Consider the following 70,210-nt stretch of genomic DNA (forward strand, 5'->3'; position numbering starts at 1 on the left):
TGCTGAAAACTTGCCGGTGCAGTGTGTGCAACTAGGTATCAATCGTTAACCTCCCACAGCGAGCAAAGAACACCATTATAAAGTCAGGATTTCTGAAACCAGAGCCTCAGCTGTGGGGCTTTGTGATTGACTGTGCATCTAACCTGGTCTGTGTTGTTTCTATACTTTCTAATTAAAAGAGAGAGAGAGGGAGGTGTGTGCTTGTGTGTGCAGTGAGATGAAACAGAACAGGATGGGACAAGCTGTTCAAACAGACTATAGAGGTGGGGAGCTCATCATGCCCAACTAATACTTTCCCCATAACACCTTGAACTTCCACTGAAAGTTGAGCCAGGGGTTTCGTTTTTAGTTCCACCTACTTGTTAGATCAGTCACTATACTAGAGCCACTGCAATAAAGGGAGAAGTCAGTCTGAGTGTCAGACATGTTCAGATGAAGCCTTTGGCCTCAGTTCAAGCTGCCTGAGTTGCTAATTGTTGCACAAGAATAACAGTGGTTTCCTGTCTCTTCCTGTTCTGAAAAATGTCTGAGATAAGATTCTCTTGTTTTGTTTTTTTTACAAGAGATTTACTGATGGACCTCTGAATTCAAGCCAGCTGGAAACTGAAGACATCAGTGAACACTGACTGTTCACCCACCATCGCCGTTTCCCTCAAACAACCAGCCGGCCTTTATGCTCATCAACCTGACTGTGACCGGCAAGGAAACATGTGCCTTTCGTGGAACACAGCCTGCCCAGGCCACCGCCATCTTTGAATCTGTGGATGCGACAGCCATGGATTCACGTCCGTTGCTAGTTGCCCCTCCACCGCCTCCCTTAGCACCTCCTCCACCTCCACCTCCTCCTCCTCCCCCACCTGCATCCTCCTCCTCGCTTTTTAGCCGGTCGGACAACACCCGTCAGAGCCGACTGAGGAAAGTGAACTGGGAACGTATCCCCAAAGAGAAGGTGGAGGGGAGGAAGAGTGTGTGGAGCGGGGCAGCCCCAGACGAGGATGAGTTCCCCCTTGATCTTCATTCTCTGGATGAGCTGTTTGGTCAGAAGGACAGTAAGCCTCGGGACAAAACTAGCACCCTGAGACACCGGTCTGCTCGACTGCGCTGCAGATCCCCCCAGGACAACTCTGAAGAGGTCAGACCACAGGGATGGCAGTGATATTTTCCAGTATTCTATAAAAAGAGTAAGATTTCTTGTCCTTTCTATCCCCTTATTAATGTCCTTTGCCTCTTAACAGATCTCCCTACTGGACTCCAAACGCAGTATGAACATTGGAATATTTCTACGCCAGTTCAAGATGTAAGCCTCTTCATTCCTTATTAGAGCTGAAAGATTAGTCAATCAATAAATTGGACTGTTGGTTAGACATTTGAAGATGTCACAGTGGGCTCAATTAATGGATAAAGTAATCAGTAGACTAATCACCAATGAAAATAATCATAAGTTGGGGCCCTATTCCTAACAGTCTGTTTCATTTGAGCAGTTTCAGCATTTCAGCCTTTCTGTCAGCTCTTTATTGAGGTCAACATCAGTCACGTGTGAAAGTAGTCTTAAGAGCAGTAAACAGAACCACATACAACGGTGCCCAGGGGAACAACACTTCACTTGTCTTGTAGAGTGTAGCCATATATCAGAGATGGTTGGGTGTCTGGGTCTGTACAATTTGTGTCAGAAGTGTGAAGATCATCAGGGCAGAGGATGTCTGGTGTCAGTGAGGGGGCACTAGTATATTGCCAGAAACAGGTGCAGGGGAGGTTTCACCCTGAGCAGCTGGACTAGGGGGTGTAAGAGGTAGCCATAAGAGTCAGAGTTGACACCTGCTGATGTCCTTAAAGAGTGTCTAATGTTAAAGCCACCTCCTACAGAGACAGACTCCACTGGTGGCCTGTCATATTCATCTATTCCTTAAAGCCTCTTTTTTTGCCTTTTGCCTGGATCAAAGCTGCAGTTCTTGTAATGTTGAAGACTGTTTTATATTCGTTAACGCATATTTCCATTCTGTCTGAAACACTGTAGCTGATGTTAGAAATCATGCTGGTAGAAGGTATGACATAAATACAGGGAAAGAAAAGGCCTCCAGGTGTGAATGAAATGATCTGAGACTCAATTGTATGCCTCTCAACTGAAGAGTGGTTCTTTTTCTAAACTGGATTTGTCAAGGCTTGCAGCGAAAGACATAATGTGAAAAGAGCCTCTTCTCTACACAGACTTTTGTGTTGTGAGCTTATTTGCCTTCTGTACTGAACTGAGACAGAGCTGGGCTGCTTTTCTAATGTGGGTATAGTTTAAACAAAATATGGACCCTGAAATACTTTTGTCAAAGAGTTGGATATGGATGTGAATGCCAAGCTATGAATGTGTATGTGTGATGGACTGTAAGATTGGGCCGGGGTGGAGAGAAGGTAATGGAAAACTGTTGGAATAGAGGACAGAAGTGCGACTCGGAGGAAATAAGTCAGTCGGTCATCTCAGTTTCTGGTCTTTCACCTTGAGGTCTCAAGGCCCTTCAGACATCTCCTCTGCATGTCTGCCTTTTATTTGCCCAGCAGATACGCCACATGGCGTCGCCAGTGTGGTGTCAATCAACCCTCCCTCCCTGACATTTTGATAAGGATAAGCGTCAATACTGTGTGACACAAAACAAAGGGCTGATAGCGCTCATAACATGAGTTTCCTTAGAAGGTTTCATGCATTTTTGAAGGATGAAAACCCCTTTGCACATTAGCAATGATGTGACATGAAAGTGTGTTTTCTGCAGGCCTGCAAAAGAAATAGTTGAGGATATCAGGCAGGGTGCCGGGGACCGTTACGGAGCAGAGAAGCTCACAGAGCTCTGCAAGCTTCTGCCTGACAGTGAAGAGGTAAAGTTCCTTCTTTGGTATACAAATGCTGCAGTGACACCCCCTTCCCTTCCCCTCCCTTCCCCCCTCCCTATTCTCTTACTCATTATCTGGCTCTGGTTAGCATGATCAAAAGTTACACCATGTTGTATGATGTGGTCTGTTTCCCAAGAAGAATTGTCTGTTAACAGCATGTTGGTAGTAGTGTTCCAGATTTTTTTTTCTATCAAAACTGCTCCCAGATTTGACTTTGCAACTGTTTTCTTTCAGGAGTCCCGCCTGAGTAGGTTCAGTGGTGATCGGAGCTGGCTTGGAGAGCCTGATCTTTTCATGCTGCTGTTGGTGGAAGTCCCCAGGTACAACCCATCTTAACCCTAGATTGGATTGACTCACCAAAACAATTCTCACCATTTTCCATCTGACTCTAGACTTTTTCCCTGTTTATTTTCACGGGCCTCTCGTCTGACTCATGTGCTTCACTTTGTGATGACTTGTGTTTCTTTAACCGATGACTGATCAGGAGTGCCTTTTTGTTTCAGTCATCACTCACCCCTGTCCTTTCATCCATCCATCCATCTCTTTCCCCTTCCATTTAGTTTTCGACTCCGTCTGGATGCCATGATCATGCAACAAGAGTTTGACCCTGCTGTGACCTCTTTGTGTGTGGCAGCCAGATGTCTGAGGGAGGCGGCCAGAGGTAAAGTAACAGCAGGAAGTTGTGTACTCCACCAATATAAAGAACTAGGTCTGTTTGGCCCTTTTAAACACTCCTATGTGGAATTTGTCTACTGTGCTGATGTTTGGATGCAGAATGCAGACAACATGATTAGAATTCAGAATAACTTACTCTCTTAAATGAAACCTGCTATCATGTTTTCGTATAAGAATGTATTTGAACAGTCAGCCTGAGTGTCCGTTCTTCACAACAAAATTGCTGACTCGTTTGAAGGCCTTGATGCAGCTGCATGCACATTCATATTCATTATGCATCAACCTTGAGGCACAACATTAAATCTGTCTTTTACTCTCCCAGAACTGCTGAGCTGTCCTGAATTACACTCCATTCTTCGTTTGGTGCTAAAAGCTGGGAATTATATGAATGCTGTGAGTGCTTCTTTATTTAATTTCATTTTATTCAGCCTGACAAAGCAGAACCAGTCCTATTTATCTTTGTACAATACACCAGCCACTAGGGGTCTGGGTGTGTATTCAGGGGCGTCACTCTGACTGCACCTGGGTTTTGTATCATTGTTTGTTTAAAGCTGTCACGTGTGTGTCTGTGTGTGTTATTCTGACCTTGTACATGGCTTCTCAGGGTGGATATGCAGGGAATGCTGCTGGTTTTCGAATTTCATCGTTGCTGAAGCTGGCTGACACCAAAGCCAACAAGCCAGGCATGAATCTGCTGCATTTTGTAGCTATGGTAAGAACTGAAATTAGGATGCACTCAGAGAAGATCCTGCAATATCCAACTGCTGCTGACATAAATACATATTTTAAACAAAACAGAAATAAACTTGGTTTTTAACCATGCTGGAGATGAACTGTACCCTCCTTGTTTAGAAGTAAGGAAATCTGTACTATTTACATGCTACCTATATGCTATCTAGAGCTTTTGCATTGTGTGTAAAAGTGTTTGTAAAGAGCTGGACTTCTAAAATATAATGTGTTAGTACTGCTGACTGGAAATATTTTGTGGAATGTGGGGTTTTTTGTTTTGTTTTTTGCAAGAACCAACCATTTCTGACCACAAAGTGTTCAGAGAAACCATAGCCACTCAAGACAGCTTTGCTGCACATAGCATATAATTTTGTCAACATTAGCAAATGATGTGTTGCTGCTTTTGAAACAACAGTTGGATAACCATTTTGTTTGTTTCCACAGGAAGCTGTGAAAAAGGACCAGAGTTTACTGTCATTTCCCAGCCAACTAGGCCATGTTGGCTCCGCCTCCAGGTCAGTCTCTTCCTAAATCTCAGATCCCACCCGATCCTACAGTGACTGAGTCAGAGGGGATAGGCTAAACAAATCCTACTTAAAAACTTCAATACACCCTAACAGACTACTAAAGTGTAATGTAAATGCATTGCGTTCTTGTATCAGAAAAAGGCGTCCGGCTGTTATCAACTGCTAGATGCCCGAATGAAAGTGGGTCATGACAGCATCAGTAACCCAGCTAGTGTTTAAGCTCTGGTGGAGACTTTGGCACTGCTTCTGTTACTTTCTTCTATCCTGTAGTTATTTACAAGGTGTTAAGGAATGCCCATCCTTATTCTTCTTTAAAAAGTCAAGAATATTTCGCATGCTACTACATGCTGTTTTGCCCAGTTTATATAATTGAACATTACTCAAGCCAAAGTAAAAAAAAGTTCTTGTACACTTGTTGGTTGTGAGGGCTTTCCTAAGACATATCACACAACTATTTCTATACAGTTCTTAATATTATTTCTAAATATAATTTGTATTAATTATGTAATTTGTATTCTATCTTCTTCTCTGAAGGTTGTGTGAAGAGTCTGTGCTGGAGGACTTATCCAAGTTAAAAAGCAGATTGGTTGCCCTCAGGGCAAACATCCAGACTGAGGCAGAGCTTCAGAAGCGCACACAACCTTTTCTAGAGGTATAAAAGACAGGCTGCTATTTTTAATGCAAAAGATTGACACACCAGCCAAGGTCTCATTCAGAGTTTAACATATTTTTGTGGAGGGTAATAAATAGATCCATGAATACAACTGTAAAAAAGATAACATGGAAGAATATGTTTGTCCATCTGTGTGCAGGCGGCTAAGGAGCATCTGAAAAAGGCAGAGGATGAGGTAGAGGGCATGAGGATGTCGAGTCAGGCTCTGGTGGAGTTTTTCTGTGAGGATGACAGCACTTTCAAACTTGAGGAGGCTTGCAGCGTTATCCATTTGTTTTGTGACCGCTTTCAAAGAGCTGTCCAGGTTAGACCTTTGTGTCTTTTGATTAACTTTTATAAAAAAAAACATTATATGTACATAAATTGAACTCTGTACTAAAAGTCTCTAACCAATGACAAATAGTTCACTTTTTTTTTTCTTCAGGAGAATGCAGAGCGTGAACTGAAGGAACAGAGACGTCTGGAACGTCAGCGTGAGATGGCAGAAAAGCGTCGCTCTCTGGCCATTTGTACAGGACTGGACCTGGGGCTGAGCCTTGCCAGAGAGCCTCACAGTCAGGAGAACCAAGATGAGTTGGAGAAACTCCTGGAGAGGAACTTGAGCTACACTTGGAGTCGTCGTAGCCTGAGAAGCTCAGTCTCCCGCAGACACTCCCAGCACCTCCACGGTGAGACTCATTTCCGTAACTCTTCAATGCTCAAGAGCTTTCCCAAGCTGGGCAGCAGCCCAACATCAACCTGTTATCACTCCAGCAGCTCTTCTGACCATGAGAACAACACTGTACTTTGTAGCTCCCCAGAGACTGATGGCACATGCTCTCCTATTGACCAAAAACCTGTTCTGGGTAGTGGGGGCAAGCCTCAGCTCAGCCACACATCAAATCGGAGCATGGAAGCAGTTCAGGACTCAGACATTGCTACATTTAATCATTCTCAGCATGGACGTGGCTTTATAGTCAAGCAACAAGGACCTAAGAACATTTCCTATGCACTGCAAGGACAACAGAAGGAAACAGGACTTGAAAAAGAGGCAGGCATTTCACATAAACATATGGCTTCAATGAACACTGAATCTTCACCTAGTTTCTCTATCAAATCACCTTTTTTAAATACTAATATACCTGCCCTATGTGATAAAAGCCAGACCTCCATTCACAGCCATAGTTTTGGTCTACCGGTAACAGACAAAAATTGCCCAGTTCAGAGTAAATTTGATGACTCTTCTGTCAACAAGCCCATACCTCAGTCTCTTCAAACAAGTGGAATACTTTCTCATAGTGATGCTAAGGCTGGGCTATTGAGGTACCACAGATCTGAGAGCCAGTCTCAAGCATGTGTAAATGCTCCAAATCGAGCCCAGTTGCAATCACAGATGAGAGAGATGTGTGCACCGACAAGGGCTGTGATGCCTTCTCCTGATGTAGGTTTAACTCAGCAGACAGACACAGGAGTGGCGTCCACACCTGTGGAGGACAACTGGATGCCCTCCAGTCTGCCACAGTTCAGTCAGTCACAGCCGGAGGAGTGCTCTGGCTTGTCAGGTTCTGAGAGGGACATTGCAAGGTCATACTCCCGTGTCGGTGAAACACTGGAGTGTCACACTCTGGTGAAAGGCCTTCGATCCTATGACACCTTGTCACCGCCAACCTCCCCACTCCCACGACCCACACCAAGCCTGTGCTCCAAGTGGAGAAAAGAGAGAGAGGTTGACCCTCAAGAGAGAATATCTCCAGTGTCTCCGACATCAAAGAAGGAGACTCGAACCATGAAGATCCCTGTGTGTAGCGGCATAGGGGCCAAGAGGGGACTTGTGCCACGTACAGGACCTTCCAACAACACAGGCATTCCCAGGGTCCACTCCAACACTGAGCCTTCACATCGCCCCCCAAGCCCTAAAAACTCACCCATACGTAGCCAGCTGTCTCCTTCTCGCAGCATATCCATGCGCTCGTCTCCTGTCACTCGGCCAGCTGCTGTTCAGGCAGAGGTGAAATTAAGTAATGGCACACGGCAGAGGACTGTAAGTGAGACACAGACTTCAGGGAAGCCCACACTGCCCCGCAGGACCTCAGAGAGATGTGTATCATCAGATAGGATCTCAGGCAGCACCCAGCCCAACTTTATTAGAGGATCTCCTCTCCGTGTGTCAAAACGACTCGCCCCAAACTCAGAGACTCCCCAGCCTCGCACTGCCCACAGCCCATCCTCCGCCACAGCCAAGACTATACGCACAGCTGTCATAACTGCTGCCCGGAATAAAACGGCGAGGACCACAAGCACAAGCCCCTCTCCTGCTAGTTCTAAAATCCCTATAGTGTCACGGATACCTGGTCCCAAAATGCTTCGAGCTGCTGCGGCTCAACCACTGTGGAAGTAATGGAAGTGAATGAGAACCTCCACTGTGTAGTTTCTTCAAGCTTGTCTTTCCTTTATGGATTTCAGTCTAATATATTCAGTGTGGGTGTTCAAAGCGAATTATCATTCAGTTTCTGATCTGAATTAACTCTTGCTCCACAACATCTAAGTTTAATGACATTTGTATGTAGATCTGAGGGCTTAGGTTCTACTTAGGTGTGAGACAGAGCGTCTGGGACACTATTATGTGTTTTACCCACTGCCAGAACAGTAGAATAGATTCCTTAAATCCTACCTCTTTTTACATTCATTTGTGTCTTTTGCAGGCAATAGGACATCACAAAAACACACATGTTCAAATGTAGAACTGTTTAGAATATTTTTCATGTCAGTAATATGAACAAGCGAACAGTGTGCACCTACAGTGTGCTTTGTTAGGACTGTCATTTGGGAAACTGTTTCAGTCACTCTGGGATAATAAAAAGAAAAAAAAATAAAGATATTATTTTTGGAAACTGTCCAAAAGTTTTGAATACTGTGATCACTGGGCTCTCACATCTGGTTGTCCTGAACTTAACTCGATACACTATGGAATGGTTCATCCTTTAGCTGAAAGGCCTCATCATTGTGATGCACTTTACAAACTGAAGAAGAGGAGATGATACTGTAATTTCTGTTTATCAATATTCTATAATTTTACTGAATAGCTTTGGTTGTTATTCAGTCTATTGTGTCCATTTGTAAATAAGAGAAAATGAATAAAAATGGTGATCTTAATAGAAGTGTTTTCTGTTAATAAGAATGTGTACACCAATTTCACTGTCTGTTTTTAGTTTTTGAACTGGCTTTCAGAGCTTTCAATTTAAGGTCCCTGCTCTTAATCTTCATCAAGTACTACTCTTGCATCTTGCTGTCCTCTTGTCATCCATTTTTTTTCTTCTCACCCTCTTCATCTGAGCTCCCTCTCGCTGTATCTCTTGACATGGTCACCCCCAATCCTGTCAGTGGCTGTTGTCATGGAGATGCTACAGACATCCCGGGGAATCTCCTGGCAGAATAGTGGAGTACAAGGGTTGGGGTGGAGGGTGACCGTGGGTGCAGGGTCTCAGTGGGAGTTTTCTCTTTATAGGCTGCAGTGACGCCAGAGCCTCTTGGGAAAGGCAATAAACGGGTGCCCCTTTGTGTTCTTGAGTGTCCAGTTGTCGGTCAGCAATGGCCTCTTAACCCGCCTCAGTGTATAGAGGTGACATCATCAACGGGTCTCCAGGGGTGCAGGACCGCGAAGTCTAAAGTGATTTCTTTTTTGGGTGCCTTTGTGTATTCTGCATGGAGATGAATTGCTGGTTTACTGAGAATAATGACATGTCTGAAGGTAAACGAGATATATGTGCTAGCCAAAGGGAATGAAGTGCAAAAGACGGGTTTGAACGCATACACAGTGACAGTGACATTTAATGGTGAGAATATAAGTTCAAGAGAAACAGTTAAGCCAACTGTGGCAAAGGGGTCACATTCATGGAAAAAGTTGTCATTACAAACTCCATTCATAAATCGGACAATTTAAAATGACCTTGTTTAGAGGTAGGTTTGTGGGTTACTGGGTGGTGGTAGAATGCATCCAAATACCTTTCCTCAAGCACTCTAAACTACAGTTTTGCTATATATATATATATATATACTTAAGTTGTTTTCAATTTCCTGCTAATTTATAAAATTTCTACAGTATTAATTTTTTAATATAATCTGTTGTTTCTAGCTCACATTTATTTGACAACATTTGTACATTTACATACAAAATTTTAATCACCAAATATGAGACAGTGTTGCGGCTTCTCAGAAGTTTATAAAGTAGTTAACCAAAGTTCCTTTTTGACCAGCTACAACATTAATAAGCTGTGTTCATGTTAATTTAATGCACCAGTATGCTCAAAATAACACTTTGACAGGGGTTATTCTGCACAGCCTACTTTTCTAATTACATTTTACTTCTAACACTTAAGCCTACATGTAATTTAGTAATTTTACATTTAAGTAGTCTATTCACCACCTGTGGTAAAACCTGTCATGTTATTCTGACACTGTTTTCTTGCAGTTCCAACCAGATATAAACGCTGAGAGTCTTGCTACAGTGCTGCTTCTCCTTCTGTAGGTTCAAACGGTTGGTGACACAGTTTACGTGAAAGTCAAGGATATCACAGGAGAGCAGAACAGCTCGCCATCTAGTGTCACACGAACGACCTCACAAAATTAGACTACAACTACCAGTTTGTATTATTTCCGTACGTGTATTTTTACGTAATGGACAGCTCCCCGGATGCGGCTGTGATTGACTATACCAGGCAAAACGAGATCGAAAGACAAGTGGCGGTAAGTCAGAACATACTTTAAAGTTGGTGGTTGCAGCATGTTACTAACTTTGAGACGTACATTAGACCAGAATAGAAATTGTAGAGTATCTCCTAGCGTGTTATTGAGTCTGGAACAGGCTTTTTTAAGAAGCTGTTTGCAAATAAACTTTCAGCTTGTTTGCTAACTAGCTAGCTTGTTAGCCACCAAATGCGCTAGTTCCTTAGCTTGATGCTAGTCAAGGGAACGCCTAGTGTCATAAGTGAACAGTGCGAAATAATAAATGACAAAAGCGAACGTCTCGCTTCAGTTTCACTTTCTATGCTATGTTAAGGGATTACTTTTTAAAAACTTTCCAGACGTTGTTAATCAGGGGATGACTGAAATCGTAGCTACCGTTAACCAGTGTGCCTTTGATTACGTCGATGAGCTAACGGTTGCTGTGGTTAGCTCGTCTGCTAACTGGGGGAAGCGTTGTATTTTGGCACAAACTGTTGTCATAGAGTTATCAACCGGCACGTATGCTTGTGTCTTTTAAAGTGTAATGTTTAATTATCATGCCCCTTGTTACAGACAATGAAGAGCTTGGATAAAGCTTTTTTTTTCAGTTCTCCGGAGCTTAGAGTACTGTAACGTTAATTAGAAGTTACCCAGACGCCCTTTTTCTGTTGTCAGGTGCTGCAGCCCCAGTGGTCGTAGGCAGGATGCAGACCATAAAGTGTGTGGTGGTGGGTGACGGGGCAGTGGGTAAAACATGTCTACTCATCTCTTATACCACCAATGCTTTCCCTGAAGAGTATATTCCGACGGTCTTTGACAACTATAGTGCTCAGATGAGTGTGGACACTCGCACTGTCAGCCTCAACTTGTGGGACACAGCAGGCCAGGAGGAGTATGACCGCCTGCGCACTCTCTCCTATCCCCAGACCAACGTTTTCATCATCTGCTTTTCCATTGGCAGCCCTTCCTCTCATGCCAATGTCAGGCACAAATGGCACCCCGAGGTGTCTCACCACTGCCCCAATGTGCCCATCCTGCTCGTGGGCACCAAGAAGGACCTGAGGGGCGATGCAGAAACGGTGAAGAAGCTGAAGGAACAAGGCCTGGCTCCTACTACCTATCAGCAGGGCAATGCCCTGGCCAAGCAGATTGGGGCTGTTAAATACATGGAGTGTTCTGCTCTTCTGCAGGATGGAGTCAGGGAGGTGTTTGCTGACGCTGTAAGGGCAGTGTTGTATCCAGTCACGAAAAAGAGCCCCAAGAAGTGTGTGCTGTTGTAATAAAGGCTCCCAGATTTGGACTGTGGAGAGAGATGATGGAGATCCACAGATGCACAGGAAGGCTGAGGACTGAAGATCATCATCTGGCTGTCTCCATACCACCTCCAGCAGTTCAGACTTAGTTTCCAGCTCCTCTGTTACTCCTCTCTTCCTTATTCATTGCCTGGAGGACTTCTCTCCATTGCCATCATCACCAAAGTGACTATACCAAAATGGGGACAACAGACTGTTATTACTCAATTTTTCTTACATTTTAACTTTTGATATTTACACTTTATTCAATTTTACATCTGTTCTAGATTTATAGCTTCTCAGTTTCTCAGCTTCACCTTATAAAATACTGTTGTCACAAGCCATAGTAATTTCTAAACCAAACACCCAAGTTACCCTGTTTGACTGGAGAGAAGAGATCTGCCTTTGTTCAGGTAGAGAAATAATGACTACCTCATACTCTCACCTAGGTTGCTTCTCATGAGTCTCAAGCAGCGTCACCTCACCATTCTTGCGACTTGCCTATTAAGATGTAATAAACAGCCAAGTAGAGGGTGAACAAGTTTTAATTTCAAGCAGCTTGAGTTCAGTCAAGGTGTGATGAGTCCCAGACAAATGCCAGTACCACTTAACCAGTATGCACTGATTAAACTCTTGAACTGCAGTCACCCTTGCTCTCCATCTGGCAAGTTAGCGCTGCCAGGCAGGCTACCTTTCCAGCGTCTCGCTCTGCTGTTTCACTGCAACGCATGGAAGAGCCAGTAGGCCTTTAAAGATAAGCTGGGCCCATTAAAAGCAGCCGACCATTTGCCCTCTGCAGTAATAGTGGAGCAGGTGTCATAAGGCCTCTGCCAAATTAACCCATACTGGTCCTGGATTTCATCAGCTGATATTGTCAGGTTGTAGTACATCTTTCTTCTGGCTGTGTCTTAACTCTTGAGGCTCACACTGAGTGCCATTAAAAATATGCCTAAGAATTAGTTTTTGACAGGGTGGGGGTCAAAAATACTATTTTGTCTAATTATGTTGAATTTACTCTGTAAATGTTTTTTTCCTCAAATGTTTTTAACCTTTGAGTGTGGTAATGGCCAAAGTAGAATATATTTTTTGTAATAGCTTATGTGTATTTGATCAAGCAGATGTTTCTGTGACATAGGTCACACTCACATTTGATATACTCATACCTCCATAATGGTTCCCATTTCAATTGCATTGTTGCCTTACATTTAAAGCCAGCAGGCTGACACTCCATGTTTGATTCAGTACAGCATATAACGCCAGAATATGTTTTCAGTGGCTTGTGCTAGGTTAGATACATCTTTTCTGATAGTATATTGGATAGATGAAGACTCTTCCGTCTTTGAAGATACAGTGTCATATCTGCCTCGGTCTTCATGTAACAGCCGTTTATCTACAGTATAGATGGAGCTTTTTATTTTGGTTAGGTGCCTTATCTAAACCAAAGACCATAGTATTACTCCTTTATCAAACCTAAAGATAGTCATTATGATGCTACAAGCTCCAGGAGACCCTTTAAATACAGGTTCAACCAAGTCTGGTTTTCACATCACTGTTGTAACTTTTCTGCCTTAGTTGCTGCCAGTAAACACACACTTCTTGCAGCCCTTTTTGGACGTCACAGGTGCTAAACTGACATCTTGCACACCAAGTCTTTGTGCATTTGTAAAACAGTTCAGTCGTGACCACAGTTCTTAACAGTTTGTGGTTTACATCTCTGCAGTGCATGGTGTAGCGAGGGCAAGGAATAAGCACAACCTGCACATACGGTTAGCAAGAGCTGCGTTGGTGGAGCGTGCCTTGTCACATCTGAGGATTTTTGTACGGTTCATAAAGTAATTTTTTTTAGCAGTGAGTGGTTACTCATTTGTGCCTATAGCTGACAGTAATAACTAACTACAGTTATTTACATATACTCACTCGAAAGGTGTTTTTCCTAAGTCAGCACAGACTGTGGCCTGTGTAAAGTCTAGAACAACCAAAGGGCAACACGGCAGGAGGTTGTGTGCAACAGTAGTGGTGCAGTTTGAGATCTGATAAATGGTGTGTGAAAAAAGTTCAAGATCTGTGTTTGAAGGGTTGAATGTAAGTGCACAATTTGTCAAACAGTTGACTGTGGTGAGTGTTTTTTGTTTTGTTTTGTTTTTTTGTTTTTGCCATGTCCTGATTTCAGTCGGATAATGCTGTGGAAGTGGAGCATACACCTGTGGGCTCTCTGTCTGTGTCCTGGAGCTGTATGCTGCCGTGTGCGTGGTACTACGCTTTTACACTGGGAACTTGATTTGTAGAAATCTGTTTAATTGTTTTATATATAACAAAAACATATTTGTATAAATGAACTAACGGATGATTTTAAATTATGCCAAATAAAAAGGTGGTTAAAATCTGTGATTTTTTTTCTCCCCCCCCCCTTGCTGTTTTGTTCCTGAATCATCATGTTGCTGCAGAGCTGTGTGATAACAATGGAAGATACAGTAATACTGAGTACAGCAGAACAGAGTGACAAATACATGCAGCAACTTGTATTTTCAGCTCAGTAAACCACACTGTTCTTGTCATATATACTGTAACCTGGTTCATTTTCTTTCATATTAATGCTATTTCAGTTACCATGTTCAGACACTAGATGGACACAGCCCTCCAGCTCAGCTCTGTGTTACCCAGAATGAGTGTAGTTCTTCAAAGTCTTTTTTTTTTTTTTTTTAAACTGTACATTTAGAGTTAATGGGCTATACCCATATAGTTTCCAGGGCCATCATTCAACTTAGCAGACACCCACAAGTTCAATCACTTGCGGGGGCTTAAAAAAAAAAAATCTGTGCGCCGCTTACTCTGAAAAATTCCCTTGACCTTTATGGGTGGTGGCTTTGACAAATGACAGATGTGTTGAACTCCTGCAAAGCCTCGTTACAACATCACTGCAGCAACATTTAGAGCCCACTTCCTCTGCAGTCTGTCTCTAAATGTTTTACAACTAAGACAATGGCGGATTTCTGTTTACAGCCTGTAAAATGTTTGTTACTGCCCATGGTAGTACTTGATTTATTATTTCAGTGAACTCTGCCAAGTATAAATTGTAAAGCCATTCAGGAAAACACTGCTTAAAAGCACAGTTTCGTAATGTGATGGTTAAATAAGACAAGGAAGGATGAGCGGGGGTTGCTGTCTGCAACACGCTTGCAATGCCTATAAAAAGTATTCACCCCCTTGGATGTTTTATGCTTTTATTGATTTTTTTTTTCATATATATATAAATCAGTCATGGTCAATATAAATTGGCTTTTGACAAAAAAAAATACAAAAAACTTCTTTAATGTCAAAGTGAAAACAGGTTTCTACAAAATAATGTCAATTAAATAAAAATATTTAATGAGAAATAAGTGATTGCATAAATATTCACCCCCTTCAAGTCAGTATTTAGTAGATGGACCTTTGGCTGCAATCACAGCACTGAGTCTATGTGGACAGGTCTCAGTCAGGCTTGCACATCTGAACACTGCAATTTTACTCCATTTTTTGTAAAACTGTTCAAGCTCTGCCAGGTTGCACAGGGATCAGACGTGAACAGCCCTTTTTGTAACTACGGTAGCTGGATTAATGAAGGTGCTTTTCTTTTACAGCACTTGATTTGATTGTTGATAATTGAACATAAACCATTTAATTCTTTATGGAGAATGAGATTCTTTAGGGTGAACTGCCAAATTTGGAGACATTTAGATTAATATTAACATTAAGTGTAATATTTCATAATAAAGAGTGAGGGATAGACATGTGAAATTCATACCATCTGTCTAACATATCTGTGATGTGTGTGCCAAATTTTAGGTTGACAAAGGTTTCTGAGTTATGACTCTAGAACGCAGTACTGAGCATCACCAGCAGGTGGACATGGTGCATTATTATAAAACCTCAGCCCCAGAATGTCTCCTTATATGGCCAGAAGCACATCACTGAAAATGTACCTAAATGTTATGTTGAACATGCATATGTTACTATTGCTTATTGTTTTATACAGTTTTATTGTAGTATCTATGTCACTGTCAGTATTCTCACCAAAATGAGCCCTCAACAGTTTATTATGTGTTGTGGGTGTTTACTATGCAGGCCTATATAAATATGCACATGGTTAAAAAGGCAATTTGATTGGCTTCCATCTCTGAATGGTTTAATGCTACAGACACATTACTGGATGACTGTAGTTGTCAATAAAGCCATTGTGGGGCCTGTGTAACCGTACAGGTTTGCTACAGGCTAATTTCACTGACCCGTCCATAGGTCTGTCATTTTACATCATAGAACATTGCTGATAGTCTTACTTCACTTCACTTCTGGGCATGTACTGATATTTGCAATACTAAATTTCATCAGTCAATTCATTTGTCAATCTTCTGCTGTATCATTTGTAAAGGTTGCCTACTAGTTCCTGTTATTGTTACTTTGGTTTTGACATTCATGAGCTGTGAACTTTTGTGCTTCAAAATGAGTCTGCTAATTGTACCAAAATATGGAGTCCTCGAGCTTTCAAAATGAGGTATCACATCAGTATATAATAAATATACCTTTATTAATATGGAAAAATCTACAATGCATGAATTATGATGCGTGGCTCTTTAAACTTCAACAGGCGAGTTTACAGCTTGACTGGTGTCCACAGGTGGCATATTGAGTTGACTGGATAGTTTAGAAAGGTACACACCTGAGTATATAAGGTCCTACAATTCACACTACATGTCAACAGGACATAAACCAAGTCATAAAAAGTCCAAGGAACTCACTGTAAATCTCTGTGATAAAACTGTGGTGAGTGACAGATCAGAGCAAGGGTATAATACCATTTTATAAATCTTTGAGAATTTATTTCAAAGTAAGGCAGCAGGATTCAAGATAATGTCATACTCTGCATTTGTATTTTAGCTGTAACATTACGCAGAATGAGTGTTTATGGTGTGGTATAAATGAAAAACGAACTATTTTTCAAGCTGCAAAGTCACATAAATGTAGCAGTAGGTAAAACTTTGGTGTGCTACTGTACATCGGTGCCCGTTGGATAGAAATGTGCAGCCGAGGGTAAGCCGGCCAGCAGATATCCTTTTTGTGACTCATCAGGGTCGAGCGAGTGGGAGTGCTGGCCTCCGCTGGGAACCTGATCTCAGCTCTGTATATCGCTCCTCAGTTTCCCTTGTTCCTCTCCTCCCTCTCACTGTCTGTTTGATGATATGCTGGGTAAAGCCAAAAGGCCGGGCAGCTCCCAGCACTATTCTGTCAAAAAACCATGGGGAGATTCCTCTTCTTCTCCTCGTCTAAAGATGAAAAAGCAAAAAGCCTTGATCTAATAGACGGCCTACAGCTAGAGCAAGTTGGAGAAAGCTGCAGTTCTGCATTCAAATCAAACTGTTCCAGCAGAAGGAGAGGGAAAATGAGATCGCAAAGAAACACAGCGGTGAGTGAAGGCTGTTGGCTGTGTTCACAACAAAACAGGACTCAGAGCAGAGGTGTTGTTGAGCTTGTAATGGAAAGGCAGCAAGTGGGCATAAATAATGATGGAGCAGAGTGGAATGCAGTCAAGTTATTTTCAAATGTAAATTGGAAGAAAGGAGGTGAGGAACAACTGATGGAGAAATAATGGAGGAGCAAGGTTACTCTAAACTTTTCTATGTGGTTACACATGCAGTGATTTGTTTTAGTTGTTTTCTCACACAGAAAAGATCAATATCAATTCCCCAACATCTGTTATATACATAAGGCTACAGGCAGCAGCCTATTTTACCGATTCCTGACCTTTTACTTATACCACACATTAACATAATATTTATACCATATCAAGTACCATGATAGATTATTTGTACTATGGACAATACCATGGCAAATTACTTGTATCATGGTAAAACTGAAAGTATTATTCATTACCCTCAGAATATCAGGGTACTTTCTTGTCAGCTCTCTTTGAAGCTAACAAAAAGCCTCCTAAGATAACTAGTTAACATGTTATAGGGCTTCTTCTTGACTCCTTGGTGACCTCACAATGACGAAAAGGTTCCAGCAACTTGATCCGTCTGGCCAAAAAATAATCCACAACATAATCATCCATTAAAATACAACTCATTGTTTTCACACTGGTTTAGTCAGTGAGCTGACAGAGCCGGGCTGTTTGCCCTGCTTACAGTGTTTATGCTAAGCTAACAGGCTTCTGGCTGAGGTGTCATATTTAGCATAGAGAGGAGAATGATATCAATATTCTCATCTAACCCTTGGCAAGAAAATAAATAAAAATATACCCAAAAATGGTAAACTATTTCTTTAAATGAGCTGCTTACTTTAATATTTACACCAACATCCCCCACAGCTTTGGGGGCAGAGTGCAACCAGCCCAAATGAAGATCTGTAGGCGCTGCACTATCACGAGAATGTAAAGAGAGAAGCAAAAGGGCAGAGGAGAAAAGAGCAGACACTCAGGTCTACTCAAGTATTAATTAAGTGGGTTTGCAGAGGTGGGAAACTTCTGTATGTGAATCACCAAAGTAACAGCATTGGGAGCAGAAAGCCCTCTAATGCCCTCCTCATATTCTTCTGAGTGCTTCTGAGAAAACAAACCCAGAATGAACCTGGAATGATTACAGTACATGTCCTGTGTTACGTTGTTTCCCACTGCTGATGTGCAGTCCTTCTAAATCCATGAGAGGCTGTTCACATGCACTGATCTGTATCACCACAGCAGGGAGAGGCCAGATGGCACACGGTGCCAGAGCAAGTCAGCTCTGACACTTCTCAGAAGCACCCTCGCGCCACCACAGGGTTGAAGTGATGAAGTGAGAAAAAGGGAAGGGAGGGGAAAGAAGGAAATATCTCTGTGGGACAAGCTGTGGTTAGATGTAATCAGTGGGCTGAGTTTGAGCTTTGCCATTAAGATAGGATTAGACATATGACAGACTGCACACAGAGAACCTTTTGCCCTACTCGGCTCAAACTTTGGTTTTATGCTCTGTCTGATCTGTCATAACTCTAAAATGACAAGACAGCGTGAAACCACACATTGTTAAGTTTAAACAAGTCACATTTCCATATTTTTCTCCTTTCCCCACTTTGCTGTCTCTGCCTCTGTTGTGCTTTCTGCTTTGCATCCACGTCAGCTATCCCTGCAGTCCATCAGGGAGAGCACAGAACCCTTCTCACAGACTTGTCAATTCAGGCAGCGAGCAAAAGGTCACTCAGCAATTTAGGCTGCACCAGCAACCTAAAGGCTGCCAACTCAGAATACATCTGCAGACCTCAGCCCAATGAGCATGCAACCCGAGGGACAGACAGAACACGAGGACACCATTCTTCTCTGGAGCTGGTGTTTCTGGGGCCTCCGTGTGCACTAAGACAGAACATCCTGTGCTGCCGCGGTTACTGCTCTCCTGCAACGCTGTGCCTGCTTTGATCTCACTTGCCTCGTATTTGAGGAGCAGATTTTACCGTTCAGCTCACATCGCAGTAGGTCATATGATTTAACCAGGTGGAAAATGCTTTCTAGGTTAGAAGGGAGCTATGTTCCTATCTATCTAGATTTTCTGTGCTCAGAGGAAATCTCTTTTCATTACAGATGTCTGCTTTTTGAAATGTACATTTCTATCTCTCATTGTCTGAGCTTCATTTGTCTGTGTTTTGCTGTCACAGAGGATGACACTGGTACAGCACTTTCAGGTGTTATAAGATGTGAAGGAATACGTACTGATAGCCCAAGGGTTAATCTGATAGCCTTCAGTCCCATGTGAGGAAAAGGGGACTGAAAAGGTCAGCCTCTGCATTTAAGCTTCATCTGGACAGGGAGCACGTCACGGGCGTGGAGACTCTTGTAATTGGCGCTGAATACATAAACCCCGTAGCCCACTCTCAGTGTAGTGTAGAAGCTGCATTTCAACAAAAAGACAAAATGAAATATGATCTGCTGAATTTCCTTTTTAAGCTATTTCCTATCAAGGAGTAATATCTGACATTGGTCTCACTGTGATGAGGAGTTAGTGCTTCAGCTGTGACTATGATTAGTGTCTGCTTAAGCTACAGTAGGTAGCCAGTAAACACTACTTAAGATATAAGAATAAGAAATGACTTTCCTAGGGGCAACTGCTTCTTTCCAAGTAAGCCATGAAAAGTTTTCCCCCCTGCTTCTCTCGCCTTTATTCTATTTCCCTCTATCCTTATCTCTTTGCTTGTGCCTCTGATAGATCCGCAGAGAAATTTATGAATTTACTGCTGGCTCTGTTCCTTGTTTTTGTCTCTTGTCCTGATTTTTAACTTGGAAACCCAAAGGATACATAAATGTGTGGATGGATATTTTTATCCTCAGTGTTCACATCAGGATTCATGGTTTGAAAAGTTTCAGGGATATGAAGTCGGTGTCGGTGTGTGTCTTTCAAAAAAAGAAGACAAGCAGGCATCTGAAAATCATATCACCAGTTAATGAACCATTTTCTCAACTGCTCTTGTCTGAAATGCACATCATAGGCACATCATAAAAACAGCCCCAGACCAAAAACACAAACAGGAATGCAGAGTGTAACTGCTGTACATTGACACTTAATACCACAGTACTGGGGCAACAAAATATTCCATTAATATCGATACCAAAGTGGATGTGCATTTTAGTGGTTTCAGTGTCAAATCCCCATGAATTCTGGGAAAAAAATGGACTTACATCTTCTGTATCTGTTTGGATGTTTTATTGGTACACAAATATTAAAATAGCCTATTATGCTTAATACCATGTTTTTAAAGATAATGTACACACACATCAGGAGCATCAATATGAAATAAGATCAGAATCTCAAAAAAAGAGAATTGTATACACATACATTATAATTTGTTAAAATGCAAATGTGTTGGAATATTGATCCAAAATGAAAGAGCAAGAAATGTCTTTTGAACCAGCTTTTCCATTGTTGACTTCTTTGCACAGAAGTAAATGAGCTCAATTTGTGTGTCTGCGTTTTTTCTCTGTGTTGATTTTTGTACGTGAAACTGTGTGTAGACAGTGTGTGTTTGAGTGCTCTAATAGATGGTTTGCTTTTATAACATCTGCACACCGAGACTGACAGCTTTTTCTGTGACCATGGAAACAGGAAATTAGCACTTGCATCCTGTAATCGAGGAGCGGGCGGGAGGGGAGAGGAGTAAGAGAGAGAGACAAACACAAAGATGCGAGATAACACTTCACATGTTGACATTTGGATGTACATGGTGTCCCATTTTCCTCCAGAAACAAATCTCAGCTCTTTTCCTGACTGAGCTTTTTGTCCTCTCCAGTGAAGTCTATCTGAGCTCTGATTGGGTCTATGAGAGAAATGTTTCCTCCAGATGTGGTATCTGGTGCTTAGTAGTGTGCAATGAAGCTCCCTTGATGGCTTGGGAACCAAACTGTGTGCAGTAATTGGAGTCGGCTGTCCCTGGGGCTCTGCACTAATCACTAATAAAGTATCTCCTCCCCATCACTGCTACAACTGCTCAGCAGAGTGTGTTTGACCCCTGCATCTTCTCTGTGTGGTCCCATAATGAAGGTCAGGATGACTATATACAGTCAGCCACACACAGCATTTACTAAGTCAGCTCAAACATGCGCAGTCATCCGGTACTGACAACAGGATGCCCCACTAAAACATATGCAAATACACAGTGCTGCAGTTCATATTGAACACTGTAATTACAGTAAAAACATGCATGAAAAATTTGAGCATGTTTATACCAAGATGTGTTATTTGTGCATGCATCACTGCACACACAAAAGGTCAGCCACAGTTCCCCTCACAGACATTTCTGTGTTGCTCTCCAGGGTTTTTACCCCGCAGCTTTAATTTCACAGCTGAAGAGAAGAGACAACTCTGTGTATTTGGCACGAAGCACATTGGTAAATCAACAAGATTTGTACTGAATAAAACATAGAGAGAATCCGTAACACCCACAGTGCTGAGCTGAATGTGAGGAATCTATTAAAACATTTAATTCGGTTTCATACCCTTTAAGATATGGGCACTGTGACCTCTGCTCTCATGTACCTTAAAAGTATTAGATATTATGCTGATTGTTACTATTTTTTGGACAGTGTTGCAACAACAGGGAGAGGACAGAAAATAAAAGTGAGAAGCGAGGAGGGAGCACATGCTACACAAGTCATCAGCCAACTTGAATCAGGGGTGTTGCCATGACATTATCAATCTCTGACACCCCATCGCCACAAGAACATCTTGGTTCTAATGACCTTCAACAGTGTAACACTACACAAACCAGGACATAAAAGCAAGAGAGAACAATGCCAGCGTTAGGTGAACTTACAAATATTCAGCACTGTAGTTCTGACCTTAAAACATGGAGGTGGGAATGTGCTGTATGAGTGTAAAAGGTATAGGGGAGATGACATTTATAAATGGCAAGATTGTACAATTCCAAGTTATAAATCTAAGCTATTGCTCAGTGTTCTTACATTTTTTTTAACCGAGTGTGTTTCGATCAACCTGCAGGGCCCATTACTGTATGTCCTGGTCTCCATCAGACTTCCCATCACTGGCTGTAATTATATGCCCAGCGTTGCTTCTCTCCAATACCAAAATAGACTTGTTATTCACCAGCCCACGCAGTGTTCACACTTGCACAAACATGCACTCACGAGCACAAACACACTCAGCCACGCTAACACACATGTGCACGCTCTCTAGTAATCAACTCTGATGGAACCAAATTAATATCCAATTCCACCGGCCTTTGTTTTCAGCCATAGATTTAAAAAGAAATGAGGAGCTCCTGGGGGAACTGACTTAGGAAAACCAATATTTAGTGTAGTGACATTGCCTGCTTGAGGTCAGGGATAAAGGACTAGAGAGCTCAAGTTAGAACTGTCTTCTTCAGAGGAACAGCGGAGTAAAATGAAGAGTACAGGAAAGCACAAAATTACCATTTGTGTTTCTTTTTATTAGGATGTGGTGAGAGGTCTTTAGTATATCAGAGGTCTCAGGTGTCTGGAGATTCCAATCTTAAGCTTCCCACCCGGCTCTTGATGACACACCGTGGACAGTCAGCCGATTCATTCCTTCCTGCTAGCCTTCAATCAATAGAAGAAGCAGCAGGGGGAGGGAGTGGTATCTTGGTTTCTCTCTGTTTCCCCTTTAAATCAGATTTACTATGTAGCGAAGGAAGACAGCCCCTTCATCCTTTATCTTGCTGGAAAACAAACCCGAGGAGTACCTCAAGGCAAATTGTGTGCTCTGCACTTTCCCGCCTGACTTCCTCAGCGATTAACTGTCTTTGTGGCCTGCGGTGAAGTGTGTGTCTGTATATTTGGACACTGCGGTTAGACATCAAGATAGATTGGTTTAGGGTAAAAGACAACAAGATAAGAGAGGTTTAGAAAGCCCTCGTGCTTCTTGTAGTTGTCCTGATAAATCAGGAGCTTTGCCCTCGTGGGTCTTCTAACATTTATTTAAGTGTAACTTAATTTTTCTCTGATGAGAGCACTGCCATGCCTCCTGAAGAAAATGAGTCTAAATTTTGCATCAGAGTTGCAATACTCATTCATTCTTAATTGGTAATTTGGTATTCTATACACAGGACATCCATTGATTGTCTGTCTGTCCTGGAAGAGGGCTCCCTCCTCTGCTGCTCTTCCTAAGGGTTTTTGTTTTCCTGTTAAAGGATTTTTTTTGGGGGGTGGGGTTGGGGTTATTTCCTTATCTGATTTGAGGGTCTAAGGACAGTGGGTGTTGTATGCTGTAAAGCCGCTTGAGTCAAAATTGTGATTTGCGATATTGGACAAGACAAATAAAAGTGGACTTGCTACTTACCAGTTACCTGCAAGACTAATTAAATAGCTGTACTTTGTGGTAAGTAGCAAATGTTGGCATGCTAAACTAAAATGGTGAACATTACACCTTTTAAACATCAGCATATTATCATTGCCATCATGGACATGGTGGCGTGGTGATACAAACATCCACCTTACAGTAAAACAACACAGGGTGCTGCTCTGGTGAGGGTGCTTTGTTTCACCCAGTGACACAATGAAATATGAATCCAAGTCCAGCTGGAGCAACAAATGTATCCGTTTAATATTATTAGACACTCACACACAGCACAGTGGTTTGTTATAGTCAGAGATGGGATTTTACATCTCTGGAAACTTATTAATTAATGACGCTTTTATCTTCAGTCTGATGATCTTGAGCTAAACAGCAGCGCCTTTGCTGGATGTCGTCACGCTGCATTGCATAAATAAATAAATAAATAGATAAATATGATCCTTTTTTTCCCTCACTGTATAACGTTGTTTTAGCTGAGCCCCCCATGGTGTCATGGTCTCACTGCACAACACACTTTTCCTATTCAAATGAATGAAAAGACTGCATTGTTTATTTATTTATTTATTTATTGTTCTATGAGTGAAAGCCTCTCTGGATGCAGACATTTAGCCCAAAGCACCACTATGACTCATAGAGCCATGTTGTTCAGTCACAGTGTATACATTTTAAAGGTCCATATAGTAAAGTAAAGAGCTAATGTAGCAGAACATTTCAATAGAAATGCTGCAACATAGTCTTTTAATTTCTGTAGCTTACAGGCATTACAATTTCAGTGTTTTTATACTCGAAAAAAAAAATTCAGTGTATAATTCAGTATATCTGTAGTCCTCAACACCCAGTTTTTACCTTACTGTTCTACTCCTTCTTCTTTTTTGCCAGAAAGATGGATGGCCACAGATCTGAGTAGAGGTGTCTGCCTCGAACAGCCTGATGGGGAGAATGAGGGTGTCATAACTCTTGTAATGAGGTGCTGGGACAGAAATTAGGGTGAACGGGAATGAGAAGGGGGAGGAAGAGGCGGGATCAGCCTACCCGAGGTCAGCCTGGAGGTCAGAACAGAGAGGTGTGAGGAGACGAGGAAGAGCATGTACACTGTAGTATTATTGGGAGACAGGAATAGCTGCTACCGGGAGCTTGGAAACAAATCAAGGTCAGGTTATGTGAGTGTGCATCTGTGTGTGTTCAACAGGAGGGAGGGCAACAGTTGAGGTGGGGACCCCTCCCAGGTGAGGAGTTAAGGGCAAAAGCGGCTGGTGTTATTGTATGAATATGTCAGAGTCTTTAGAACGTGCTGCGAGGGGAAGGGTAATGAGAGCAGTTCCAGTGTGGAGGTGTTTGTTTAGGGGGCACCAGGAAGTATCTAATTAATGCCATCCCAGAGGCCCTGGTGGGGCCTGACCTTCTGTTCAAAGCTGCAGGCTGCCTCCACAGCCTCACCCTGCCTGGGCTGCCATCAGTGAGGCTTGAATTATTGATAACACTGGGAGGAGAAACAGGAGAAAACTGGGGTACTGATCAGAATGTTTCCATTGCATGTATGTGTGGGCTTGTATGTGTGCAAGCAAAAGAGCTCATGGGAAGTCGAATGATCTACAGTATATAGGGAGGGTAAGATGAGAGTAACCACAAGAGCAGGTGTCCCTCAGGCCTACTGGGAGAGAAGCATCCTAAATAGCATGCATTCTTGAGACTGGGGTTAAATATGATGAGCGTAAGAAGAATAGAGATGCAGGAAGGCAACAGGAGCACGATGGGTGAGGATTAAACATGCATCCGAGATGGAAGATAGAAAATGATAAGAAATGACAAACACAGAGGAAAGAAAGAAAAAGTTGCAAGAGTTGTCCAAACACTTAGGAATGTGGCTGCGTGAAATGCAGCACAACTCGTCTCATGGAGAGTGGGAAGGGGGGAAGGTGGAGGGAGTGCTGTGACTCCTAAATCAGGCTGATGCTTTTCCCAAATGTTCCGCTGTTATTTTGCCGCAGCTGGGGCTCGCTCACAGGAAACAGATGGAGGTAATAAAGCTGGGAGCCGGGTGGATGCTGTGATCCCACTGGGCTGCTTGTGCAGGCACACTCCATCCCAGCACTGACACATATAAAGCCTGGAGAGGATTGAGTAGGGCACGAATGGCTGGCGGACAAGGTGACCAGCGGGGCAGAGATTCAATCAGGTGGAAACAGGCCATGTTTAAGGCTTAAGGATGATTCATGAATGGACTCCAGAAGTAGGCCTGGAACTTAAATATCAACTATGAAGTTACAGAGAACAGGGTCTGGAAACATGGCCCATGGTTTTAAGCTGTAAACAAACACACTGATGGGCCTAAATCAATACATGTAGCACATGATAAATCTTGATATGTAAAGGAACAGTCATCTAACTCGTGACAAAGAAGCAAATGAGTATATTTCCTAACATTCCTTTAATTAATTTAACCATAGTCTCAAGCACATTTTGCAGACTAAATGCACCACTAAGTAAGATGCAGTGATAATTTGACAGTAATAAACAACACTGTCATTACCTGAGTTACCTTTAAATCATACAGATTGCATGAAATCTCTCCAGGCTAGAAACCTGGACACTTTTGCATACATTTGAAAGACTAATTAGCCTTTGTTGATTAGTTCCTGCTTTTGCTTTTATTCCCTTCTCTTTTAATCCCAACCCACCCCTACACTTATGCTCTTGCTCTGCTAAGTCATTAACGGCAAACCTCCCATGGGAAATGAAGCTACCTGCGTCAAGCAAAACAAATACTAGCTTGTTTCATGCATCAGCCATCGGAGCCCCTGGGACCGACAGAGTATGAAGTTGGGAGATGACCGCTCTCGCTAATGTATTTTTAATCACTTGTGTACACTTTCTCCTGCCCAGACAGAAGATAGATGCAATCGGTGTCATGTGTCACCTTCCTATTATCTAATATTATTAAAAAAATATTTTGGACAGGCAGGAAATAAGCCAGTTTTTATTCTGACTTTGGTACAATGTGTATAAACATGTCATGCAGAAGCAGAGAAGCGGAGGGATACATGCTGCTGCCAAAGTGCTATTGTATGTTTCTATGGCCCTGATAAGATGCATCCTTTGAGTCAGAAAAAAAGTGGTGGACAGTTGTCAGATGTTCATCCACACACATCATGTGCACAAGCCATTGAATAAAGAAACATTACTTTAAATGGGCCTGAAGGAATAAACTCTGCCGCCTCAGCAAGATCAGGAAGAATTAGATCCCAGTAGTGGGCTATTATGTGTCATTAACTCACTGCAAAAACACAAACACAAATCATAATGTCACAAAGATGCTGGTGCTCTTTTAACTCCAAGAACACTTGTGTTTACATCTAAAAGCTTCTACTCTGTCTGAAGCAATTCTTCTCTATGTCAGGCAACCTCTGGCCTTATTTTGTTTGGCAAGGCAAAGTTCAGAATATTTTCACATCCTTGAACATGTAAACACATACAAACATATGACTCTGACATGCTGTTTTCGACTCACCTTCTGGGGCTTACAAGCACTAATGCTGTCTGTTCTCTGATTCAAGGTTCAAGCTGCAGTTTGTAAAAGAAAGAAAGAGGCAGAGAGGTGAGAGGAGCGTCGCGTAGAGAAATACATAAAGGAAATACTGTGATGACACAGATAGCGAAGACATTGGGGAGGCTTTTGAGCTTTTGCAGAAGCAGCAGACAAACAAGCCAGATGTGATATCCTGCATTTTGTCCTCCTTGACAGAGTGAGAGTGATGCTGCTTTGATGTAGCACAGGATCTGACATATACAAGTGCTCAGCACATCTCCACTGACACACAAAAGCCCCCAAACATGCTGGTGTTCGTAAGCAAAGCTGGAACCGCAGAGGGCTACCCATCATGTGTTTAATGTGATGTGAGGTGATTACAAATTCTTCCATTAACTCTTGATTTCTCTGGGGTGGAAGCAGAGAGATTGGCTTTACGCAAGGCAAAACTACACAAGGAAAAATAGTTTCCATCCATCTGTGTGGGAAATCTACGTCAGCGTGTTCACATCACACAGTGTTTTCCTAACATGGCACCTGCAATAAAGTAAATGTTATTATAGCAGAAAATAGGCAGGCATGCATGTTTAAATGGAGGCGCACTCTGATGTGGAAATCCACAGATAAACAGTGAAGAGGCCTTCTGAGTCTCTGTAAACAGTGAGTAGGTGCTTCACCCTCTGGTTAGATTTGGGGGCTACTTTCATGTTCTGTTTGTCTGCTGGTCGACAGGCAGTGTAAACTCTTCCAGACTTTAAGTAAAACAAGATTTACAGCTAGGTCTGGTCACAGAGTGATGCCGTGACTTCATGACAAACTCTGAGGCACATAATAACGTGCATGTCTGTGAATGCACGTAAGCATTCCTGTAAGTGTCCTCTGGTAGTTGGCGGACAATAGACTCCCGTTCTTTATCAGTGGTGGAGAATAAAATCAATTCACTCGAGTGTTGTGCTTAGATTTAATGCTAAGGGATGCTTGTGCCTCAAATAAATATATACATTTTATGGTGTTTTTTATTGTATTTATACTTCAATACATTTCAAAGGGAGCTGTACTCTACAGCTATACTTTCTGGATACTCTACAGATTATTTGTTTTGCATAGAATTGTCCATTTATAGCCCTGGTGGCAGCGTGCTCTGAGTTAAGCCATTCTGCTTGGTTTACCACTTTGGTCCAGAATGAAATATTGTCAATAACTTTCGAATGGTTTGCCATAAAATATGGGTAAACGGTGCCAAAAAAAAAAAAGAAGCCTTTTAGACAATCCCCTAACTTTTCATCCGGCACCAACATGCTTTTTACACCTTTATTTTTTATTGAAAAGTCTTTACAGTTATGGAATGGAGTACAGCAGAATTCGATACTGTGAGGCCCGGAGGATGACTCAGCTTCAGTGATCCCTGACATTTTCTCCAATTCACAGTTTTCAATAATCCTTTGAAATGTCCCAGCAGCTACTGAAAGATTTGGCACAGAATGTATTTGTCTGGTAATTTGGTTTAAAATACCCGCAGGTCTAATGACATTTTCATCAGCTTTGGATGTAGTTTGTGATCTAATTAGCCAGTTTTAGCTTGCTAAGGCACTAAACTAAAAATAAAAATAAGAGAGGACATATTGTATAGATGAAACCAGAGTGGATTAAGAAGGTGATGATAACATCAATGATTTTTAAGGACCCTTTTTTTTTTTTTTACAGTAATGGTGGATCATGGGAACCTTGAATAGTTACATACATTAGGAGCAGCACCACAGAGTTACACTGACTTGGCTGCTATCCTAAGTAAATAAGTAAGTAATCTAAAGTAAGAGGTTGAAATCAATGGCAATAATTATACTTGTGACACTTTAGGTTATCCACATGTGTCAAAACATATTTCACAAACCTTTAACGGTCTCTTTCAAATATTGTGTCACATTAATATATTAGGTACTAGCTAAATTAGCTGAGCTATCTACGACAACAGAACAAAGAATTAGTTTGCAACGCTGTACAAGTCATTAAAAGCAGTCATTTGCTGATAAATCCATCTGTTCCCTACAGAAAACAATGGACCTGAATTGGCTGTTTGGAACTATTTGAAGCCAGAAAACAATGGACCTGAATTGTCTGTTTGGAACTATTTGAAGCTACTTGAGTCACGTGACCCACTGTGTTTTTCACACAGCTATTACATCTAAGGGATATGGAGAATGTAGCATAACTGGGTAATATCAGTTTGACTAGTTGAAATAATGAAATAATGCTTTTGTGGTGTATCAGAAATATATAAACATAATAATACAGAATATGAAGTCAGTGACTACCCTTGTAAACAGAAGCTGAGAGAACACTTTCATCACCAAATTTATTGATGTTCTGTTGCTTTTTATCATATCATTTTATCTTATCGGTAGGTTTTGTCCAGTTTTCAACATAAATGAGAAAACAAAGAAAAACATCATGTGACATAAACAGCTTCTAAATGGAACTGGTACTGAGTTTATTTAATTTTGTTATGAGATTTTAGAATTTTGAAACTTAATTTGACTATTTATAATTATGTTTAGTTGATACTCAATGACTGCAAAGTGTATTATCACTCCGTTTACTTAAGTAACAGATTTCCATCATTACATTTGTCTGTGGGTTGATGTTGCTGCACCATTAATCAGCAATTTGATTTGCAGCAATTTAATTTGATCTTGAATCTTTTTTCCAGCAACTGAACACACTTTCTGCTCATGTAGATGCACTTAATCATAACAAAAGCGTTTCTATCTACAGTGTCTTGGACTGTGATCCTGAGACAAACAACAAATCAAGAGCATCTGCCTCAAAATGAATTAGATTGGGTTGCTGACAGCTGATCCGTCATCCTTGGGACTCAAACTAAAGAAAAATGTCGCAATTGTGAGCCATGTGTTTAGTCTGGGTAGTGTTTATCCAGCCATCTGTTTAGATTACTGAATAGGACAGATGATATTGTTCAAATACAGTTCCCTGGTGTGTAGGAAAGAGCACAGAATAAAACGTGTCTGTATGCTGAGCCCATGTCTGCCACACAGCGGAGAACAGGAATCCAGATTTAATCCACCCACACAAGAAGCACTGAGGATACTGTTTCATCATAGAGCCATTGCCCTCTGAGGCACACAGGTTTAAATTATGTCTTCTAAAATCACGTGACGTTAAATGCAGGCATTCGAATAAAATTTTAAGAAACTACGAAATAAAAATAATGAACTTTGCTTTTTATTTACTTTATTCAGTTCATTTGGAAAATTGCCTGGAAACTGCATTAATATTTTAGATTAAACCTTAAAATAGTATTCAACTTTAATCAAATTGTGACTGGTACTAAGGAAAAAGAAGTTGCTGACTGAGACCCTGAGTGATAAGATAGAAACGTGATTCTTTTAACTAATCCAGTGACTATAATGTAACAGTTTTACTTAATTATGCCTGGATATTCATAAAACTAATTTTAAGCAATAAAAAAAAAGTTACCTGGAATTGTTTTTTATAGTTCAACCAAAATGTAATGTGGATAAGTGGGACCAAAATGAAAGCAAACTCTTTTAACAAATGATGCGATTAGAAAAGAAATCCCTTTTGATTTCTTTGTTTTTACTCAAAGGGCAATAGAATCTTTGGAGAAGATACAGTATGTGTTTTATAATTTACCCATTTTTACTGCTTAGTCTTAAAAATACAGCACACAGTATACATTATAGTAATTAGTGTGAAATGTAAGACATTTAATGACTGGGTTTCACAGATTAGAACAATGATTCTGATGTTGAGAAGCCCTTAACTACAGGACTGTATTTAACTTATTTCCGCCAGGTTCCAGTTATAAAACATCATTTATATAATTGTTCCTGGTGTGAGAGCAGTTTACACATAGTCTTTACATATAATAGTGACAAAGCCTGATGATATAAAAAGTTCTAATAATGCCGTGGTCATCGCTGAGGGGAAACTGGCTAAACTGCTGTCGCTGCTTCATGAACAACCCTGTTTGTTAATGTTGTGACAGCGGAAGTGGTAGTGTCCGGGTCCCCTCCCTTCTGCCTTGTTCCCAAAGAATACAGAGCTGCTTTCTTCACCCTTCTCTACTTTTTCCAGGCATGTATCCAGTCTGTCAGATGTGGAAGCATATGGATCTTTTCCTGTACTGACTCTTCTTGTGTCCATTCTTTCCTCTTGACTGCTGTGTGTTTGTGGGATTTTATATTTGCAGGAGTTGGCATGTGTCACCTTGAGACTGAAACGTGTGGCTGCTATTGATTTTCTCTATGAGCTGATGCACGTGTGTAAAAGTTTTAGGGTAGAGAGCAAAAAGGCAGAATGACCAGATGTGTTCACTTCAGCTCAGTGGAGCAGAAGCTCTCGTCCTGAAGTTTATTAGTTTCTCTGAGCTCTGACATCCAAACTCATCTGACCAAGCAGAGGCCATCCTTTTTAATTCACTCCATCTAATAAAGATTTTTCACTTACTGGACACAGGATGCCAAAATCTGTTGGTTAACACACTCTCTAAGATTGTAAATATGATTCTAGGAAAAGTGGACAGCTGCTTCACCAAGATGGTTTACTACTCTTGGCAGCCTGTGATTGTGTGTCAGATGATCTTTTGGTGTGAAATTGAAAACTTGCAATTGTCCCATTCTTGCTTAAAATGTATTATTTATTTACTTATTATTTCCTGTTTCCTTTTAAAAGACCACACACCAAAGTCTCTCAGCAACCCCCTCACCAGGATACCGGGAGTTAGCAGCCACTGTAGTAGCAACAGCAACACGAAGGCGTGTATGTACAATATGTGTGAATTCAGTGTTGCTGGCAGTGCAATGTGTTGTGATGAATCATCGTAATTTGCACAGCCTGCAGAGGAGGCGATACCACAGACTATTAAAGACAGCAGGCCTGCATTGATTACCATAGCAGGTAATTGCTTGGTGAAGATAAAATCAGTGCTAATCCCTGGATGTTGTCAGGTTTTGAAACAAGAAAAACTTTTGATCTTCCCAGCGGGTGTGTAAAAGCCTGGCCATGCCAAAAGAGATAAGCTGAAGTGGACCAAATCAATTCCTGTAGTGGGTTAATTGCTTTTCTGTGCATGTCTAGCACATTTTAAGAGTGAGAGGACTGTTTTTATATTGATTCACTGCACAGGGAAGATATTAATTTTCCCAAACCTCTCTGGCAGTGCAAACAGTCTGAGGTTAGGAAATCCAATTATCTGGGCTCACCCCAACATCTCACAGATGCCAAAGGAGAACTGTGATACTGAAATGACTGACATGACTCAGAGGGACTGGAAATTTTGAATGACTCTAGATAAAGATCAACAGATCAAGGTCGCATCCACTGAGATAATATGCATGTTCTGGAAGGCTTGCATGCTGTGCCTTCTGGAGAAGACTTTGTCATGGAAAATATGTTGTGTGAAAAGCCTGAAACATGCTGCAACTTGTGAGCACATTTTAAACCAGATTAATAAAATTAAGGGACTTAAAATTTGATATTGATACAACACAGGTCCATCAAGGCAGGGCCACAAGATACACAAGACCAGCTGTCCACTCTTCCAGGTTGCTTTTGCCTGTAACAGTGGTTTGGACACTCAAGTTTTACATAAACAATGATAACCAATGATGAGGTAATTTGCCCATGACCATATGAGCCCACAAATGTGGATTGATCCTGTGTTAATAATCTCAAGTAAACTCAGGGTTTGTGTTGTTAAAGGCATGCTAAAAGAGCTAAAAAAAAAAGAAAAAAAAGAAGTTCAAATGTATTGACATTTAGAGGTTCCCTACAATAACAATAGTCTTAAGTGCAGTTCTGACACTATGTGGTGGGTAACAGGCATGAATTAACATTCTGCTCTTTCAGCTCTCCATGAATCCATTAATCAGTTACATTCAGCAAGAGTGTTTCATGGAGACAGACTCCGATTAAATCTCAGTAATTCCAACATGTTCTGTTAGTGGTGTTTTTTAATCAAATTCTGCCTGTACATTGCAATAGCCATGACTGCAGGGAAGAGAGCACACTTTCTGTTCACCTTGATGTGTTGGAGACAGAGACACAGCCATAATGGAGACTTCACAAGACTCTGGGAGAAGAATTGAGCAGTGTGATGATCACCTCAAAGCCATCAGGGGCCCAGTACTGTTATGTCTATGGGCCAGGCCATTCCCAGCACCTCGTCAGCAGGCACGAGGTCCGTCAGCAACCCGCATGTGTGGAAGCGCACTCTCGGCAGCGAGGCACACCTGCTCTCAATCAGCAGGGCAGTACTTAGCGTTGGTGTGTCCTCATTGACAGATGGTCTCTTGTCCTATCACTGTAATACTCGATGCTGCTTCAACTCTCGTTTGCCTGTTTAACCTGTGAACTGTGCCTATTGATTCTCAAAGGGACATCTTGTGCTTTGTTCATGCAGTTTTTTTGACTCTGCTCTGTGAATTTTGTCTGTTGAATCTCTAATGGACACTTTGTGTTTTGCTTGTGCCGTTTTTTTTGTTTGACACTGAGCCACTAAGACTTACCTGAGGCATTGTTGTTTTCTGCCATTTTTATTTAGAGTTCTGTGTACTAGGGGAGAATTTAGTTTAATACCAGATTAAGATCACTACGTGTCCTTTGCCAGACACTGCTGGTAAGTTTTGTTATACCTACAACGCCAAATTACTGAAGGATAGCTGTATGACCATTGTTACTGAATGTTGTTTGAAGCCTGATCTAGCACAGGTTTCCACTGAGGGTTGTGCCAGTACTTGTGCCCACTTAGAGCCCAGGTCATTCTCACAGATCCACAACCACCAGGCCCATCCTTCCCGTCTGTGTCCACTACCATCCCAGTCCCGCACATCCTCTACTGGCCCTGCTCTTCAACCAGCTCAACCATCGCCTGCTAGACAGCACTGCCACGTCCATCACGTCGACCTGTTCTTCTGAGAGCCGACCCGTGTGACTCAGCCACACAGATCTTCCACGCTGGCCAGGTTCTACCAAACCACCTCCTGTCTGCTTGGACCATCTCGCCTACCCCCTGGGACACTTGCGTCAGGGCCAGAGCCATCAACATACAGGTTCCCTGTTTCAGATAGTTATTCATTGCCTCTCTCCAGTTGTCAACCATACTCTTATACTCATCCTCCTCTGCTCTTAATCTAGTGAACCACCTTGCTGTCAACCCCGGGTTGCTCCTCCAACTGTCCAGTCAACACAGTTGCTCCAGCTGCCCGTGATCAGCCGCACTCTCTCCATGTTTTCTACCATTCACTCCTTCTGTAATATCATTAAAGCCTTTACTTTGTGTAAGCCTGAGTTCGAGTCTTTGCATTTCTGGGTCCCCTGTAGTTTCCATACGGCTAGCCCTAACAAGTACATAACGGATGACACTGGAAAAGTCCGCTCTGAAGTGCATTGTTTTTCCCTCCCAATTAATTTAGAGGTAATTATTCCTTAGACACCTTAATAAGCTGAACGACCACCTTAGAAAGACTGCTGCTATACTGCTAGAGTTAGAAAATACATTCATAAGAAAAACCACATGCTCAACACTCAGACCAGCAGTGTTGTCAGTCTCGGTTTATGTCTACAATGTTTTGCTAGGCCTCTCAGAGGAAAAAATACATTTACTAAAAGCTTAGCACTGCACTTCTGTAAAGGGAGCTAAAAGAGACACATTAAAAAAGAATGGTCAAAGCCAAAGCAGCAGAGGTCAAATTATCTTGATTTTTAATCCCTGGTATGGATCAAGCTCCATAAACACAAGTTCCTGCATTTCCCTTAATGCAATTAAAAGACCCGACCTGTCTGGAAAATGCCCACGTCTTTGAAACTCCATGTTTTTAAGACAGGCCACCAGCTAAACATTTGAAGTCTATGGCTGGTCTGAGATAGCCCTGATGACATCACTATGACATGGGCAAGGCTATTTTATCAAACCTACTTAATAAGACATTATAGAGCTATTTTCACCAGCAGTGGGGCATAATGTGTTCACGTAGACTGTATTTCATATGTGAAATTAGTACCCATGTCCCTTTAAAGCAGCAATTAACAGATTTTTTGGCCACTAGGGGTCAGTGAAAACAAGATGGAAACATTAACCAGCTACTCACTAACTTGTCTGTTCTGCTATTTGTGGGTGAGCAGGTAGTGTGTAACAACACCGACGAGAATGGAGAGAGTGAACGAAAGGCAGAAAACCAAACAACTGAACTGCAAGATGCTAAAATCCTCCACAGAGCTGACAGGAACTGCTGAGTCAGGTGGTAATTCTCTGTGGGTTCATCGCTATCGATTTCTTTTACAGGTACATAGAAACTATTCTTATAAAAACATTAATTAGAGTCACTATCAAATGTTAATAATGCACTTAGTAAAATCAATTTCTTGGAGTCAGCATTTTAGTTTTTTTCTGAATGTTTTGAGCTGTGAATTTATGGTGTAGTGTAGTATGTGACTGGCCAGTTGCCAGTCTAGAGTGAGCACTGTTGTTGCCGCAGTGTTTGTTTGTTGCTTAGGAGTCAACGAGGCCCCGTGGGAGACTCACAGAGAAGACACACACAGCACAGTGGGACTGATGATGATGTACAATCTCGATACATTGAGGAGCCTCCTCAGCAGTACATGATGCCAGGAGAGAGGTGTGACTCAGGCTGACACAGTGGGAGTGTAGGGCTCCTCATCTCCTCTCAGTGCACCACAACTCCTCCTCTGCTAGAAAGAATGCAGCTTTGCAGCTTTAGGAGCCTGGTTTCGAAAGACTCCTCGGCCCTGTCGTTAATGATAATGTTTGTTGTTCATTGTGACTTATCTGCTGCTTGTGTCCCTGAACACTGTCCTGAGTTTTAGTTTATCTCCTTCTTGTTCCCCGAAGAGGCTAACAATCTTTATCCACACTGCGCTAAATAAGTCACATTGGGTCCTGCAAACCTGGTAAAAATAAAGATTCAATTAATAATAAAAACAAAAGAGACTCAAAAAGTGGAATTATCCCCTCAGGGTGAGGCGGTGAATAAATAAAATAAAAACACAAAGTAATAATGACAGCGACAACCATCCCTGCAGTTACAGAGCTTCAAAGCCTCTAGCATTTTGATGGGAATTCTTTTACTATTTTAATAAAGTCTGTGTTGCACACTGGGGATTTTCTTTCAACAATAAGATCGACTATACTGCAGCTATAGGCATGTTTTCCGTCTCACTTTTGCAGTTGTTATTTGGGCCAAACTGTCCAAGGCCACATAAAAAATGCATGAATTCTGCTTTTGGGTAGACTTTTTGTTCACTTATACACAATAACAATACAACTGCACACTATTTCCATGTTTTAATACTTTCCTCCTTAATTTTAATGATCTTGAAATGTTTGATCACAAAGGAATGAGTAGTTAATAAAGGCTGATTATACATTCATGTGGGATGTTACTAACTATACTCACAGGTGACAGCAGAGTCTTTGAAGTTTGGTACAGACGCATCTTACTGGTGAAGGTGGGAAGGAAACACTTTTCCTCTGAAGTCATTTTTATTGCTATAAATGAAAACGTCTGATGAGAATTTCAGCATACTCATTAAAATTTTTTAAAAATCTTCCTTTTCTCTTACAATAAGTTAGTGTTATGAATTTAGTATGCATATTTTTTACAATACATGTACAATGAGGGACTGGCAGGGGACGTTTAATGGTCTGAAAAATGTCATTAAAGGTGAAATCATGTCAAATAGGATTAACGGCTAAATGGTGAGAGGCAGCTTTCTCTCTGGATGTCAAGAGCTGGTCCCCCTGCTAGTACTTTGTGCTACAGAGATGTTTAAAGTTAAATTTGCAACTTTGAAGTGACAAGCTCATGTTTCTGATCACATACTTGGGCATTTAAATGGCTTAACAGTCAACTTGAAAACTATATACTGTATTTTAAAAAATATAAAACCTACTTTGACAAGTAGTGTGATATTGTGCATTTGTTTTTGCTCACATTCTTAGCATGTCTTTCCACATCAGCATCTGCAGAGCAGAGCAGTGCAGAGTGCCTGATGCTTCTTTCTCCTACCATTGTATATTTTTAATACTGCTTCATATTCACTTCAAAAAACATCAAACAAATTCCAGTACCAGGGTGCCCTGCTTCATTTGTGCTCACAGTGTAGTGCTATCTCTATAATTCAGGTTTCCACCATGAATTAAGGCTGGATAGTCAGAGAGCAGCGCAAACCAGACGATTCTGATGCGGCTGCTTAAACTAATGCCAAGTCACATTCTCTGTTCCACTCCTCTCCACTTAGACAGCAGATGGCCTGCAGGGTATCGTGTCAGCAGGGCACTCATTGATATGGATAAAAATGCAACTATCTGCAAAAGGCAGAGAATAATATGGAACACACTGAAGTGATTTGCAGCAAGGAAAGAATTAATGAGCAACCAAGCATCTTGGTTTGACTGTCAAAATAACCTGGCTGAATTCTAATCACCTCAAATGACATGATGTAACACATCTCTACGGCCTGTTCATACCATTGTTACTAGTTCTTATTAACATATTATATTGATGCCTGAGGATTAGCCTGATATTTGTTTCTATATTTGGTAGGTTATAATTCCCATGCAGAGGGAGACCGTTCCAATCACACAGCAGTCTCTACAAAACAGCAACAAGGCAAAGTACCTTGCATTCAAGCAGGCCATGTCATATTTTCCACAGAGAAAAGTAGCAGTCCAGGCACTTGGCTCACAGATCGGACTATAAGGCCATCTGCCGCACCATCCCGCAAATTCTCTTTTTATGACAAGCTCGGTAATCAAGTCGTCTAACGTTTCTGTCGTGCTATTGCTCATCTCCACATGCCTGCTTCCCTGCTATTACACAGCACAGCACATTATGCTGTTGTATATCCGCTTACATAGCATTAATCATGTTCAAGGTTCACAGAGACAAAATGAGTATCAAACCCCTTTTATACACACTTAACACACAGAGACATATTCATGTAAAGGATTTAAAAGCAAGTTAAGTGACTCTACTGTAATATTGGAAGTGTGTCCCTGTGTGTGCACTGGAGGGGCTCTGAAAGCTTTTCACTCAGAATCTGTGGAAATGGTTCATTTTAAACCAGCAAGGAAGAGAGAATAGAATGGGAGTGTAACTGTATGCAGAGAGAAAGTGTGCAGAATGAGAAGATTAAAGTAGCTGCAGGATTAGGCTCCAGGTTTAAATGATGAAAATGGAAAAGCTGAGAACAGAGACTGACACATTCGCTCCAGCCCTCTTCTCCTCTTCACTGCCTCTCTCCACAGCATATGTCTGCAGCTGATTGCACGGATGGCCTGTGGGGAGAGCCAGTTCTCCTCTCTATTAAATGACATGCATTTGTTTAAAAATATTTATGTGCAAGCACGTGTTTCCTGAAGCAACACAGCAGCCCTTGTTATCAGATAATATGTGCACTGCATTGCAGATTGAACATGTGCAAGGTACATTTTCACAACTTTTGTTCACACATATGCACACATTTGGGATTATACATCGTCCTCACATGTACAACTCATGCACTGTAAATAACAGGATTAGGTTTGTTTAAGGCATTTACATCATTTACAATAACCAGACTTCCACAATATCCTGAGGTTACATAATTAGGTTAAGGAAGGATGTTGTCTGGAAGGATGTGTCATTGCTTACTGGAAACATTTATGAATACCAGTAGATAAGGAGCAAAAAAAAAAAAAAAATGTCTTGTTGATTTCATAACACCTGCCATAACTGGACCTTTGCATTAATTGCTAGCAGTAAAACGATAAGAGTGTGATTTTTACTCTTAATATGTTCTGTTCAGGGACTCAGCAAATGTAACACATTACACCTATTCTTGCTTCACTCCTTTGGCTCCTGGTACAGTTCTGGCTTCACTTTAAAATATTAGTTTTTCTGACCTATAGAGCCTTAAATGGTTCCACTCCCATTACATCCTTGATCCTTCATATCCCTATGTTCCTACTAGAATGCTTAGGTCTAAGGACCAGATGCTTCTAGCAGTCTGGAAGGTCTGACTAAAATCTAGAGGTGAGCCTTTTCTTTTGCAGGCCTGACTTTGTGGACTATCTTTCCTTTCTGTATTCAGATGGCATCATCTCTATCTATTTTTAAATCTTAACTTAAAGCCTATTTCTATTCCCTTGTTTTTAATCAATGTTCAGCTTTTTTGTCTGTTTCAAACTGCTTGTAATTTTTGCTTTCTGGTCTGGAGGTCACAATGCTTTTTATGCTTTATGGTGATGTGTCTTTTTGAAAGCACTTTGGCCAACTTCTTTGTTGATTTTAATTGTGCTATACAAATAAACTTGACTTGTCTCTGTTTTAAATTAACTTTGTAGTGAATCACCACTAAGAGTAGCTGTAAAAAAACAAGCTTGTTTAGGGTCACACCAAACCACTAAGAATGAGCAAACCGCAGGCTGCTAATGTTTTACTCCAGTATGAAACTGTGAGTGTGTCAGACAGCTTGACTGCCAACTCTACACTCTAAACTCTCCTATTTCAGGCGTAATAATTAGTCTGCAGTGTTCCTATCTCCCCCAAAGCCACATTTCATTAGCACATACACACTGCTTTCACACAAACATTGTCTTTAAGAGTGAAATTCTTCCTGACTGCTGAAATGCTAAAATATCCTGAGACCCTCACTGCAGCACTGTATCTTACAAGTACCACTTTCAGCTGAGCATATATGGCTAGGAGGGGCCAACTGTGACGATAACTCATGCCTTGAAGAAATGAGATGATAATGTATTGCTGGCCCTTCGAAATAAATCTGCAAGGTGCTCTTTCATGCAAATGCAAGTAGCCCTGTGTGTCAGCAAAAAGGCGGCGAGCAGAGACACATTTAAGGAAAGAAGATGAAAGACACTGGCCATGATGTTCGTGGCAAGTTTCCTCTGACATTTTGTTCTTGCTGAAGGCTGCTCTGGTCAATAGGGCGTTACCCTGATTTCACTGTCAGTCCCTGTTCCTCAGAAAACCTGATCCACCATTTGTGTTTTATCAATGCAGTTTTAATGGGTGACACGTTCCAATTTGGACACAGAAAATGATTCCAAGTCTTGACCTTGAATCTTTATGAAATCACAGGGGAAGAGCTTAATTTAGTTTTCATCCCTTTTGCACTTGGTGCCAGTCCCAGTCCAGTAAAAACTTTTAGTTGGTGACTTTAAAGAAGGACCCCATGGTTATTGTTACCTCCGTCCGGTCATAATCACAGCTAGAACTTCTGGGTTTGATCTCACTTGTTCAAGTATTTTATCAAATTCTGTTTTTCTGTCAGTCGTGTTCCCACGAGACTATTTTACCTCTTCATTTCAAAGGATACGTATTCCCTCTGTCAAAGGGCTGAGCCTATTCACTTCAGAGATCAAATCCTCATAGTGCATCCATAATGCGTCAAAAGGCCAGCTTCAGAGGGTTATACTGGAAAAAAGACAAGGAGTGAAAGAGAACTGAGAAGTGAACAGATTCCTAAGGAGAAGCTCAAATGCAAATCAAGGACTCAGGTTTTGGATAGGGATGTCTGTTTTGTCTAACAGAACTTCAGCACAACAGACTGCACAGCTTTTGCCACAGTAAACAGGAATGTTAAATTGGGAAGACTTTCTGTTCCAATCCCCTGCCTGCATCCTGACTCAGGCGCGCTCTGATGACACTCCTCCGAGCCCGGGAGCCTGGCCAGCACGTTATCTCTGTCCAAGTCAGTGCTGAAAGATGAGAAATACGAGAAGAAGGAGCTGATGAGGCAATACTCTCTAATCAGATGCAAAGTAGAATCTTTTCTATGGATTTCTCAGCAATCAGCAGCCAGTTGGAGACAGCCTGAGTGTTGATGTGGGTGTGAAATGATTCTGCGAGGACCGACCGAATGGCATAAATTGTCGTCATCGTGTAGCTTGTGAGAGGAATAGCCTGCTGTTAGAGACTCTTTAGGATTGTGGCAAACCTTAATCTATTGATAATCCTCAACTCAGATTAAGAGGATATCAATACTGGTCCTTAGCAGTTACCAGTGTGCCGATAAAACTATTCTATTTGTCTGATGTTTAATAAAATAAAACGTCCCTCTCAGCTAACACTTCAGGATTAGTGCCTTAACCTTAAGTATTAACAGAGAGCAAAGCAGACCTGAACTGCATCACACTGAAGGCACAGAGCTCTGGGATGAGACAACACCACTACTAACCAAGATACTGCAGATGGCCACCGGGCTCATTATGACCAAAGTGAAAGCGGTAGGCTGTGCACTTGTTCTGTTCAGGTCTAATGAGACAGAGAAAGAAAATAAAATGCTCCAAACAAACAAAATGAGACAAAAAAACCCCCATCTTCAGTAGGTCAGTGCTCTGCTCTCAATGTGGTGGAGGCTCCGTGTAATATTTGTTGCTCTCTGGAAGCTTAATATGAAACCAAAATTACATGCGGCTGTTTCTATATAAGAAAACAGCAATTTGATGGTCTCTTGCGTCAGTTATTATTTCTAGTGGAAACAGAATGCCTCTCGAGACATGGAGGGAAAATGATCAAAATGGTTTAGAAAGTCAGAGGTTCGTTGTGGACTATCCTGAGCTGTTACATGTTCTGGAAGTTCAGACTGACGTAATTAGGGAAGAGTCACTATAAGTGATTTTTGAAAATACAAATACAAGAGGTAGCCTGCAGCGTTTTTGTGGCAAAAGACCTAAAGAGGCAAAGCTGTAATACAGTCGTCTTGTGTTTGTAGTCATTCCAGGAGTTTGATGGACAGTTCATATCAGTTTGTTCTCTGAGAATTCAGCAGAAAGTCTGCTGCTAAATATTTTAGCTTGGCGCATGGGCTGTAGATGTGGGGAGCTAGTTAGCCCTACCAGGAAAAATGTCTTACATTTTGTCTTTTTAGGTGGCTTGCCATTTTTCCACATTAAACAAGCACATGAGTTTGTTTAGACTTTGTGGTTGACTGAGCTTTGGTGCTTCACTGTGAGGATGACTTCTGTAGAGCTGTGCGCAGTCACCACAACTAATGTCATGCTAGCAAAAACTTCCAGAATGTAGCTGGCTTCATGTTATACCACAGTATCTTATTTTCTCTGTCTACACATTTTAGATAAAGAACATATGCTGTTTGGCTGTGGAGGATTTGGAATAGTTTAAGGTAATTCTGATGAAGCTGGACAGTGGTTACGTGTCAGGTTTTGATACCAAGGATAGTTAGTGGTTGGAACCCTCTGTCAGTCTACTGGTAACCCATGAAGAAACTACTAAAAACTGTGATGCCTGTCATTTAAAACTAATGGAATTTTAATATAAAATGTGACAAATATTTTTCTTTTATTTCTGGAGAATTTATTCTTCAAGAACAATATAGGGTCTTGCCATAGATGAGAAGATTGATGTCATTTTTATCTGCTATGATGCCAGAACCAGGAAGCAGTTGAGTTAGCTTAATATAAAGACTGGAAACAGGGAGCTGGCTCTCTCCAGTTCAAAAATAGGCGTGCAAGCCCCTGCAGAGCTCACTAATTAACACCTTGTACCTCTTTAATGTTCACACAGAACAGAAATGTAAAAAATGTCTGTTCTACTATTCTGAAGGAGTTACATGCCAAGTCGCTGCACCTGCCTGCGCTGTCCAAGTCGGCCTCAGAGGTGCCACTAGGCAGGTTTTTGAACTTTGAAAAGAGTCAGTTTCAGTTTTTATATTAAGTGAAGCCACCTTCTGGCTCAACAGCATACTTAATGCACACACATCAGTTTTGTACAATTTTCCCGTTCAGTTCTCAATAAGAAAGGTACTAAGCCTATTTCCCAAAATGTCAAACTATTGTTTGATGTGGATGATACTGTGATGCTGAGAATTAGTTCACACGGTGAGCGAAAAGATAAATTACAAGCAATTTTTCATTTTATTGTGATTTATCCTATATGCTCTATAATGAGGAGCAGAACAAGGCACACGCACACACACGCACACACACACACACACACACACACACACACACACACACACACACACACTAGGTAATTCTTTAGTGAAGCTGGATGAACATTTTATGCAGAGCAGATAGAGGAACAAATGGCACTGTGCATTGGTTCATGGAGTCATTATTGTCATTATTATTCCACATTCTGGCTGTGTGTAATTACTGACTTCTCTTCTCGCTACACCACATTCTCTTTCTGAACTCTTTCCACTGTTAAAATGAAGATAATGTAGGCACAAAATGAGCCAAACTGCAGAGCTTTTGAATCACGGGTAGAGACGAGACGAAAGGCTTTGAAGGCATATGGTTAATACTGATGAGGTGAGACAGATTTGATGATTAGCACCAGACATTTCACTTCTTTTTTTATTTTGCATTAGCAAGGTTAAACATCTAAAACTTCACACTTAGCTTACATTTTACAGCTGCTTGATCAGTGGACATGCTACAAGGAGCAGTGCAAGAAAAAGCTGTAATTAATGACATTGCACATGTTTTCCTTTGACTGAGTAAAAAGAAAATGGTTCACAATGTTTTTAATGTTTCCAAACATGTGTGTGGAACAAAGAAATGTCACTAAATGGAGATATTGCATCTGACGTTCAGGAGCAGGACCACACCTCAAACACTCCTTTTCCTGTTATGTACCTACCTATAAATACCCTCCTGCCCTGCACACCTGCTCATTCTTGTTTTCTGTGTCACAACTGCCCTCCCTTGTGCCTGTCTCCCACAGGGTCCCTGGGGGGTTGCCAGGCACCGAAGCAACAGAGAGAGGGAGGGAGACAGAGAGAGACAGAGAGAGAGCCAGCCCAAAGCCTTCCCCACACCGCAGCCATCCTCCTGCACTATCTTCCCTCCTAGCATTGCCATCCACCAGATGCTACTCATATGTTTGATCTTCAATAAACAATTCTCTCGCACCTCATTTGATGGTGTGCTTCTTGCCAGTGAACAGCTTCTAAAGGAGTGTTGTTTTCTATGATGAGAAAAATCTTAGTGTTTTAATTTTGGTATGTAAAAGCTACTACACTAGAGGTTTAAGTAAACTTGATGGCCCACTGCTCCCAACACAACCCTTTGGTTGTTAAAATATCATCAGATTTGGGCTTGTCAGTCTTATCACTAATGTAAAGCATTAAGCTTTCTACGCATTGTACTTCTTGAGCAAGTCACTTTGCCAGTGCCTCTTGCGATCGGGAAATACTTTGGGCCAGCGGATCTTTTTAAAGTCTTCAATGCATTTCTTCAGATCTTCCTCCAGCATCTTCCTCTCCTCCTTGTCCTCATCTGCCCCAGACTGTGGGCCACCATTTTCTCTTATAGCGGGCCTCGGCAGTGTCTTTAAGTTGAGGGTGGTTGGACGCTGGGCGCTCTCAGCGAGGGGCAACATTAGGGGAGGAGGAGTGGAGGTAGAAGAAGGTTTGGATGATGGCAGGGATAGAGGCAGACCTGAAGGTGATAGAAGAGGAGGAGAGTCCACGGACAGCGAGTTTTGTATGTTCAGCACTGTGGTGCTGCTGCTGGTTTCTGGAAGGATTTGGGTTCTGCCAGTACTTCTGGGCTCCACCGCGGTTGTTTCAGGATGCACAGCAGCAGGTTTAGAGGTCACGACTTCAGTGACAGCAGGGGTGTCAGAGCTTTGTACCTTGGAAATGGCTGATGAACCACCTGCAGCAGAAAAGAAAGAGTAAGTCATTATGGGTAAAATGTAAAACGTGCTAAATTCAAATCATTCAGCAGCTTCTTCATTTTTTCGCTGAGAGTTTGATGAGAAGATTGGTACCGCGCTCTCATCTGTATGGTAACTATGAAGCTAGAGTCAGCAGGCCATCAGCTTAACTTAGCGTAAAGATTGGAAGGAAAAATAAACAGCTGGCCTGTCTCTCTCTAAAGTTCACAGCTGAGCTATTTCTTGACCAAACACTAGCTGGGTATAGTGACTTTCCACGGTGTTGACATCAGTGTGAGGTTGTCAGGCAACCAAGAGGGACACGGTACAGAAGTACTGGGCAGATTGATCATCTGTTGTCAGTAGTACCAGGACATGTGCAGATTAAATAAACAAGACATAATGTGTTAACTGGGGAGCTCTAGAAGTGCTAATAGGCATACATTTTATCTTTAGACAGAACTGTTTCCTGCAGCTTCTAGTTGTCAGGCTAATGAACCTGCAGGTAAGAGAGCAGCATTAAATTTGTCATTTAACTTATTTCCCAAAATGCTGGATCATTCCTATAAAAATTCATAAGTGAGAAGATAAATAAATCAGTCATACTCAGGTATCTGGTCTGTGTGAGTTCAGTTCGCAGCTGACAGATGCTTGATTACATTTCACTTTTTTTGTTTCAAGGTATGTCAGTAGTGTGTTGCTGGCACAGACACGAGCACCTCAGCTTTGAGCTCTGCAGTCTTCAAAACTAAAGTAAGCACATGTTGGCACAAGAGCACGTCGGGTCATTATGGAAAGAGAAATGAGCTGAGAAAGAAGCGCAGCCAGAGCTGAAAGGAAGTGAGATAAGAAAAGCGGAGGACAGTTTCGTTTAATCTCAGTATTTTTTTTTTTTTACCTTTGTTTGCATGTAGGCTACATTATTGTAGAAGGAAGACTGTGATTGGACGGATGGTGTGAAACCTTCTGGCTGAAGCTTGACAAGCCATTTTTCATGGTATGTTGATTTTTTCCTCTCATCTCTTTGTGAGGACAGAGGAGGCTGCTGCTGTGTGACTTCTCTGAACAGTTGGAGTGGTGCATGCACACACCCCGGTGTTCTGTGCCTTAGTATTTGAAAGCCCATCTACCATTTTACATGGATCCCTCACTTGTATTTACACACTGCCTGCTCTTTGAAAACCAGTGAGCACATAATCAGCCCTTCTCCTAATCTTGATTTTTACTGTCTAGATGCTAGTCCAGTCTCAAATTTGTTCAGAAACTCACAGCAGCTCATGTCCACTGAAAAGCAGACCCCTTTCAAAATGCTTTCCCCCCCCTCTGGTGTTCCATTTAGCACTATTTGTGGGACGCTGACCACAGAGAACACAATACACTAAATTAACTGACCTTTTGGTGTTGTAGGGTGGACTAGAAAAACACAGCTATTCCAGCATTTTACTGTAAATTTTAGTTGTTAAAAATTCTCAGGGTTGCTTGTTATGTGATCCATTTTGGAGAAACTTGACCTTCTGCCTTCCTCATGCTGATTGTACAAACAGTGGACAGCAAAATAAATAAATAAATAAAAATGTTAGGAGGACATGATGCAAAGCTGCAAATGCCCAACAGAAGAGATCTGAGTTCCTTCTTGTTGTTATTTCACTGTGGACACTGAACTTTCAGAGAATAATCAGAAAATGCTCCTTGGTTAGAGAAAAACCTGATGCATAAACATTTTTTAATTTGTCCACATGAGTGTGGGCATGGTTGTAGACCAAGTTAAATGGTAATGACAGCCCTGTATGCATATTGCTCATGCAATGCATCATCCAGTAAAGTCACAGTCACACAGTATTAAATCACGCCCATGCTCGCTCTCATTGTGAAGCAGCCACATACAGCACATGCTGCTACCACATGAAAATGCATATAGACAGCGACTGTCTCTCACAACCTCTCATATATGCTAACACAGAGATATGCAGGTACAGTACGCCGCACACACACAGACACACCACAAATGTACACACATGTAAACAGACTGACACACAAGGGCCTACACTCTTTAATTCTACAAGGCTCATCATCACAGTAAACCAACTTATATAACAGGAAAAGCTGCTTGTGTCAAATGGAGGCGGCGCGGGACATTCTCCCACCGTCTTAGCTTTCTGAATACAAGTATATGTGTGTAAATGAGTGTGCGACAGATCGCGTGATAGAGCAAGCAAGTGTTGTCTTCTGTGTTTGAGCATGGACGTGCTAGTGTGTGTTTTGGGCATGTACTGACATTTGAAAAAAAGAAGGATAAAGACAAGGAAAGAAAGAAAGAGACATTTGCAGAAACATCTGCTCCACTGTGTGTCTGGTGCATTCAGTGGGTCTCATAATGAATACATGTGTTTGAGGGCCGCTTGGATGTGGGAGTATGAGGGGTTTATCAGTGGAGGAGGAGTAATTCACTGGGGGATGGGCTCCGTGCTTTCCTCCACTACTAAGCCTTATGGAGGAGAGCAGCAAAAGAGTGCACTCAGCCCTTTTCCCTGCATGGGCCACTTCTCTGGGGATATATGTAAAAGCCAAAGCACTTTCTCACACATCCTCTCCTCTTCCTCCACTACTTCCTCAGTGTCTCCCATCTGTTCAGTGTCACACATCCCTCTGTTGTCATCATTACAGCTACTGGGAGCTCTAATGTGTCACTGTTGTCAGGGTTTAGCACCTCTCTGTCACAAAATGTCTCCTCCGTGGTTTGTAATGTTACTTTGACCTGAACTGTTCTAGCTCACTCCAGTCAGAGCACACTCATTCTCACACGCAGACTAAATAAAACCATGACAAGCTATTGAAAGATTCTTTTAGAAATATCATCCTAATCTAATGTAAACATACAGAAATGTGTTTCATGTTGGAATTGAAGTGATACTGGAAAAAAAATTGCTAAAAGTAAATGATATGTGTATACCATCATATCATTGGTGATTGTTTTGACTTGTGTACTTGAAGTAATTAATTTCATTTATAATCATGCTGAGATAACACCCACCATAATGCTGTTTATTGGGCCAGATTGTAGGTATTGATCATTTGATTTGCTATCTTGAGCGCTCGCTACGTTACTCTGTGACTTTGCACCGTAGCCGCCCTTATTAACAGGGTTATTTATGTGAGCTGTCACCACATCTGGACCCACGACAGAACAACAGCTAATGCTAGCTAGTAATGACAAACCAATTAGTTATTTGGCCAATACATTTGGCTAATATTTAGCATTTTTAGATAATCGGCTGATGTCTAAAGACATGTCTGCAGGCAGCCTTATCAGTCTTTTTTTTTTTAAGAACTGTTTAGTTTTTGATTACTTGTGGACATTTTTTCAATGTAAAATAAAAAGGGGGTGCATAGTGACAGAGAAAATGCTCATTTTTATTTTGAAATGCTTGAAATATTTTCACAATTCATTAGTCTCAAATACATTTTTATATAAGTTCAGGTCATTTGTGTCTCATTTATTGATGTGTATTTTATCTGATGCGAAAAGAAAAAGTGCAAAACATAACATATTGGCATTATGTATCAACCATCAGCCTCCTGGCTTTCTATAGATTGGCATCAGCATCAACCACTATAAAGCCCATATCAATTGACCATTACTAGCTAGTATCTCCCATTTCTGTAATGCAGGACAAAAACAACACGGAGTGTCTAGGCGCTGCAGATGACTCAAAAAGTGTTAATACAACATGATAAGTAAGGAAATATGAAAATTAACATATATCAGAAATCAGTGCTAACATCGTGTAAAAAAAGAGTCCATATGTCATTTGTGAATGTAGACTAAATATGTTTAATAATGAATATATATCAGCCAATCTGAATTAGCTTGATTATGACTGGGTCACTCAGCCTATGGCTACATTTTAAAATTCACTGTGGCTGCTGACAGGTGTTGTGACCCAAGGATGGAAAGACTGGCAAACAAGAGGACAACCTCATCTCCATGGTAACACCGCAATGATGTGCAGAAGCCAGAGCCACACAAATGCATAATAATGTCTCTCAGACTGAGAGAAGCCTTTTATCCAGATTGTGAAGTTGTACATATGGCTCCATCCTGCTGTTCTAAAGGGAGCTCACGCTACATAGTTCTGGCAATTACAGCATGTTGTCTATCTAATTACCTTGTATTCAGCTCAGATATCCAACATCTGCTTTGTGAAATAATGTGTATGGTGCCTAATGACAGTGTGGGCCTCACCGCCCACATCCTTCTCATTCATTGTCTTTCCTCTCTGATTGCTGTCAGAGCAAATACATATGGGGGTGTAATCAGACATGGTAATACTATAGTCTTCCTGATATATATGCTGGGGCGTAAGCACAGTCACCCATATCAAAATCACTAGAGTGTTCTCACAAGTCTCGGAGCAATTACAACTCTGTCAATCTACATAATGTAGAAGAAACGCATGATGCACACAGCTGGAGAAGGGACGCCAACAGGGAGTAAAAGGGTTGGAGGGGGTGTTTGGAGTAAACTAATGATCCAGTCATCAATACTTCACCCACAGATGAGGTTTTTCATTGGTTTTGCAGACTTGCACAAATCTACATCCGATCCAAGTCTCCTGCTGATTCACCTGCCTTCTCTTTAGCTTCCCCTGCTGTAGCCACCCTGAGCTGCTGCCTGGCTCCGACAGCTCATAAACAGCCTGCCTAAGCAACCTAAAGTCCTGGGTTCCACCATGCTGACGACTGCACCACCAAAGATAAAACTGTTGAGATTACTGATAATTAGAGGGGCAGATTAAAGCCCAAGACTCCAGATGGCCGAGGTAAATCCCATCCCATCAACAACAGTGACTAACATTTACAGCTTGCTGCTTAATGCAAGATAGATTAGATCAGCAAGGACATAGTAACTGCTCGCAGTCTTTTCACACTGGCTTCACAAAGTTCATTCATAGTGGACATGTTATATATACAGTTCTAACTTCAGTGACCCACTATTTAAATGCAGTGGTTACAAGTATACTGCGTTGTTATAAATAATTATAGATACAAAACTTTCCATTCTAATCATATTTACAATCCTTCAATAATAGAACGTCTTTTCACCCTCGCCAGTGATTGACAGCAATTAAATATCATCAGTGATTTGAGACATTTGTTTGCAAAGAAACTTTACAAAGTGAATGCTCATTAGCTGAAATTTCTGCAGATATCAGCCTATGAACATCGGCTACAGAGAGATTTTGAGACCGCTGCCCCTGGGCAAAGCATCAAGTTCCAGTGTTCGATTTATTAATCCATGAACACATGAAACGGACTGCGGTCCCATCCTTGTCAAGGAACACTGACTATGAACACAGAGAAAATAAATAGGAATAAAATAAGACCATAAATCTAAGCAACATAAAGCTACAGTATATATCATAATAAAAACTGTTTAAAAAGGGGAAAAACATCAATTCAAGCAACAGTATAAAAGCAAACCAGGATTCAAATGACCTACAGTCCATCTATTCATTATCTATACTGCTTATCCTGCAGAGGGTCGTGACGGGGCTGGAGCCTGGCTGGCTGGAGCCTAACTCAGCCAACAGCTGGGGAGAGACAGACAACCCACACACTCACACCTACAGGCAATTTAGAGTCACCACTCAGCCTAACCTTTATGTCTCTGGACTGTTGTAGGAATCCAGAGTACCCGCAGAAAACCCACACAGGCACGGGGAGAACATACAAACTCCACACAGAAACCTCAGCTAAGGCTTGAACACCGCACTGCTATGCTGCACACCTGCAGTGCTCTTCGCAAAGAAACGGAATTCATGATTATTTAGTTACTATTCTATGAAGAAATGTTATACTGGCTGGCGGTGTCATGCAATTGTAATATCTGTGAAAAGAGTAGAAATAAAATATATATTGCATCAGAGCCTGTATGAGCAAAACTTCTATAGGAATCAGGAGCAAGAAATGTCATTAGTGCATCCCGACTTTAGACCATGTTCTTTGACTGATCAGAAATGTGCTTCTGCCATCAGTGCGTAGTTCTAGGTGCAAAATCAGTATGCTGCTTTTGTAATGAAACAATTTGCATTTTTAAATGGCAACTGCAGCTGAGTCTAGCAGACATTCAGTTGTTACCTCATTCGGTTATTGCCATAACTTCCAACTCATTTTACCCAATCTGTTACAGTGTCCCAATTCTCTTCTGTTCCCCTTCTTTCCATTCAAACTGCTGCTTCCTCACTCCTCTTCACATTTTTCAGTCTCTATGGTGCTATAGTGTATCAGGAACTTTACCACTTTTACCGTTATCCTTTTTGTTGCTTTCCTTTTTAATCCCTCAACTTGTTCCCGACTCTGTGATTCACCCTTTTTAACTCTGCTCCCTCATTCCCATCTGACTTTTACTTTATATTTTCACACATCCTTCAATCTTTCCACTGTTGGTTATTCTTTCTGTGTATTGGAGCTTAAAGGGGAAAAGAACAAACTGTGAACTTAATGGTAATAATAAAGCAACAACACAGAGAGAGATGAGAAAATACTGTACTGCGACCTAAGCCCCGCAGTATGACTGCCCCCTGACCTCCAACTTAGAGCCCCTGTGGAGATCGGGGGAGAATATGTTTGATGACAGCTGCTCCCTGAAGCTGTGTGTGAGGATGAGGAGGAGAGGCGCATGTGTGTGCCCATCCTGGCAGATAGAGCGGTGCAGTGAAGGTGCACATCTGCCTCAGTGTCTGGCTCACTATAAAATAACCCAATACACAATGAGATAAAGATGCTCCGAGCCAACACTACTGTGCATATGGGCTCGCACGGTGCCGAGGGCGAACTGTGTTGTCGTCAAGGACAAACAGAGTGGGGCCTGAACTCATGTACATGTGCAAATGAACAAAGCTCTCAGTTGATCATCACACATACACACACATACACTCTTTTCACACTCATATGAAACATACTGAGGGAGAAAGCTGCTACATGCTCTCCCCAGTCCACTACAGTACATCCTCCCACTAGCCAACATTACTCTTAGGTAATTAGCAGCAGTGCTTCCTCTCTATATTAGCATGAAATTCTCCTGTTTATTGTTATCAAGAGAAGATGAAGGAGGCAAATGGCTCGTTTGTCTGCTATTTCATTTAACTGACCATAAAGAAGAGTGAAAATAAGGCAGCCAATTAGGTCCAAAGCTGCACAACTCTGAGAGATTATAGCCTCACACAAGGGGATTGTCGCATATCTTCTACTACCAACTTCGGTGCACATTTAGAGATGCCAACTGCTTGCTCAGCAGATTTGTGAGACTAGTGGATTGTCGCCGTGTGGCCCCCATACCATCCCAGCCCTGACCCACCCATCGCAGAGGCATCAATATGCATCCAACTTGTTCTCCAAACATCCATATAAGCACAAACACGAGCCTAAAAACTAAACAGACTGGCACATAGATCCACAAGTACGCATGGCATTTAGGCTGAGAAAACATAAGCTTTCAGCTGCAGAGGGTTGCTGCTGAATGCTGAGAATTAACCTACACAGCACGTTTATATCTGATAGTACACTCACTCTAGGGATGCAGGGGAAATGACTCATTGCAGTGCTCTGTGTTGTCACTCTAATGCACGCGGTATGTGTATTCATAAAGAAAGATGCAGTCTGGGAAGCTGAGCTGGTCGTAGTCCATTTAAAGGCACAGCCCATGATTCACATAGAGCCGAAACAGAACACACCGTTGCTTTCACAGATGAATAATACTTTTCCCCTTGTTTTTGTGGATGTAATCATACTATGAATCCAAGTTAACCCCAACCATAAGAAGTAATCATGTGGAGCTCTGTTAACCTAGTGTAACAGAATTTCTCTGTGAGTGTTGACAGAGCTGACAGGCCACAGAAGAGCACATTAACATTATAGCACGGCCCAGTGAGAGCTTTGTTTGTCAGGACAATCCAGCACCTCTCTGGCTAACAGGATATGTCATGCTGGAGCTGCTCAGGAAGGGAGATAAAATGGGAACACCAAATCCTTTAAATACACTCCCAGTCTCATGTCGCTTCTACCAGGTCATCCGTCTCTCTGTATCTTTTTGCTTCAGTGCTCCATTTTCCAACCCCTGTCCCTTTGATGCACATCTGTTCCTGTTCTCCTCTGTCTCTTCCTTTCTTTTTCCACACAGGAGATGCACTGATCCAGCTGGATCGGAAACAAGGGGATCATTCCTATAAGAGAGGAGAGCCCAGTGCCGTGTAGCATCATCTAGGGTGACAGTGACACCACAGGAACACGACACGGGTCAAATCACTGCTTCAAGGTAGAGCACTCAAAGAGAAAATAGTCTTGTACTTTCAGAGAACATCTCTTTGTGTTTTTGTACTTCTGTGGCAGGAGTTGAATTGCAAAGGCTTACTGAGAAATTCTATTAAAATGAAGCCATTGGTGGGAACAAAAGATATACAGGCTAAGTTGATTGTGTGCTGTGTGATGAGCAGGAACTGTCTGACAAATGCAATCGATTTTGTTTTGTTTTTTCCCCCCTGAAAACACAGAGAAGCAAAATTTCATGGTAAAATATCTTTATTGTAACACTTTGGATAAAACAAGCACTATGGTGACACATCTAGAGCCTGCTTCATATGTGGCACATGAGCAGGCATGCTACAGTTTTCAGCCACAGGTTTCACACCAGAGCATTAAAAAAAACACCCAAGTAGCACTTCATCACAGCCCGGCCTGTGGACCTCACTGCCGTCGCTGTTCACTGCCTCCATGTCAACACTTCTCACACATTTACTGTTGAATGTTGAGTCTCAAGGCAGCTCAGGGAGGCAAAGACAGAAAGCGGTTTAGGACAGCGATGCCCGAAATTTCACGTATGAGGCGTGTCTCTCCATGCTTGTGCTAATGACTGACCGTGGTGCTCCCGTGTTAAAGCAGAGTGCCAGAGGACGGCAACAGAGGAATGCTGCCTGTGACTGTTTGGGATGGAGAGACACTGCTGGCAACAGATTGTCCTTGTCTCTCAGGATTTCAGACTGCAACAAAAATCATCTGTTTTCCAGGAAGGGAGCCACATATATTGAACAGGCTTTGTGAAGTTTATCAGATGTGCTTTAATCTAGGCCAGACTGAGATCAAGATTAGATGTCTTATACGAAGGTAATTAGCATGTGATAATCTCCGAGTAAAAACCGAGTCAGAATTTATTCAACAACATGCGACTGCCTTCACCTACATTAACATAACCCTGTTTGTTATTCAAGTGTAAATTGTGCCTATTTTTTCTGTCTGAGTGTGTTTCTACTCTTTTAGAAATGGACAAATTGTTGCCCCGCACGAATCCTTAACAATCACAATGATTCACAATCCTGGACTTTAATTTCAATCTGCTTCAAGATTTTTACCTACATAGTAATTAGGTCGATTATTTGCAACAACATAAACGTTTTGGAATCTGCTTTAACGGAGCTTGTTATCTATGCATGTCCTCATTTCTATTCTGGCTCCGTTCTCTGGTCAGCTGCACAGTACCAGACAAAAGCAGATGAGAGGATGAAGGAGTTGGTGCCTGAAGGCAGAGCGCTGAACATTTAATGTGAAGTAGAGTTTATGTTCTTTTAAGGGGAAATGGTGAGAGGAAAATTTGAATTGGTTTCCTTGTGATTGTCACTGAAAATTAAAATTTTACACTGCAGCAATGGGAGGACATGCACCAGGCTCTTCACAGTTTGTGCTGAATGCCATTCAAGACTGAAAAACCATTTTATGAATGGAAAATACAACCCGAATAGAAAGAAAACATCTTTTATTTGACAAATCAATTTGCTTTTTGCTGAACACTTAAAAAAAAACTGTGCTTTCTATGCCTGCAGCGACACACTGCAGCGGGTCTAACACACCGACTTGGATGTCAACAGCACTTCATCACCCTGAAACATAACATTGTGGTTTCTAGACGTTTCAGAACACATTTGTTGTCACTGTCAGCTGTTCTGTCAATGCTACGACCTGACAGCTTATAACTCAGGTGAAATACTGCACTATCCTGCCTTGCTCACCGTTTCTCAACTCAAATTTCACTTTATATTAAGCCTCCTTTTGATTTTCCTAAATGTGTCTGCATTTTCATGTCATTAGCTGGATCTTTTGTTGGATTTAGGAAGTTCAGTTTGTCTTTTAGTCTGAGGTATATGATGCGCAGACCTGTCCTGAGGCTGTAACTGGAAATAATTAACTCACTGCTCTATTACTTTAAGTTATACAAGCTCACTATTAACTGCCCTCACAATGCCCGTGCTACAGTGTTGAGAAAACATTGGGCTTTGGCTGGCTACAGCACAATCCCACCCTTTCACATGGGTGTTCACTTACAATAAGTGAGAGCTATCATCAAATATGCAACAGCTTCAACTAACACTGAACCGAGAATTAACATCATTGTTTACAGAACACTCAAAACGTGATTCCCTAAGGCGACTACCACATTTTCTTTCAGGGAAAACAACATGTAGTCATGGTGTGAAGTCTGTCCCCAAGAAATGCTTCACTGTAAAATTGCTCTTAAATATGTCATTGAGCAGAAAAGTGTCCAAGAAGCACAATGAGCAAAATAATAATAAAAAAATAATAAAAAAAGAAAGAAAGCAGTGGGATGCAAGTGATGTAACACCTTCCATCCCCTCTGCTTTCTCTCTGTGTGTGGGTGATTAAAATACTGAAAGCTCCATTGCCCACAATCAATACACACACTTCATCCAACAACCTTTTTTCCCCATTCTGTCTACGAGACTTCTTTAAAGTTGAGCTTTTCTGAGCACATCTTCAAACCACATGGTACTGGACACATTTAATAAAAACTGAAGAAAATTTGATTTTTGTGTTAGACTTTTTTTGTGCTGAGGCTGCTCATATCCCTTGAGGCTGCTAAGATGTCCAATTATTTGGTAATTTAATTCAGGGGCGTAGGAGAGAGTTCGATCTGCTCGAGTAAGCAGGTAAAGTATAGCTTTGTACATGATGGCCACTCTGTGAAGCCCTTTCCCTTATGCCCTTATGACTGGTTCAGTGGTCATATAGGGACACCAGGGAGCTTGTTTAACAAAATTAGCTCTTGGATATAGTATTGTGCTTCACCAAGGCAGATGCAATATATACAAAAGGAGAAATTGTACATAGAAGATATCAATCTCTGCAGGAAAAGGCTGTGGGGTTGCTGCGGTTGAGGACTGGGGGACTACAGCTAGATGAAACGACGGCTGAAACAAGGGCAGAAGCTGGACCTGAGGATGAGGGGGGGATGGATTAGGGGTTGAGGGGGAGGGCTGCAGATTCGACCTGCAGAGAAGATATGAAGAGTCAGAGCAGCTGCTGGGTACTGTTCACAGGATAAAAGCTGGAGGCTGCAGATAGAGATGGAAGCGCACAACATCTACAGTACATCTACTGGTGCAGGAGCCATCAGAGAGAGAAAGACAGGATGGCTGGAGGCTAGAAGGGGGCACTTGGAGACAGGGTGGGGGACCAGGGGTACAAAGCCGATAGTCTCACTCACGGTAGAACACATATTCAGTGTAGCTGGTCCAGATCTTGTCGTCTGTCTGCTCGTGGGCAAAGGCGCAGGTTCCCGTGGAATTACAGGCCACCATGTGGAAGCCTGCATCGGCCAGCTTGTCAAAGGCCTGCTCCAGAAAGGTGAACTTGAGATAGTAGCGGGATGTGTAGCGCTCAGGGGGGCGGTCAGGGTCACGGCTCTCATTCAACGTCTCCCCAAACACCTCTTTGGCCAGGGAGGTCTTTCCACACACCATGATCCGTGCCACCCGGCGGAATTTGGAATCAGTGTGGCTGTCACGGCCTAGGGTGTAAGAGCCTCGGTAACCAATAGTAATGAACCCGGACCGTTTGCCGTCCATGGCACTGGGCACCAGGCTGGCACAGGCAGCAGCAGCAGCACCCAGGGAGCCGAGGTTGCGGGCCGTGTCGATCCCAGGCGAGGAGTCCTCTGGGTCGCTCTGACATCCCTCATCGCCCAGGGAGTTCTGCTTGCTGATTTTGGGTGCCAGCTGCTTAACAAGCTCTGGCAGGTTGAAGAACTCAGCCTCCCTCTGCAGTCGCCCACGCTCTGGGAAGTGGTCTGGAAGGACCAGCTGTTGGTCCCGCATGTAGTCCAGGATGTAGCGGAACAGGAAACCATCACGGTCTACAAAGAAGCGCCCCTTGGTATCCCTGGCCAGTCCTTTGGTTGACTTTCGACTGAACATCTCCCATAGCAGAGAGTCTGGCACACTTGTGAGGGTAGTGTAGCGGGTTATATACACTTGACCACCAACATTGAGCTCTATAATCTCTGGGAAGGGTACTTCCTCCCCAGATATACCACCATCTGGTAAAGCCATAGCTCCCTCCTGGCACACAGGTGTACTTGGACGCAGCTTTAAAAACTCTCTTAAATTGTACTGAAACTTCTAATTGCAGGACTTGAAACGATATTTTCAGCAGAACCTTTCACAGTGGTTGATGAGCCTTGTCAAAGATTGCAGGTACTGCTGCGGAGAGTCGCGGCTAAACTGTAGCGCACAGTTGATATGCGCGCATATCACAGCTGGCTGCCACTCACACCAAAGTCGGCAGAGACAAAAGAGTCACACAAGCACGCCCGCTATTCTAACTACAGCTTTTCCCCATAATTACTAAAACATAGCGCAGAGCATTTCAGGCAGCGTTGAATTTAACCGTAGTGTCCATGTCCTTTACGCGGAAATCGGTTTGGTTTCCAGATGATGAAAGTCTACTTTTCATAGCAGGTGTCTGAGAAGGAAATGCACGATTTGCACAACTGTCCATAACGACTTCTGTCACTCTATATTTGGCTACTTGCCCTTCCGCAAACAGGATCAGGTGGCCCAACTTCAATTAAGCAATCCATAGTTGGTTAGACCTGTAGGTGTCCAGCTGAACAGCCACGAGATAAAGACGATGTTCCAGATGTAGTGAGAGACGATGAAGATGTATAAAAAGGTCTCCGTCTTTTCCATCACTTGCGGCTCAGATTTACGCGAGCTGGTCAGCTGTTCAGCCCCCCCTGGTCTTGTCCCTTGTCAGACTCTGATTCTGCTGCAACGTAACGGAGGCTACAACGTTATTCATCCCCGCAAACCACGCCCACATCCGCGGTGACGCGTCTCTGCTGTTCCAGGTCAAAAGGAGCCTGCCCTCCGAGAGCTGCGTAAACTGCCAGGTGGTTATTTCTAGAGGAGTCGAGGTAATGAAAGTCAATCAGTTTCTCTCAGTTTACATACATAACTACATAAGGTCACTGAATCCATTACTTCATTTTTGGAGATGTTCCTATATTTTTTATTCATACATTTAGACCAACCATAAATGGGAAAAGAACCTGTGGTCAAAAACAGCCATCCGGCCATTTTATTTTTCATTTAATATGCTTACTTGATAAAATAAACGGTGACATAAAACAAAACCACCGTACTGCCCAATTCGTATTTGCTGGAGTCTCATTCCAGTGACTTGGAAATTGGTATGCATTTCATTTTGCTGCTTTCATTTCTGAGAGCGCACAGTGATCGGTGCACTGTGTCTCCCAGAAGGACATGGTAACAGTGCCATCTAGTGAACACCGAGGAGCAAGGGTTTCCTCTTAAGGAACAGGCTCCTTCTCTCAGACGTGTGAGCTTCATTCAGAGCTGGTTTGGAGGAGGCCAAAAGTGTGATGTGGAAACTTGGAACATCCACGTGAATGCTCTCCCATTCTTCTGCACATTTAAGTATGTATTATTGACAGCACACGTATTTGTCAGCACCTATAGCTCCTCCTGTGGGCCCCCCCCCCAAGGAGAATGCCGCATATGCAGATAATGAATGGCAACACAGCAAAACACAGTTGTGATAATATAAAAGAAGTCTGAAGGACACATCAGATGACACATCCTGTTGTGTGACTGACATATATAGTCAACAGGCTGCCTTGTATTTATTCCTCATTGTCTCTTTCTTCCTCTCAGTCATGTCTCGTCCACTGCACAGACCTTTCTCTGACTAATCAGCAGGTCAATTCTGACCTTCGCCAAAGCAATCTGGCAGTGATTTCCCTGAGGGCCACGCAGTTTCCAGCTGGATTGCAGCACTATATAGCCTTGTCGCCGCCAATCTGTATCGGATGACTCCGGTTATGTGGGTAACCATTAGGCTCTGGAGGCAAAATGGTAGCGCTGCCTGCCAGTGAGAGGAGTTGATGACACATCTCAGTTCCATTTCACTAAAATATGCAAGAGCGATATGCTGTTTAAAATCAGAATCCATCCAAAATAACATGCTCTGATGCAGAGCCATGTTAACTATTTGAGATTGTCAACTTTTAACCTGTGCCACAGGTTTAAGGTGATCACATAATGTACATTTTGAATCATCTCCTCTTTGCTCACTGTCTCTGCAGTCCCTGAACAGCAGCATGTGACTGAAGAATTTTACTGGTAGTTTCATTATTCTAATCACATCCACACCATAGACCACTGATCCTCAGAAATATGGACAAAATGACTACATCAAATAAATTAGTTTGCCCTTCTGCTGCGGGTGGATTATCTGTGTTCATCCGTCAATTCTCATCACAGTGATGGCTTTCAAAGGCTGTTTGGTGAACCACGTTTCTGTTTGATGCTCCTGATTCAGAAGAGGCAAACTGGTTCAAGACACACAAACAGGAAAAAGGAAAATCTACTTACTTCTGCTGCTGTTGTTAGATCTGCAGGTATTCAGAGAAAAACAAGCAGACATGCTAGCCATATGAATTCTTTGATAATTCAGAAGGATAAGAAGAGTTAGTTAGGATTTTATGGATATGTCTGCATATTGATCTCTGTGTCCTCAGCACTTCTGCTGACAGTTGCACCAGCAAATGATTTATGAGATATTCTATAGGACAAACAGAAATGAACAAGGCTGTTGTATCTATTTCCTCAGGTGTTTGCGGCGCCCGCTTGAACCGATCTGCACGGCCTCATTTCCTCCTGTATGAGTCATCATACATCTTTCATGACAGGAGACATAGAAATGAAACAACGTGCATCTCAGAGAAGCATCATATCCCCTGGAAGTCGAGCAGACGTTTTTATATAGTAATGAGACTGAGTCACTCTAACAGATGTACCACACATTAATTAAAGTGGACAGAAAGCCACTGTGCCTCAGCAGCCTTCACACCCCCATTATTAATGCAACATTTTTAATCCAATCAGTTGACACTGTTCTCGATTCACTTAGCCCCTTCTCCCTTTCTTTTCATAGTTACACCCAAAATGTTTAATCAGTCTGTTTGTTTCCCCCTTCTCTGAGGACATAGCCAAACCAATCCCATCCTCCCTATAAAATATATGCTTATGAGTCTTTTGACAAATGTGGTCCTGGGTTTATAATTATCTCTCTTATTGATCTTTCCCTTCCTGTCGCTCCCAGTTCTGAAGTGTGGGGTCTGAAACTGGTTAAGTACATTACTCATATCGATTGCTTGAAAATGGGAACATTGCTATTTAAAATGTAAGATTAAAATGCAGTTTAATTAAAGTAGAATTCATCTTAAAAACTGACGGTAGCCGTAAAGTGTCCCTCGCATCCCTCGGGGCACATTATCAGTTTCAACTTGGTGAAAACTTTTAGTTTGTGGCAACATGACTCAGAACCACAGGGTAACTTTAAACAATCAACATTTCAAGTCATCTGCAATATTCTTTTCAATGCTGTTTTCCAACAGCTCTGCAGCTACATGTGATGTGTGTTTAATAGTTTTTCTTTTCAAGGCAGACCTTTGACATGTCAGTTTCATGATGGCTGAATTACTTGAAGCTGTTTCAGTTTCCATGTCTACTACTCGAGGTTTACTGCACCTGTGGTGTTCCGCACCCTCCTAACAATAGCAGTCAACAACACTTCATCCAATTACATTTTTTGAACATTGACTCATATTGTGACACACATGATGTAGACACAAACAGACTTGGCTACAAAATAGGCTAAAACTCTACCGTGTGCCTCAAACCTTAGCTGGGAAAATGCTGGTTCAGACCCAGAGCAGGCTGTGTCAGCTGGAGCTCTTCTGTCTCCAGCCTCCAAGTTCATGACAGTTTTTTGAACTTTCTGCAAAACCAAAGAGGCTCTGTTCTTTCTTTGAAGCATCTGAACACTTAAGTCTGAAAACTTTGAAATGCTTTTGTGTCTCTGGATTTAATATCTGGAGCTTTGAGGTTATGGAATCTATTTCACTGCATTAGCTGTAGTGCAGGACTACTGTCTGCTGGGATAAGCTCAGCATAGCTCAGGCTTCTCATATACTAAATCCTACACATCTGCACAGATGTGTGGGAGAATGAGCTGGTGATTAAGTGGAACCTTTACTAACCAATAAATGGCTCATTGGCCGCTGGAACCACAGTAAGATTTACTGGTGTATTTCATTACCTCTCAACAGTAACAGTTGCACTATGTTGAAATTGTGCATAAAGCGTCACTGTGGACTCCAAGCTGACTGACTGCTACAACTAAGGGTCTTAAAATATAAAGGCCTCTAGTGAAGCACGTTGTGGATTACACCGCCGCACTCGACCATTCTTCATTTTTATCATAGGCAAAACTACGGTTCTGCACAATGCCCTTCAATGTCGTACTCCTATAAATGTACTGGATGAAACAGCGTAATGTAATATGTAGCAATGCAGTTTTTATGTTGCTTCCTTTTGAGCAAATTAAAAAGATGATCTGCGAAATGTAAAACAACTGATAACACTTGAAAAAACAGACCGGCCATAAGCAAACCTGTTTAATTATGTATGTACGTTGGTGCATACAGTATACTCATAGTTAAATAGTGACAAAATTGCTGACTGGACCTTTCTGAAGTCATGTACAATGAATTCCTTTTCTCTGTACAGAAAGGACAAAAGCTTAAAAAGATAATTGTTTATTTTGGTTTTTTTCCCCACCAGTAGTTTATCCACAATCTGACTGAAAGAAAATATAGATTAAGTTACACAAAATGCAGGGATTTTTAATATATACCACAATCCATTTCATGGAGACAGCATATATGTGCATACTTTAAAGACTAATGCCAATATGATGACCACTGATTTCAAGGGAGTACTCCAATGCTTGGGACCGGGTGGGGTTACTTAGGACTGTGGAACTGGGGTATGGGAAGTTGTTAGTGAGCACAAACAAAACACAAAACCCAATCACTTATCCATAGAACAAAACAAATGGTTTCATCCACCACTTTCAATGACAATTCAGTTTTGATGCAGTAATGGATTGTGCCCACTTGCTAGAGATAACACTCAAAACAATCATTAACTTTACCCACTCACAAAGCTCTCTGTTTATTTTGGGATCTATATGTACATATATCCCCATACATGTAATTAAAATACAAAAAAGTTATTAAAGTGCTTTCTACTGACTCAAACACACAACCTCTGAGAGAATGGTATTGATACAGCATGTTTGAGAGTTAAAAATCACTTATTTTTTGATTAGCTGTGTTCACCAGTGCTTAAGGGAGAAAGACCAACACATGTAAGGCATGATTGCAATCAACTGGTTAGCTGAGAGAGGACATCTGTGTCGTAGGCAATATCGCACATGCGCAACTTAGAGCAGCAGTCAGACATAACCACTTCAGGGTTATTGAACGTGAAGCCAAACATCTGTGAGGTTCATATAATACACCTGTTAATTATCGGCACCATCATAGCAGATTTCCGTGTCAGAAATGTATTGTGTACACTAAAGGGATATTCTACTAATATACCAATTGTACCCTTCTCCTCCTTGCTAGACCAAAACATTTCTGATGTATTTAACATAATATAAACTACATCTTACATGATTAATTTAAGTGTTCAGACTTGGGAGGAAACATTGTGAAAATTCAACTGCTAGATTGAATAATATGTCTTAAGGTGCATAATGCATGTCACCATTACTCAAATCCAATTATGAGCTCATGAATGGCCCTGCCCCTTAAAGACCAGATGACATTGAAAACAAAAGTCAGGGTAAAAGCTGGAGGAAAATAGATACTTGTTGGTATTGTGGAGGCAAACCTCTCCTATACTCATTCCACATCATGTGAAGAACTGGCATGATGTTCAAGCACCGCTTTCTCTTTACAGGACACAGTCATCATCTTGCAGCATTTCAGCTGAGTGGGTATAAAAATATAGACATTTGAAACCCTGAATATATGTTCATATGTGATTTTACGCAACAAAACAACATTTACAGCTGTCCCACTCAGTGTACACAAAGTCTCTTTTTAGACTTCACCCCCATCTAAAATGTGTTCTTGCATTAACCCTGGGGGTGGAGGGTTACACCCATTACAACACAGAACGGCAATTAGAAAGTCGCCTTCATCAACAGTCTACATCTGTCATTTCTTTGTTAATACACTAAAATTACCTCTGGGTGTGCGACGCAGATTACTCAGGATAGGAGTGTGTTTGTGTGTGCGATGACATTACATCAACATGTCTTTGTGATGCCTGGCTATGTGCTGGCTCTTCTCCGAAGGCCTTCTAAAGCCCTTGGTGCAGTAGTCGCAGCGGTGAGGGTAGTCCTTGGTGTGAATGGAGATGACATGGCGTTTGAAGCCAGAAGCGTCCGTACTGTTATATTCACAATACTGGCACTGATAAACCTTTCTACCACTGTGCATCTTCATGTGCTTCTTCAGCTCAGCAGGCTGTCGGAAACCTCGTCGGCATCGCTTGCACTTGAATGGGAGGTCCTTTGTGTGTAAGGACAGAATATGGCGACTCAGGGTGAAAGTGTCGGGAGCGTTGAAGTTACAGTGCCGGCACTGGTGCACCTTGTTGCCCTTATGCGTCTCCACATGTTTCTTCAACTCAGAGGGCCTGTGAAAGCCTTTCTCACACACATCACACTGATGGGGAAAGTCCTTAGTGTGAACAGAAATAATATGTCGTTTCAGGTCACTGGAGTTGGTGCTCTTGTGCTCACAGTGTGGGCACTGGTGGGTCTTGTGGCCTTGCACCATCTCTATATGACGCTGGAGTTCCCGTGCTTCAGCGTAGGCTTGTGGACAGTGGCTGCACTTGAAAGGCAGATCTGCACCATGTTTGCTCTTGATGTGAGTCTTTAGGTTGGACTGATCTGCACAGCGGAACTCGCAGTGCGGACAGTGGTAGGGTTTCTCACCGGTGTGGGTTCTCATGTGTTTCTTCAGCTCTGATGGGTGGCGAAAGCCTTTGGCGCACTCGACACACACATGAGCAAAGTTCTTACTGTGCACAGCCAGCAGGTGCCGGTTGAGCAGGCCCTGTTCAGCTGTCTCATAGTCACAGTACTTGCAGTGATGCAGTTTGGGTTCTCGGTCCTTGACAATGAGCTTGTCAGAGCCCAGTGGGCTGGATTCATGGTAGCGCCGAGTGTACTCTGTGTATTCTGGAGACCGCTCGCTATTGTGACTCAACAGTTTGTGGCTCTCCAAGTGTTTGTGGAAACTGACCTTCTTGTTGGTGGTAAAGTCGCAGTCTGTACACTGGTACTTCTTCTTCAGCAGGTGATCCGGGTGGTTCTTCATGTGGCATTTGAGGAAGCCTCGTGAGCGAAACTTCTTTCCACAGATGTGGCAGGGGTAGACGGTTAAAGGCATGCCATCTGGGCCAATGATAACAGCTGGGAGAGAAGTTTGAAAAATAGTGTGCAACTTAAAATATTGTGAAATTTTGTCAGTGTGAATTATCACATCATATCATCTGACTGTCTATCAGTATCATATGCTGATCATACCGGTCTGACACTGCCGTATCTCTCCTTTCTTCTTTTTCTTAGCTTTGGGTTTTAAGGCACGGTTGGCACCCAGTCCCTCTCGGATTTGCAGGAATGGTGTAGCTGTTCCATTCTTCACCTGATCAATGGCATTACCTGCACAGACATGACAGTTTACAATGCATTATCAAGAGGATGGACCAACCAATATTTTACCTTTTACCAGAAGACCTGCTAAATTGGTTCTTTTTTTAGGTTTGAGTGACTATCCAAGGATTGACATTTGCTTTACAAACATCTTGTTGTTGAACAACTGATCTGAAAGGAATACTGACACACTGCAGCCTCCTCTTGCTGATGTACTTTCAACAGTCACAGACTGGTGGTGTTTGGACACCTTATACCGATTTACAACCACACAACTTGTCTGATGACAAGAATAGAAAAACTGTTACAAAAAGAAACATACTGATGCCATCATTGTCAGCATCCTCATCACTGTCGTCCTCATCATCATCTTCCTCTTTTGGATGGTTCTTGACTGCCATGTAGACCATCTTGTCACGACCAACTCCCAGTCTGCCTGATGATGCTGCTTCCAGATCAGGATGGCCATTCTGGTAATCATCCTCTGTTATTACCTCTGTTCCACCTAGAAATCGAACATTGTATACAAGCCTGTAAATGCTATGAACCACATTCCCTTGAATAAAAAATAAGATAGCCATTAGAAACTGGTCAGTTTAAAAGTTGCTTGCCTAAATCGTCATCTGCTTCAGCTTTAAAGATGTAGACTTTGATGACTTCAGAGCCATCTTCCTCTTTGCATTCCTTGTCCTCCATTACCTCAGTGCTGATCTCAAGGGGAGCGTCTCCTATGTCCAACTTCTCTCCCACCTCATCCACTAGAATAACATAAATACCACTGGTTATGTAAAACTGCAATAATTTACAGTGTATTAGATAAGAACCATGTGTCAAGGTGTATCTTACAGGAGATCATGAGGTAATCCTCAGAGCTGCTCCTTGCATCGTCATCCTCATCTGTCTGCAGGGGAACAGCCTCAGTTGGCAGCTGTTCATGGATTATTGTCTCAGAGTTGGCCTGTGTCACCATTAAGCCTTCTGACACAAGCTGGTGATCCAGGGTGTTGTCCGGGTGCTCAGACAGTAGCTCTGCAACAAACACCTGGTCTGGCATGTCATCATGATGGTGGTCTGAGTCCTGGATTAGGTCTGAAGCTAGGACATGGTGGTGGTGGTGGTGGTGGTGGTGGTGGTGGTGGTGGTGGTGGTGGTGGTGGTGGTGGTGGTGGTGGTGAGGGTCCAGAGCTTCCTCTATTGCAACTTCTGTCCCCAGGATGTTCTCAGGCATGATCACGCTGTGTTCTGAGGGAACCATGTCTTCACTGGTCATTTCATGGGCCTCCACCCCTTGAGACTGCAGACTTTCCACATCTACCTCCAGACCTTCAACAACCTCAGCTTCTAAATCCTCCACTTCCACCTCCTCCTCAAGGCCCTCGACAACATGAGCTTCCAGGCCCTCAACATCTACCTCAGTTTCCAGGCCTTCTACCACTTGTGCCTCAAGACCCTCCACTTCCACTTCACCATCTAGGCCTTCGACAACCTGAGCCTCCAGTTCAACCACATGTGTCTGTAACCCCTCAACCACGTCTGCCTCCAACCCTTCCACATTTGCATGCAAGCTCTCCACCACTTCTGTCTCCAGGCCTTCGACCACCTCTGTCTCCAGGCCTTGAACCACCTGGGTCTCCAGGCCTTCCACCTCAAGGCCATGCTCCAGGAGAATGCCCTCGTCTGTCATCACATCAGAAAGAAGCATACCCTCGGGCACTGAAACCACAATGTGCTCCCCATCAATGTGAGCCAGACCCCCCATACCTGCAACTGTAAAAACAGGAAACAGAGAGGTGCACATGACAAAGAGTTCCAAACAACTAAATGACAGTTAAACCTACAGGATACAACTATTTGCACATTTATGCTTGCCCCATGTCTGTGAAGTTAAATCATCTTCTTGCTTTGCACTGAGGTAAAACTGTCAGACTGACAATGCAATGTTACTGTGACCCATAAAGACAATTAATGTATGGAGAGGGTCTTTAATAAGAGTTTACACTTACAAAGTTCATGTTTAAAAGCTTTAGGTTTTAGCTTTCTTGTCACAAGTGGGGACATCTTGGATTAGATACTTCATGTTGTAATTAAGGGCTGTTTACAACATAAACCTGCTCAGCTTCACCACCTACCAAAGTCTTGCATGATCATAGCATGGGGCATCTTTAGCTCTTGAGCATGTAGCTCCAACACCCCTCCTCCTTGATCCATGTCTTTACTTGGAAAAAAACCCTGAAAATTACAGTGTACATTGCATTAGGTGTTCTTGTCCTTAGTTTTTGTGCAATATTAAAAAATGAAAGTGAATGCAAGTACTGACAATGCCACACTGGCCTGTATTCAGTACATACCTTCACATTTGATGAGAAACCTTTAGAATAAAACCAAGAGGATATCTGATCTGCTTCCTTCCATCAAGGTAAACAATCCTGACAAAGAAACAAACAAAAAATTATTGGTACTCCTAAGCTTTACTCTAGAAGAAATGATAAATATACTGAGTTAGCTCATCACAATCCAAGTGTAGTAAAGATATTTAAAACATAAACTTTATACACGGGTTAATTTGTTTATAGTAAATGCACTGGCACCACTAACGAGGGGGAGGGGGGCAGTTGTGTTGTTGACTAGTGGCTCCATCCATTGCATATCCAGAGTACTACAGACAGCCTCGACTTTAAAACATACACTATACACCTGGAGCCCAGCTGAGACAAAAGGCTGCCACGTTCAGCATGCAAGGGGACGATCTCAAATGCAGGCGCTCTCATAGCTCTTGGAAGAAGAATCCTGCTTGGTTTTGTAAGAGGAAATACACTATCGTCACATGACAGCTCAAAATAAGGCAAATATGTAGTGTCTGCAGTGATCAGCGGTAACGTTGAGGGTGCTTGTTTCCACGTATTTATAATTCTGACATAAAAACTCCGTGTGCTACACTACTCATTAAAAAAATACGCGCACTGTGGACTCTTTCCACAAAACTACACACGCTCAGAGATTATGGCCGCCAATGAAAGTACTGCAGACGTTATGCAATGCATACTAGGGCGGCTACCGCTCTCCACCCACCAAAGCTAACTAGCAACCAAGCTAGAGTTGTTCCCCGAGCGCCATTTTGTTTTAGCATAATGGCTAATTCAGTAGATGCAATAACCGATCTAATTTAGCGAATGAAGTATCAAATACATTCAGTGTTGCAATATTAATAAAGCCATTAGCACCAACAACAAACTACGGTGTCTGTGGTGATTATTTTTAGGCACGCTGCTCTAACCCGCACGATGACGGCCGTCCGTTCGGCTAACTAGCTTGCTAAGCTAGGTGGAGCAGCGTGTGCCGCATTATCTTCCATGTTGTTTTCAGAAAAGGCTGAAAGAGGCCCGCTACGGCCGACTGGGCCCTTGCGTCTTATTCCACATGCCCTTCTAATCGATTGAAAATAATTTTACCTGATAACGTCGTCTTCTGACTCAATCGGTGTTTCTCTCCCTCCCCAGTTTTGTCTGTTATTGTTTTAGTTTATTTTTGACGGTAAGCTAAGTGCGGCCTGCAGTTTTGGATCCCCGGGCACTCTTTGCTAGGCCTCGGCCAATCAGCTTGCTTCCTGACAAGCAGAGGGAGGGCGGGGGGCAGACAATGCGTGGCCTCGTTTACCGCTGATCCCTTACTATTTGCGTCATGCATAAGAGAGCAGTTACATTAACACAAACATTCTCCTAATGGGGGCATATTTGTGCTCTGCATCTAAACACAATGTTGAAACGTTATCACACCATCAAATAATATTTTTTATGTGATCGCAGACTGTGCACTCAAATTTTGTATGCGCAGATGAGGCCTGTAGGCCATTTTGTCAAAAGGGGTGGGTAGTGCGACAAGCACTCATTTGTGAACAGTTTGGTCATGCGCCCAGGAAATATCCGGGAGATAAAGACGGTGCTGCTAGTGCTGGAGATGGACTGTATAGTGACTAATTGTGATGCAAAGACCTCAGCTTGGCATGCAGGGACTAAAAATGACCAGGAGTACAATTTTAGTTTCAGGGTAGACTTTATTCATTTTCATTACAGCTTCTAATTTTCGGCACTCTGCATGAGGGTGCACAGCTAAGGCACAAAGCCTTCGTGCATACTCTTATTTAGATTTATTACAGCAGTATCCAAAACCAGACACTCAAATGCACCTCTAGATATGCAGTAGAAATGCCTGGTAAACACAGTACCTCACCAGTACCTTTAATGACTCTAGATTACTTCTGAAGTTAGAAAGTGTTGCACCTTAAATGCACATTGCTCCCCCCACACACACCCGCTTCTTCCTTTTTATATTATTTAAGGGCAGTGTGGTTTACAGGGGGTTGCACTACTGTGCAAGTGAAAACCAAAACAAATACAACGCAAATCTAAATTCACTATAAACCTCAAACATTCAAAAATTCACAGGGATTGTGGGTCACATGGAATTAGTCATATTGCAGTTATATAATGAACAGGTTGTAAGAAAAAACAAGCATGCAACACTCAGCACCTTCATGTAGTAGGAAGTGACACAGAAAATTAACAGTCCAGCAAAATCTTCATATCAATTACATCAACAGAAAAGTAATTACAACCCTTAATATCCCAGCAGTTTCTCACAACTACCATAGAAAAATAAGTAAAGTTGACACAAATAAATCTTCTGGAAGCTCCAAGTTGGTCCATAGAACAAGTGGAGTGTGCATGTGTGCATTTTGACTGCCTACACATCTTCTCTGAGTGTGGGTTGACAATGTTTCATGCAAAGGAAAGAGATGTCTTAACTATTAATCCAGTGTTAGCCCAGCGCTCCAGTATGAAACAGGGGACCCCAAGGGATGTACGACACATTTGTGGACACAGTGGTTGTGCTGTTCTGTACTCTGAAAGGTAATAAGGAGTGGTCCAGGTGAGGGCTGCAGCAGTCAACATCCTTCATGACCGGTCAGATTCAGTAACAGCCATCTTTCCAGGATTCGTCTGAGATTTTAGTCATGCCCAAAGACCTGTCAATAAAAGATGAAGTTGATCTTCATTCAGAGGAAAGGCTTACAGATGTGGGTCAAAAAAACAGTACTATAAACATTCAAACTGTGATGATCTCAAGAGCATAACGGTGAATCAGAAATATTACTCAGTTTCTCTACATTCTACAAAAACTTTACATTTGAGCTCTGACCTCTTAGTGGTGGGTTGTGCAAGTTTGCTCCTGGTGGATCCTGATGGAACACCTGGTTCTCCGCCCATAGCAGGCCTCCCTGTCCCAGCAGCTGAGGGTCTACCAGGTATGTAGCCTGCGCCATTGGCAGAGCCTGGGCTCTGGCCCCTGCGGCCCCCTCCCGCAGATGGTGCTTGGATGACAGGCAGACCTCTGGAAGGCTGACGACCAGCTGCCATTGAGCCTACTGGAGTGACAGCTTTAACCGGAGTCCTCAAGGAGAGAGGAGACTGGCCATTGGCACGCAGCCGATTACAAACCAGACCTTGGGTGGGAGAAAGGAACAGTAGTATAAAAGAATCTCACCCAGGTAGTTTTTAAGATAAGCTGCGAGATCAAATTCATTTTGTTAATATGCTGTAGGTGAACCCAATCTGCGGTGCATAGGAGTTGTAGGCAAGCCAGGGAGGAGCAGTACTGGATTATCTAGGATAAGTCTGGAGCAAAGTGGTGAAATTATGATGAGGCAGGTGAGAAAAATTGTTCTGGATGAGGAGCGTTAGTGGTACATTAACTGGAGTA

General features: G+C 42.2%; 5 protein-coding genes across 7 annotated transcripts in view; 2 read left to right on the forward strand and 3 right to left on the reverse strand.

The window, feature by feature from the left end:
* fhdc2 (FH2 domain containing 2) overlaps nucleotides 1–8,610 on the forward strand; it is a 9,537-nt gene extending 927 nt beyond the window's left edge. Inside the window, exons 2-12 of the mRNA XM_020614601.1 lie at nucleotides 564–1,132; nucleotides 1,236–1,297; nucleotides 2,757–2,859; nucleotides 3,109–3,194; nucleotides 3,435–3,535; nucleotides 3,872–3,942; nucleotides 4,154–4,261; nucleotides 4,723–4,793; nucleotides 5,340–5,457; nucleotides 5,618–5,782; nucleotides 5,903–8,610. Of these exons, the coding sequence (XP_020470257.1) occupies nucleotides 674–1,132; nucleotides 1,236–1,297; nucleotides 2,757–2,859; nucleotides 3,109–3,194; nucleotides 3,435–3,535; nucleotides 3,872–3,942; nucleotides 4,154–4,261; nucleotides 4,723–4,793; nucleotides 5,340–5,457; nucleotides 5,618–5,782; nucleotides 5,903–7,855 (3,297 nt within the window). The 5' untranslated portion in view covers nucleotides 564–673 and the 3' untranslated portion in view covers nucleotides 7,856–8,610. The remainder of the gene's footprint in view (nucleotides 1–563; nucleotides 1,133–1,235; nucleotides 1,298–2,756; nucleotides 2,860–3,108; nucleotides 3,195–3,434; nucleotides 3,536–3,871; nucleotides 3,943–4,153; nucleotides 4,262–4,722; nucleotides 4,794–5,339; nucleotides 5,458–5,617; nucleotides 5,783–5,902) is intronic.
* Nucleotides 8,611–9,574: 964 nt separating this feature from the next.
* On the forward strand, nucleotides 9,575–13,856 carry rhogd (ras homolog gene family, member Gd). Its single transcript, XM_020614602.1, has 2 exons — nucleotides 9,575–10,200; nucleotides 10,855–13,856. Exon 2 carries the CDS (start codon nucleotides 10,884–10,886, stop codon nucleotides 11,457–11,459), a length of 576 nt encoding a protein of 191 aa, XP_020470258.1. The 5' UTR covers nucleotides 9,575–10,200; nucleotides 10,855–10,883; the 3' UTR covers nucleotides 11,460–13,856.
* Nucleotides 13,857–54,293: 40,437 nt separating this feature from the next.
* kctd12b (potassium channel tetramerisation domain containing 12b) lies at nucleotides 54,294–57,698 on the reverse strand. The gene has a single exon (XM_020614640.1). The coding sequence runs from the start codon at nucleotides 56,896–56,898 to the stop codon at nucleotides 56,047–56,049; it is 852 nt and encodes a 283-aa protein (XP_020470296.1). The 5' UTR covers nucleotides 56,899–57,698; the 3' UTR covers nucleotides 54,294–56,046.
* Nucleotides 57,699–61,332: 3,634 nt separating this feature from the next.
* znf711 (zinc finger protein 711) lies at nucleotides 61,333–68,277 on the reverse strand. Its single transcript, XM_020614636.1, has 9 exons — nucleotides 67,903–68,277; nucleotides 66,802–66,879; nucleotides 66,583–66,682; nucleotides 65,604–66,220; nucleotides 65,300–65,558; nucleotides 65,065–65,211; nucleotides 64,776–64,958; nucleotides 64,328–64,462; nucleotides 61,333–64,213 (listed from the first exon to the last, which is right to left on the reverse strand). Exons 3-9 carry the CDS (start codon nucleotides 66,659–66,661, stop codon nucleotides 63,033–63,035), a joined length of 2,601 nt encoding a protein of 866 aa, XP_020470292.1. The 5' UTR covers nucleotides 66,662–66,682; nucleotides 66,802–66,879; nucleotides 67,903–68,277; the 3' UTR covers nucleotides 61,333–63,032.
* Nucleotides 68,278–68,495: 218 nt separating this feature from the next.
* Nucleotides 68,496–70,210, reverse strand: part of LOC109968395 (SLAIN motif-containing protein-like) — a 10,722-nt gene continuing 9,007 nt past the window's right edge. For all 3 annotated transcript variants that reach the window (XM_020614638.1, XM_020614637.1, XM_020614639.1), the window contains exons 8-9: nucleotides 69,650–69,953; nucleotides 68,496–69,476 (exon numbers count right to left, since the gene is read on the reverse strand). In XM_020614638.1, the coding sequence (XP_020470294.1) occupies nucleotides 69,422–69,476; nucleotides 69,650–69,953 (359 nt within the window). In that variant the 3' untranslated portion in view covers nucleotides 68,496–69,421. The remainder of the gene's footprint in view (nucleotides 69,477–69,649; nucleotides 69,954–70,210) is intronic.

Source organism: Monopterus albus, unplaced genomic scaffold (genome assembly GCF_001952655.1).
Source record: "Monopterus albus unplaced genomic scaffold, M_albus_1.0 scaffold148.1, whole genome shotgun sequence".
NCBI classification, from domain to species: Eukaryota; Metazoa; Chordata; class Actinopteri; order Synbranchiformes; family Synbranchidae; genus Monopterus; species Monopterus albus.

What these genes read in the sequence shown, in the direction of transcription:
- rhogd (XM_020614602.1), top strand. Translation starts at nt 10,884, where the DNA reads ATGCAGACCATAAAGTGTGTGGTGGTGGGTGACGGGGCAGTGGGTAAA.
- kctd12b (XM_020614640.1), bottom strand. Translation starts at nt 56,898, where the DNA reads ATGGCTTTACCAGATGGTGGTATATCTGGGGAGGAAGTACCCTTCCCA.
- znf711 (XM_020614636.1), bottom strand. Translation starts at nt 66,661, where the DNA reads ATGGATCAAGGAGGAGGGGTGTTGGAGCTACATGCTCAAGAGCTAAAG. An exon ending in TGAAGCAGATGACGATTTAG is followed by an intron (nt 64,959 to 65,064) that starts GCAAGCAACTTT and finishes TTCGATTTCTAG; the next exon opens with GTGGAACAGAGGTAATAACA. An exon ending in GATACGGCAGTGTCAGACCG is followed by an intron (nt 64,214 to 64,327) that starts GTATGATCAGCA and finishes CTTCTCTCCCAG; the next exon opens with CTGTTATCATTGGCCCAGAT.